Source organism: Oncorhynchus nerka, linkage group LG24 (assembly GCF_034236695.1).
Source record: "Oncorhynchus nerka isolate Pitt River linkage group LG24, Oner_Uvic_2.0, whole genome shotgun sequence".
NCBI classification, from domain to species: Eukaryota; Metazoa; Chordata; class Actinopteri; order Salmoniformes; family Salmonidae; genus Oncorhynchus; species Oncorhynchus nerka.
The window spans coordinates 55,279,511-55,340,458 of record NC_088419.1 but is presented as its reverse complement, the minus strand read 5'-3'; the positions used below and the strand labels follow the sequence as shown (position 1 = coordinate 55,340,458).

Sequence of the window (60,948 nt, the reverse complement as noted above, 5' to 3'; positions counted from 1 at the left end):
ATGTACTATTTTTTTGCCCATAAAAAGTATATCAGAGCTGCTGTGACTTTCTAATACAAACGTTAGATGAACGGGACTCAATTCTGTATCAACAACTTGTATTTTGTTCTTACCATAAACAATAACTGCTGAAGATGCCGCCATGCTTGCTGTCCTTTTTGTTGACAAATAACGTCAGAGAGGTGCAAGTGAGATGATCGAAGAGTTTCCAGCAATTACCAATTCACTGAACTCACTGTTGATTTTGTCAAGCGCCACCAAGCAGACCCAGGCCAGCCAAAACGCCAACCTGAACGACGCTGCTGCACCCCGAGGGAGGAGAGGGTGGAGATGGGGAGGAGGGCGAAGGCAGGACTAGGAGGGCGGATATTGGGTCAGACAGTGGACCCAAGGTCAGCCAGTACTACCATGCCCTCATGATGTTCACCAAGGTGGACAGGAGCCGGAGCCTTCAGGAGAAGTTCTGGGTGGCCATGTTATCCATGGCCAAATACGGTCTCTTCCTGGACGAAGAGGTGCTGGTCCTTCATTTTGTGAGCGACGAGGCCAGCCGAGAGCTGGGCGAGAGGATGCTCCCGGAGCTGCTCCTCGGCACAACGTTTCAGTATGAGGCAAGTCTGATTGGAGCCCTGATGCATTTCTTACCAGGGTGACCACTTATCAGTCAGTGTATTTGTGCTGGTGTTACATGGCATATTAGTCCTAAAGTGTGGAGACCCAAGTTTAATCCTTAAAAAAAGGCTTAATCCTGAACTTGGCAAGCACAGGCCACGCTTGGAGGAGCAGACTGGCTAGAGAGTGCAACGATGCACTGAGTGAACAGTTTTATTCTTTAACACAGGGGGGCAGTGTTGCCCTTTCAAAACATATTACGGTTTAGAAATACCCCTCTTCTGCTTTTTTCAGCCACTGGGAGGAATATGCTGTACCTAATATCGTCCATGCATGGTCTTGATGAATCTTTAGAATGTCTTCACTGACAGAAGCCCTGTACCTGAAGAGTATGTGACAGTCTGATCTCAATCCTGCGGTAGAGCAAAACATGGCAGACTCTCTGCCATAGAAATTTGACCTCCGATTCCTAACTAGGAATTCCTCTGTCTTCCCCTTGATCTGAGTACAGTTTCTTGCAGTAAGGGACTCCGCTCACCTCTTTTGTCTGCGTCACAGAGCACGCGATAACAAACTTGTTTACAAGTTGTTTATCCACTGCTAATGAAAATAAATCCTCCCTCACCAGCCAGGCACGTCCCCGGTAACATATCTTCATCTGATGGGGAATGTTGAGGCACTGCATTAGCTTAATCTGATCCTCTGCCTTGGATTGAGTGGCAGTTTGCTCAATTTAGCAGTTTGCTCAGTTTAGCATTTTAGGCAGCTCAGAGCCAGAGGGACAGATTACTCCCTCTTCAGCTAATGCCCCTCTCCCTTGCTCCCAACCGAACCCTGCTCCAGCCCCCTTTGCCAGGCACAACAGGGTAATGCTATATAATGAGAACTTGACAGGCCGTGACATCCAGTTTATTCCTCTGCGCTCCTGTCGGCCCCTGCTATGGGATGCAGCAGCAGCTCTCAGATGGGTAGTGCTTTACTGAACTACCCAGGGCCCACTGAACACACACAAACACATCCTGCACAGTCACTAATGGGACGGATCTTCATGGGGCTGGCTATGAACTGCAATGACCTGTGAGCATGTTGATGTGCTTTTCAGCAGATCCTCACCTAATTTCTTGAATGATTTATCTCTCAGGAGCGCCAACACAGGACAGTGGATATGTAACTCCTCCGTGACTTTTTAGTGACAAAACACTGTCCGAGTCCCAATGGTGTAAAAAGTACCCAAGTGTCATACTTGAGTAAAAGAAAAGATACCTTAATAGAAAATGACTCAAGTAAAAGTGAAAGTCACCCAGTAAAATACTACTTGAGTAAAAGTCAAAGTATTTGGTTTTAAATATACTTAAGGATCAAAAGTAAATGTAATTGCTTAAAAATACTTAAGCATCAAATGTAAAAGTACCAAATGTTCAAATTCCTTATATTAAGATAACCAGACAGGACCATTTTCTTGTTTTTAAAATGTACGCATAGATAGGGGCACACTCCAAGACATAATTTACAAACGAGGCATGTGTGTTTAGTGAGTCCACCAGATAATCAGTAGGGATGACCAGGGATGTTGATAAGTGTGACTTTGACCATTACACTGTCATGCTAAGCATTCAAATAATGATTGCTTCTGAGTGTCAGGGAAAAGGTATGGAGTAAAAAATATAGTATTTCCATGAGGAATGTAGTGGGGTAAAAGTTGTCAAATGTAAATAGAAAAGTACAGATACACCAAAAAACAACTTAAGTAAAAATAATTTAAAGTGCTACTTAAGTACTTTACCACACTGCTGAGACCCCTGTAAAACCAGAGCAAACAGCCTATACAATCCCACCGCCGGGGGCCATGCTCATTACAGCATCTCTGACCCACACTCACACGCGCATGTATAAGTTACTCGCACTCTAACAAGAGTGTGTTTATGCTTGTGTGTGGCCTTGTTGACAGAGTAGCCCATAAGAACTGAAGGAAAATCGTTGTTTCTGTTGTTATTGCCCAATCCCATGGGTGTTGCCCACATTGCTTATGATTTGTTAGGCAGTAGGTAGAAGCATGGGACAGGACAATGGGCTTTCCGCCATCCCCGTGGTTGCTCGTACTGCAGGCTCTCATGACGTAGAGGGGTGACAGTCGGTGACCCTAGTCTCCCTGTTCAGTGGACTGGAGTCAGCGAGCCAGCCAGGAAAAGCTGAAAGGAAGCTTTCCTCAATGTGGGCTTCCCTTCTCAAACCAGTGCAGCACCAAATACCTGCCCAATTAAATTCTTATTAACTTGCTTGTATCTAACCCTTTGATTCTTATGTTTTTGTATGTTTTATTTTTACTGTACTGTATCCTGTTAATGTGAGCTAGGCTACGTATTTAGGCCTATACTGAAATGGCTGTTTTCAATTGAAAACATTCTTCTCAACAAAGTGGAAGTTTGACTCAGATTTGGAAAGGAAACTGTTATTCTCTACCCAACAAGGTGACTGGAAATGTCACCTTTTTTGTTTTTCTCACTTGTGAGTCACTCACAATGGAAAATGTGCTTTGCTTAGACTGAGTATTTTATTCTTCTTACTAAATTCTTTCTTGTTTGCTAGCAGATAACCCAATTGTTATGAAGGACATTTAAACTGAAAATGACTTTTGTAGCCTAGTTATGGATGGAATTGTGACTTATCAATATAGTGTTGGCTTAGCAAAAATGTTCTCACACTCTGTAGCCTCACATGTAGCCTCACATGAGTCATGATCATGTAGTGAGTTACACTATAATGCTAGAACTTGTAGAGATAATGGGATAATTATGTGGTCATGCCATGGTCTCAGGCCTTAGTGGTTTTTCAGATAATCAGCCTGCTGCAGACAGACTGACAACCAGCTGCCCCTGTGCTTATGTCCCACAGGGTTTAATACAGAGGGGCCTTTTTTAATTTGATAAAGCTCCCCTCTCCTCAAGTAAGTAATTACCCCAGTGCTTTGTGCGTAAAGGAGGCTTAACCTCTCCTCTGTTGGCTGTCATGTACTTAGTCAACTATCCAACTCAGAACATGCTCTTCTTATTGGCTTTAGTAAGCAATTGGATTTAGTTGTACTCAGTGGCATAAGTAAGCAACTTGGTTCAGTCTGCACTGTTAGGTTTAGATTCAACGTTTTCTTGATTGAATTTATACTGAACAAAAATATAAACGCAACATTCAACAATTTCATTTATTTTACTGAGTTAGTTCATATGAGGAAACGAGTCAATTGAAATAAATCCATTAGGCACTAATCTATGGATTTCACATGACTGGGAATACAGATATGCATCTGTTGGTCACAAATACCTTAAAAAATAAAATGAGCCTTAGGATCCCGTCACAATATCTTTGTGCGTTCAAATTGCAATCAATAAAATGCAATTGTGTTTGTTGTCTGTAGCTTATGCCTGCTCATGCCATAACCCCACTACCACCATGGGGCACTCTGTTCACAACGTTGACATCCGCAAACCGATTGCCCACACAACGCCATACACATGGTCTGCAGTTGTGAGGCCGGTTGGACATACTGCCAAATTCTCTAAAACAACGTTGTAGTCGGCTTATGGTAGAGCCATTAATATTCAGCTCTGATGGATATTCTTGCAGTCAGCATGCCAATTGCACGCAAGCTCAACTTGAGACATCTGTGGCATTGTCTGGCAAATTTGCACTTTCTTTTGTCCCCAGCACAAGGTGCACCTGTGTAATGATCATGCTGTTTAATCAGCTTCTTGATATGCCACACCTCTCAGATGGATGGATTGTCTTGGCAAAGTAGAAATGCGCACTAACAGGGATGTAAACAAATTTGTGCACAAAAGTTGAGAGAAATAAGATTTTTGTGCGTATAAAACATTTCTGGGATCTTTTTATTTCAGCTCATGAAACATGGGACCAACATGTTGCTTTTTATATTTTTGTTCAGTGTATAATCACAATGACAATTGTAGACAGCCTATTTTACGTTAGGTGAGTCTATTCTCGACTGCTTCCCTTTGCCTACCCTTTCCTTTATGTTCTATAAAGTCGAAATAGAATGTAGGTTGTAGGTTGGTTCAGTACAGCTGAGGAATATAACGGTATAAGAGTATAACTTCTCCTGTATTAGGCTATTTAGTACATGTGGGTTGTTGGGAGTGGTTTGCCTTGTCTTGTTTACGATCTGAATTATTCACACATAGCTCTTAAAAAAAGAACGTCATCTATTAAATATACAAGCAAAATCTGGAAATAAACATCATATAAATGTTTAATTTGCTGCTCTCATTCCCGCTTTTTCTAAGTCGAGGCGCTCTCAGCTGCAAGTCATTTGGGAAAGGCAAAATCAGCACAACATTCAGATTTCACCCAGTTAGCTTTAGAAGATTTATTTGATTAAAACTACAATTAATGTGATGATGGTCTTTTAATTGCACTGTGGGTAGTGGGTACTCTATGGGCTAACGTAACAGTTAGCTGTTTCCAAAGCTAGGCTAACATGCTGTTCCACAATACAATCTCCAGGGCTGTTTTTATTGCCAGACGTAGGGGAGGCTTATCTTAATCAGCTATGGAACATTAAATCATGTCTGCATGTCCAAATCACACACCTGCTTTTAACTTTTAAATATGTCTAATCCCCACCTTTACCACACAGTCTCTCTCTCGCTCTCTCACACACACACACACACACACACACACACACACACACACACACACACACACACACACACACACACACACACACACACACACACACACACACACATCTTTAATGCAGTAGCATTTAACCGAGACACAATCTGGAACATATTTGTTTCTGCAGTAATAAATTACTGCAAAATCCTCTTTCATTAATCTGGAGGAAGATCCACATGATCTGACTGGGGAGTGGGGACCGCTGGAGTCAAATCCCTGCCCTGCACCGTGGGATTAGGCCCACTGGGGGCAGTAGGGTTTCATGGGAGCTGGGAGAGTGACCTGCAGAGAAGAGGAGGGAGGGAGGGGAAGTGGGACAGGGGGACCTTTGTTTGAAGGTGATGAACCCTTATGCCCACCCTGATTTTGCCCATGACATTATTATTCTAATCACATGTGCCTTGTGCAATTGACAATATCAAGTCGGAATAACTTGACTGTCTGAATGAGATGTTTCTCATATGACTGACTGCCCTCATTTGTGTGTGTTGTGGTGGTCCATGACATGGGGGTCCTGAGCCAGAAGCTCTTCCCCATCGTGGAAGCCATGCAGAAGCACTTCAGCGCCAAAGATAAATATGAATATGTAACTTTTTCATAGGCATTTACAGTATGTCCAACTCCACAGTCAATACCATCAGAAGATCTCTTGGCGGGTTTGTTTTTGACCATTACTGTTTAAAACTATGAAGTTCAGTCTTACACACTATACTAATTGGGTGGTTTTTTTTTGCTCCCACACTCTATCAGATGTTTACTGCTATTGATTTATTTTTTGGGGGTGACTCACAAAGTGCCCCAAAATACACCCCAAGGTGACCAGCTCAATCTGAAGTTATGTGCTTGGTGGATGACTAATCTAGCCAGTCTGTTTCGGCTCTCTTGTGGAATGCTCATGCAAAACAGTTTTGGCATGACAATGGAGGAGGCAAAAGCACAAACAGATCTGGGACCAGACTATGACTAATCAACGTTAATGTATTCTAACGGAGTCAGAGTCCCAGAAGGCTGTGTGGAGTAGACAGCTAACCTCGAAATAACACGTTCCTGTCTGTCTGTCTCTGCACACTATCTTGTTTCCTCAACCTGTCTCTCTAACACGCAGTGAGCCATGACTAGTGAGTGGGCACTGATAGGGCTCTCAATGAGAGACTGAGGAGTGTTTTGCTCTCTCTCTCTCTCTCTCTCTCTCTCTCTCTCTCTCTCTCTCTCTCTCTCTCTCTCTCGCTTTCCCTCATAAACAAACCGTACACTGTTCTTACACTTACATTCAGTCAAATGTATACACTTGTTTATTCTGTGTTGCCTCACAGGATGCTTGGGGAGAACTGAGGGGATGGGTGTTGAGGGTAGGGGTGGACACAGCTGGATAAAGGTGTATGCAAACTGCACCGAACATGTTAGTTCGATGTAAAATTGCCCGACTAAGACCTCCTCGTCAAAAACGTCAAAATGAATGACAGATTTCTTGAGTTGTCTTTTAAGGGAGTATGCGAGTACATTTGTTCGGTTTGCCTAGCCGAAGCATGCGGTAGACTGGCAGGGGCCTGAAGGACACATGGCATGGAACGCTCTCCCAGGGAGGGAGGGAAGTGTTCTGTTCGATTGTCACATGACGCTTCAGTGTCCCTCCGTGTGAACTGATGATGGCAGTCCCCTCTGGATGAGCACTTTTAACACCCCGCTGGAAGGACAGCATGGGGCGCCGCTCAGCCGGCAGAGCCAGTGGCCGGGCTTTTGGAGCCAAATTAGGGCTGGGCGATTTATGGCCAAAATATCATATCACAACAGTACCAGTCAAAAGTTTGGACACAAAATAGTAGTAACCAAAAAAGTGTTAAACAAATCAAAGTATATTTGAGATTCTTCAAAGTAGCCATCATTTGCCTTGATGACAGCTTTGCACACTCTTGGCAATTATGGAATGCTGGTTTGGAATAATAAAAGTTCAACATTTGCTTTATGAGTTGTGCATGACCTTAGAGTTGAAACATACATTGTAAGTGATTTCAATGGGACTTTCTCCATTGTGATTTGTTTTATACCGTTCAATCAAACTTCAACCAAAGTTGATCTCATTTGAGATCATTTCGACACTGCCTTGTAGGGCTGCACGATATGGGCAAAAATCCATTTGACTTCCGATTTAGACTTCCGATTTACACTTGCATGAAATGTTGGAATCATAGAAATACAATGATTTAATGTTTAATATATGGTATACCGCCTTATACCGAATCAATGCTCACTACACAACACCTTGACACACACACACACACACACACACACACACACACACACACACACACACACACACACACACACACACACACACACACACACACACACACACACACACACACACACACATCTTTAAGTGCAGTAGCATTTAACCGAGACACAATCTGGAACATATTTGTTTCTGCAGTAATAAATTACTGCAAAATCCTCTTTCATTAATCTGGAGGAAGATCCACATGATCTGACTGGGGAGTGGGGACCGCTGGAGTCAAATCCCTGCCCTGCACCGTGGGATTAGGCCCACTGGGGGCAGCAGGGTTTCATGGGGGCAGCAGGGTTTCACACACACACACACACACAGTGGCCCTGCTATGAATCCCTTTCATAAAAGAAGAGTGGGCATTGGAACATGAGTGTGTTGTGCTCCTTCCTTACAGCAATACGGAAGCATTAGGAGTAGAAGAGTTCAATGAATGCTTTTCCAACAAGATGTTACATCCAGAGGTTATAAGATCACGGTCAGTCAGTTGTCCATTTAAGTGGTATCGAAACAAGGTTTCAGTGTAAAAATGATGTAAGGTGCCCTTTAGAAATGAATGCACCAAGATATCCTGAATTCCTATTAGAAGCAACATCCAGGAGAAAATCTTAAGGTAGACGGATGTCACGGACTGGTGGATGAGCGCTTTTTTTCAATACTTAAGAACCAGAAGTGTGTCATTCACACTAGACTGGTTAGTAATGCCTGGGCCTGGAGCGATGTGAAGAGTCCTGAAGAAAAAGTTAATTGCACACATGAAAACACACTCAAAGGAACCATACGTAGTCAACAGTCTGAGAGGGGAAGGAGTAGGATTGAACACAGCGCTGTCTTCCGCCGTCTGAAGTGACCAGTTGTCACTCAGTTTTCAGTTCTGTGAGGCCAATTTACTGAAGAATCCGATCCAAATTCCAAATGCTGTTTTCCAAGCTGCTTGCCCCTTCAACTAGCAATTGAAGGCTAACCTGAGGTTGAACAGTTGTTTTTCTGCCCGTCTAAATTGCAGAGGCGTGTTCGTGTGGCTTCTTTGTTTACTGTGTTCTGAGCTGCTTTCTCCAAAGGTTGCTTCGGAGTCACCAAGTAGCTATTCCTCTGTCGGAAGAACTGTAATATCTGCAGGGGGCTGCTGGAATCTTCACTTGAAGATGTGCAGATTGTGTGAATATGATAGTGTGTGTGGACCACTGGACATGATATTTTCTGCACAGTTAAGTGCTAGCTAGAATTGACACAGATGTGAGGGGGAAGTGCATTTGTATTTTATGTATCGTTTTGATGTTGATCATTTGTACGGAAATGTTCCAGCTATTTCGGAAGGATGTAGGTCTCTGTGGGGGCAATAGATTAGTTTTGTTAGGCTTCCTCCGTCTCTTACCCTAACCATACAAACCGTTCATTCCGTTCACTCCAACCATACAGAATGCTATGCACCCACCTGAGTAGCATGAGGCAATACACATGGGGAAAATGGCAACCTGGTTATTCCAGGACACAACAGTTTCATCATACAATGCAGTCAGTTGTCAAACGTTCAACTCCAAAGGGATACAATGAGGGATTGAACAACAGCCTAAAAATAAGTATCCTACGCAGAACTCGCTCTTAAAAATAGACGAGGGGAAGTACACAATGGAAATATTTCTCACTATCGTAATTTAATGAAGCCCCTGAGTGATTCATCCTTTATAGATTGAGTTTGCCTGTAAACTCCCAGGGGTGGTCTCCAACATGTTCTGACCTGACTGTCCCCCTGGCCTCAACCACACCTGTCTCCCTTCCTTTTCCACCTGGCCTTTTTTAATAGAGCAAGAGAACGGAGTCTGTGTGAAGTACTTTTGTCACGTTCTGACCTTTATTTCCTGTGTTTTGTATTTAGTTAGTATGGTCAGGGCGTGAGTTGGGTGGGCAGTCTATGTTTGTTTTTCTAGGTTTTGGGTATTTCTATGTTTTCGGCCTAGTATGGTTCTCAATCAGAGGCAGGTGTCATTAGTTGTCTCTGATTGAGAATTATACTTAGGTAGCCTGGGTTTCACTGTGTGTTTGTGGGTGATTGTTCCTGTCTTTGTGTTTGCACCAGATGGGACTGTTTTAGGTTTTCTCACGGTTGTTGGTTTTTGTTAGTTATCTCATGTGTAGTTTCTTTATAAATTAAAGAACATGAATAACCACCATGCTGCATTTTGGTCCGCCTCTCCTTCACCACAGGAAAACCCTTACAACTTTGTTAGTGTGAAAGTGGTTGGGCAACAGCTGTTTGAGGTGGCAGTTGTGCCGTTTTTCATCTATAATCAATATGATAGAAGACAGATGGAGCCTGTTTAGTACCTAGACAGTTGTTAGGCCTGGTCAACTTTGACGGTATAGGGGGCCACAAAAAAGCTGAACTCACCGTGAGGGGCCGCAGTTGCTCAGGGATCTGCGTACCAACATCCATACCCCCCCCCCCCCCACACACACACACGCACACACACACACACTGCGAGCAACACATTTTAGAGGCTCCCCTCTTGACAGTGGAGATCATTTTTACGTTTTGCCGTGGGGATTTTGCAGTTTTATAACTAATTTCAGGCAATTCTACATATTTTTCCATAAGTTCAAGATAAAAATTTGCAGTTTTTAATATGCTATCCGAGTGAGACTGACTAACAAAATTATTGGGGGACCCCGGACAGTAAATTGACCATGATTACTAAGTTTAGATAGCTGGCCGCTAGACTAACTTACCAGTCTAAAATATGTTAGCTGACATGGGCTAATTGAGTGACTATCAGTGACTGACATAACAAAATAAAAACTGCTGATGCGCAACCAAATTTTGAATTCACATTGTGCATTTTACTATTCTAACTCACAACAGTAAGTTGAGACCCTTACTGAGACCCTTACTGAGACCCCACCCCATCAAAAAACATTTGCCCATAGCCCAGTGGCATGCTAAGTTGTTGTCCAAAAGCAAGAGGGATTGGAGGGCAAAATGTAAGAAATGAATCTTAAATCTCATTTTACACGGGCTGCTCTGAAACTACTTCAGGTTTTTCTAGGATGGGATGAATGAGCCGCCGCTGGAGAACTTCAAGGAATTGCAGCGCAGTCACGAGGCATTTCCACGGACACAGGATTCAATAGCTTGTTCCAGCTTTCAAATCCTACCCAACAGATCCGTCAATACAGGCTGAGAGGCCTGGGAAATGGGCTGGACTGGGCTGTGTTGAGAAGCTGTGTGAATGACACCATTGGTCATGAATAAAACCAGAGATTGTTTTCAATGTAGTATGAAATGTCTCTAGGCAGGCTCAAAACAGCCTGATCTGGAATGTTCACTGTGTCATGTGGCCACTATCTGATTCTGGGCCAGACTTATTTATTAAAAAATTCAGTACAACAAAGACAGACCATTATAACAGAATGTCACAAAGCAATTTTTCTGGGGCTTTATGGCAGTTCGTATGAAGCTGTTCTTTAAGTGGACTTTAGTCTGTGCCATTCCACAGAGAAACTGTTAGTCCATCAAAATGTTGTCTGCCCCAGTTACACTGAGTTTCAGATAGGTCCCAATGCACTGGTGACAAGAAAGTGTCATCATTGTAATCATGACTCAACAGTGATCAATAATAGCTTTTTATTTATTTTAAAATCTCGTACAGTGTACAGTGGGAGAGAGCAGTGTGTGTGTGTGTGAGACAGGTCTTTCAGCTTGGCTTGTTATCAACAGCCAATTTGACAGAATTGAAGAATTTAGAAAAGACGAATGGGCAATTGTTGCAAAATCCAGGTGTGGAAAGTTCTTAGAGATTCAGAGCTGTAATCGCTGCCAAAGGTGCTTCTACAAAGTATTGACTCAGGGATGTGAATACTCATGTCAATGAGATTTCAGTTTCAATACATTTGCAAAAATGTCTAAAAACACATTTTCACTTTGTCATTATGGGGTATTGTGTGTACATTTTTAAATTCAGCCTGTAACAAGAACATGGGGAATAAACAAGGTGATGAGAACTTGCAAAGTCCTTGTCCTCCTCACAACTTTTATCTGGACCCACATCTTTTAGTTTTTTTTGCAACAACAAAAAACAACCCCACACATCACTAATCAGCACTAGATTATGTTAGGGAAGTGAGTGCAGGTCGATGACTCAGTACAATTGTTGGAATATACTAAATGATTATTTTTCATTCTTTCTGTCTGTCTTAAGCAGTATGTCCCCTAAGTCAGTGGTTCCCAAACTGTGGGGCGCGGGGGAGATTTCTTACCCTTTAGACCCCAGTAGAATTCTAGAATGTTGCTGTGGATTACTTAGAATGTAAAATTAAGCTTGTTTCCTCACACATTTCAGACACAGCTCAAAAACAAAGAACAAATTACAAATACAAGTTAACTTAGTTTTAAAGAGCACAACCTATTTAATATGACATCACATTCATGTCAATAGAAATAACACTAATTTTGTCTTCAATTGTGTAAAGACACTCGCTGTCAAACACTAGATCTGAACATACATAAACTGACTCCTACCACTTTTAAAACAACTCCAAAACCCCTGCTACTGTCATTTTAGGCCCAGGGTATGTGGCACAAGGGTGAATGGTGGGAATTGGGGCAGATGCCCTCCATGGAAATGTAGGCTACCCTCTCAGTTGTGCTCTCCCTCCTCTCCCTCCTCTCCCTCTGCTGCCTCCTCTCCCTCCACATCTCTTCGATCATCTCATAACTGCTCATCCTCCATGCCTTCTGCTGCTGAACCCTGAGTCTCCATATCACTTCCCTTGCTTTCACTGACCTAGAGGAACAGACTAACGGGGAGAGAGAGAGAGAAAGGAGCGGACAACAAATAGGATACAATTTGTCAGGATCATCATCTCTTCCTTCCTGTCTTTTTCTCAACCATACACATATTCTCTTCCTAATCATCACCTCTTAGAGGTTTCCATAATCAATTGTATGATAGTTACACGCCTCCCATTACACACACACACACACACACACACACACACACACACACACACACACACACACACACACACACACACACACACACACACACACACACACACACACACACATTAAACAGTATCTTCGTGATGCTATACAGCACTTTCAATCAATCAATCAATCAAAATGATTTTATGAAGTCCATAGCGGCCAGATTGTTTCTCAGTTCACGGTGTGCATATGTATGACTAATGGCTAATCCGACGGGATAGATTACACAAGAATATGTTCATAGATGGGCCAGATTATAACCAAAAAGGCAATATAGGATACACATACTTCAAGACCCATGGTCAGATTTATACTATGACAGACAAAATTAGAAAAAAAATCCAGAAAATCACATTGTAGGATTTTTAATGAATTTATTTGCAAATTATGGTGGAAAATAAGTATTTGGTCACATACTATTGGTCAATAGTATGTGGCACAACGGTTTACAGATTCAACACATCAACTAGAGGTCGACCGATTATGATTTTTCAACGCCGATACCAATTATTGGAGGACCGAAAAAAGCCGATAACGATTAATTGGACGATTTTTATATATTTGTAATGAAGACAATTACAACAATACTGAATGAACACTTATTTTAACTTAATATAATACATCAATAAAATCAATTTAGTCTCAAATAAATAATGAAACACGTTCAATTTGGTTTAAATAATGTAAAAACACAGTATTGGAGAAGGAAGTAAAAGTGCAATATGTGCCATGTAAAAAAGTTAACGTTTAAGTTCCTTGCTCAGAACATGAGAACATATGAAAGCTGGTGGTTCCTTTTAACATGAGCCTTCAATATTCCCAGGTAAGAAGTTTTAGGTTGTACTTATTATATAACTTTTTCTCTCTATACTGTTTGTATTTCATATACTTTTGACTATTGGATGTTCTTATAGGTACTTCAGTATTGCCCGCCTAATCTCGGGAGTTGATAGGCTAGAAGTCATAAACTTCGCAATGCTTGAAGCACAGCGAAGAGCTGCTGGTAAACGCAGGAAAGTGCTGTTTGAATGAATGCTTACGAGTCTGCTGCTGCCTACCACCACTCAGACTGCTCTATCAAATATCAAATCATAGACTTAATTAGAATATAATAAACACACAGAAATACGAGCCTTAGGTCGTAATATGGTCAAATCCAGAAACCATTATTTCGAAAACGTTTATTCTTTCAGTGAAATACGGAACCGTTCCGTATTTTATCGAACGGGCGGCAACCCTAAGTCTAAATACTGCTTTTACATTGCACAACCTTCAATGTTATGTCATAATTATGTAAAATTCTAGCAAATTAATTACAGTCTTTGTTAGGAATAAATGGTCTTCACACAGTTCACAACGAGCCAGGTGGCCCAAACTGGTGCATATACCCTGACTCTGCTTGCACAGAACGCAAGAGAAGTGACACAATTTCCCTAGTTAAAAGAAATTCATGTTAGCAGGCAATATTAACTAAATATGCAGGTTCAAAAAATGGACTTGTGTATTGATTTTAAGAAAGGTGTTGATGTTTATGGTTCAGTACACATTGGTGCAACGACAGTGCTTTTTTCGCAAATGCGCTTGTTAAATCATCACCCGTTTGGCGAAGTTGACTGTGATTCGATGATAAATTAATAGGCACCGCATTGATTATATGCAAAGCAGGACAAGCTAGATAAACTACACATGGTTGATATTACTAGTTTAACCTGTGATTATGTTTGATTTGTTTTTTTATAAGATAAGTTTAATGCTAGCTATCAACTTACCTTGGCTCCTTGCTGCACTCGTGTAACAGGTGGTCAGCCTGCCATGCAGTCTCCTTGTGGAGTGCAATGTAATTGGCCATAATCGGTGTCCAAAAATGCAGATTACCGATTGTTATGAAAACTCGATTGTTATGAAAACCATTCTGATTAATCGGTCAACCTCTAACATCAACTATTGTTATTTATTTAGGATGTTGAAAGTAAAAGATTACAAAGATGACACAAATACCTATGAAAAAGTTACACATTCATATTTATCTTTGTAACTAAGGCAACCCTTATCTGTGGACATGATGTGGTGCATGGCCACGAACAGGAAGAAGATGGTGTCGCTGAAGTGCTTCTGCATGGCCTCCACGATGGGGAAGAGCTTCTGGCTCAGGACCCCCATGTCGTGACGCAATTTAGCCAAACAGATTTAGAAAAATGTCATCTATTCCGATGGGCATAGTTAGCTGGTTGTATTTTGTAGGGAGGGAGTGACTGGATCAAGTGTGACAGTGTTGCGAGCGAAGCACAATGTTGCTTCCAACTCTCATTTTCTTGCCTTACAGACCAACTACAGAGTTTGTCAATGTTAGCTGATTAATTCCGAAGGTACGAAGGTGGGACAGTTTCCAAATTAATTGCATCGGTAAACACAGGACCAAACAAGTATCTGGCTATGTAAATTAATATCACTGCAACGCAATAACATATTTTACTTTAAACATTTTATTTTATTTTACCTTTATTTAACTAGGCAAGCCAGTTAAGAACACATTCCCTGCCCTATGGGTCTCCCAATCACAGCCAGATGTGATGCAGCTTGGATTTGAACCAGGTACTGCAGTGATGCCTCTTGCACTGAAATGCAGTGTCTTAGACCACTGTGCCACTTGGGAGCCCAACATTTAGCTCCATTGCGCGTGCATCTATCCTAACACGAAAGCTAAGATGTCAAACAATAGGGAAACGAGGCAATGCATAGCCTATGAATATCTGTACCTAGCAACCATGATAACAGAAACACAAATTACTCATCTCCATTTCAGTGGCTAGTTAGCTGGTTGTCTGTATGGCTTGCTAGTGAAAGTGACAGCTGAGGTTGACGTTTCGCTAGCCCAGCCCAAATTTACCGCCACACAACTTTTCTTGCCTGACTGACTAGCTAACTAACTATAGAAATAAGCTTGGGCCACTTCCATATGAATTACATCAGTAGAAACAAGACAAAACAACTAGTTATCTGATTATTTACAGTTAAGCACTGCAACTATTTCCATGAGACAGAGAACAATCATTCAAGCTCCACCGTTGATGTGCTCACCTGTACCAACCAAGTGATCATGACAGGATTTGCTCATCTGAGAACAGTTTCACAGCATCAATCAAAAACACCAAACATATGGTATCCGCTGTTTGACTTATTTCACTCACCTCGACATCATCATCGCTTTCAAAGTGCAATGATGTGTCCGAAGCCATATCACCAACCAACAACCAAGCTACAGCTTCTTCCACAATGAAAATTCGTGGCCACTCCAGCATTTTCATTTTGAGTGATTTCTTTTTTTTTATCCCCTTTTTCATGGTATCCAATTGTTAGTAGCTACTATCTTGCCTCATCACTACAACTCCCGTAGGGGCTTGGGAGAGACGAAGGTTGAGAGTCATGCTTCCTTCAACACACAACACAACCAAGCCGCACTGCTTCTTAACACAGCGCGCGTCCAACCCGGAAGCCAGTCGCACCAATGTGTCGGAGGAAACAACGTGCACCTGGCAACCTTGGTTAGCGTGCACTGCGACCGGCCCGCCACAGGAGTTGCTGGTGCACAATGAGACAAGGATATCCCTACCGGCCAAGCCCTCCCTAACCCAGACGACGCTATGCCAATTGGAGGCCCCATTTTGAGTAATTTAAGTAAAAACAATTATTTTAAAAGTCAAATGACCGCAAACCCTGTTTCCGGGTTTCTGATTAAAGACAACAGCCACGCGAATACAACAGGTTGTTTGCAAGTTCATTTTGCGATATTGATACAGTTATTACTGTTAGAAAAACAAGGCTGTTCGCGGCCGCTATAGTAATTTAAAGAAAGACCGTTGACAGCTGCCATGGGTTCTAAAGGGTTCAGAACTCAGTCCATCTTTCAACTTACTCTTCAAAGTTGTAATAGTAAAATGCACAAGGAGAAATTTAGAAATTGGGTAGTGCATCGTCAGTATTCCTCTTGTCATGTCTGTCACTACATTAGAGAGCTAATTTATAAATGGTCAGAAATGTCCAGATCAACCAGTCCATGTCAGCTAATGTTTTTAGCTAGATTTTTTAGCCCATAGATTTTGTAGTAATGTTTAAGTTACTCAAATATCACATGAATACACATTAGACATAGACAAAAACCCACCCCTCCCCCCATTCAATGCCACATACTTGACCTCAGACACAACATTCCTTCAAGGCATGATTTAGACAAAGCAGTGTTGTGCAGCCAGCCCGCCTGCCCTATCATGGCCTGCTGAAACCTGGTCCGTGGAGACGGTCTTTGCTGGTCCGCAAGCTCGGCTGGTTGCCAGAGGTGGGCTGTGGCAGCGAACCCTGCCGTGATCCCTCCGGTTCGGGAATTGGTCTCTCCCTCCGGGTAAACTAGGCCTGGTGAAATTAATCTGAGTTGGCCAAACGCAAACATTCTGTTATCGTGCACTGTAACGTTACCCCCGAGGCACCGGCCAGAGAGCCTCCAGCTCCTCCGATATGGTCAAATGTCACCCTGCATTGCCCTATCGGTATTAATTGGGAATTTGACCTCTTGCAGTTCATGTCAATATCACATTTGTTTTAAAGGCCATTCTGCACTGCCTGTCAGCATTAAATGGTCTCATAATAGCTGTCATTGACCGTTAAAGAGAAGTGGCGATGGGAGAGTGTGCGTGAATGTGGCTCTGCCTGTGTGGGCCTTCATGATTTATGTGGTTATATTATAGCTTAGCACAATCATGTATCAGCCGAAGACTCTCTTCCTGCTTTCCCCTGTTCCAAAGCAGGCCGTTAAGCCCCCTCAGAACGAACAAAGTCAGCATTAGCCGGCAGGGCATGACTCGCCGCCAACCTCCCTCTGCTAACGCAACACGTGAAGGCATTTTGAAGGGGACTTCCTTGTTTAAAGAGCAGGGGAGAAAATGGTTGACACTCTGCAGACAGTTTAGTTTCCGCTGCTTGTTTGGACAGAGACCGACCCTAAAATATCTCTCCGGCCAAGGTCTCCGTGGAGGCCCTGCTCTAGCCCAGTCACCCAGCATTGTTCTTGTTTCAACAGACTTAGTTTAGGACACTTGTTTTCTTTTTTCCATATACAGGGCCATTGTCTGTGCAGTGCTGGCTTCTCCAGGCCAGGGCCCCAAGTTGGGTTGGCCTTTCCATTGTGACTTCAACCATCAGATTGGGACAGAGACACATTTGATTATAGTGCATGCCACTGTCTGACCTCAAGAAGCAAGAAGCTGGAAAACTGTTTCTTGTTCTGTTATTTGTTAGTATTGTTAACTGGAATCACGTCTTTCTTGCTTGACTTTGGCAGCGATTGCTTGTACTGTAGATAGGCCTAGATTATATTGGCTTGAAAAACAGTGAGCTGGGTTGGGTTCAATACCGACACATCACTGGTGTCTTACTTTGCGTTATAGATACTCAGTGTCATGGTTGTCAAACCCCTTACCCTAATTAACATTATTGATCCAATAAATTGATCTGAGAAGGTTTTTGGAAAAGAGTCCTTGAAGTCCTTGAATGGTCTAGAAATCAGAAAACGGGTCTCGCACCCAGGGGTGCGGCTTTCCCTCACTTTTTTCAATTTGAGAATACGAGGAGCTGGTAAATGTATTCTGATATTTAAATATAAATTATAAATAAGTTACCACTAAAATTCCATGAAAAATTATAGTATGACAAACCAGATAAATATTTATAGCAGCCTAGAGGTAGGTAAATGGTGGTTTCTTCCCAGTCTTCTCTCGGCAGTGGTGAGAATGATGAACTGTAGGCTACATGTGTGCACTGCAGAGGCCCGTCAGAGGCTTGGCTACTTGGCTACTTGGCTACATGTGTGCACTGCAGAGGCCCGTCAGAGGTTTGGCTACTTTTTGATCAATCAGAACGTAAAAAAATGAATCCTTAGATTTGTCATCATTTCATCACTTTGCAGCATGCAGAGGTACATTTTTGGACAGCTGGCCAGGTGTCATAGACATAAAGACGACAAAACAAGCATTGGTACATTTTTATTTTTTTGCAAAAGCTGCAGCAACTACCACAATCAATAGGCCTGACAACAACGCAAACAGCCAGCAAGTTGACATAGGTGAATATCCTAATCCAGCTCCCTCATCTGTCCTGGCCACTAGCTTGCAGCCAGCACCACAACCTTGACGGCTCCCTCCCTGCCCTGTCCCCAGGTCCAGGCCTGATCTCCGCAACACTGACAGTTCCCGATCACAGGTCCTCAGCTACCTCTGTTCCCTCAGATGACAGAACAGCTCCTCTCCCTGCAGCCGGCACCACCACCACGGCACCGATAGGCCTGCTACCCTGTGCTGACGTATGGACAAGCAGTATGTGGAGGAACAAACAAGAGGCATAATCATGAATAGTTTGTAAAGAAGTTATGTGCAGATGTCACACGTCTGTCATTTTACAAGTCAGATTCAGATCAACTTTATTATCCCGTCAGGGGAAAAATCCTTTGGTCATGTGCTTAAGAAGACAGTAAATAAAACATGAAACCACAGAAACGACACAAAATAATTCATTCAATGTGCTGTAGCTACACATTTATAGTGAAAGTGCAATATGCTGTATACTCGAGGGACCAACAGACGATCTATTATGCAGCCAAATGTCTCTTGGAGTCCCCATACCTCTCTGTTTGAATTTTCTTTTGAAGAAGTATTTTTTCCTCTTGTCCGGCTGCTGCTGTGGCTGAATTTTGAGGGAAGGGGATGAGTACTGTCCTGTAAAACGCTTTCAAGTTTTCGGAGGATGAGTTTTTGTGCAGGTTAGTGGCTGATTCTTGATCTATAGCAATTATCATTCTCGCCATCTTAATCAAGTGCTGAAGCTTGACTTGGTCTTGCACTCGCATATCAGACCAACCCAGGGCCGTAAGCTTTAAAAAAACATTTTTTTAGATGAGTCTACAAGCCTTAGCAGCAAGACTACGCTGATAGTTTATTTCAAATGTAAAACCAACAAGCCCCGTGACCCAGATTTAGTCTTGATTTTATCCAGCGTCCTTACCCAAAAGGCAGAGACTGTGAAACATTTGTTTGAACGCTTGTGTGGTCACGAATTCAACGACAATTGTCTGAAGAAACACTTGGTGTCCTTCACAAGTGATTGTGCCAGTGTCATGCTGGGGAAGAAATCAGGCGTTGCACGCAGGAGGCTCTCCCAGCACTATCCAAACCTTGTTGTGTGGCACTGTCTCAACCATAGACATGAATTGGCGGTAAGAGACAAAGTGTCAGAGGTTGGTGGTGTGAACCACTTCCATATCGTCATGAACAAATTGTACACTAAATACAGTCGATCTCCCCACAACCAAAACCAACTTGCTGACTGCAGCAACAAGTAGCAAAAATAAGGCTCGTACTGGGAACACGCTGGGTGGCTAGCTTTTTCTGCACAGTGTGTGCGCTATGGTCCATCTTTGAAGCACTCTGTGCTCACTTTCCAGATTCAGAGATTGAGTGTTTAAAAGTCACATGTACAGGGTTGCAGGTGTGTTTGCAGGGTACAGTGAAAATCTTTGGCTCCGAGCTAAAACATGCAGGACAAAGTTAAATAAAATAAAATAAAATAGAAATAGAAATAGCACTATATACTTCACAACTGTAGAAGGGATGAATAAATGTCCATTTGGAGTGGAGGCAGAGTAAAGACTATTTAGGGGATGTGGGGGAATGACCAAAGGGGGAGCAGCATAAACATATAGGGGGGCCAAAAGAAATAAAGACAATTATAATTAGTCAATAATATACATATTAACTGCAACAGTGATGCATGTCGTTGGGGAAGAGTACAAATCATTTGGTGGGGGGGAGAATGTCAATAGGGGGAGCAGCATGTGAGGTAAGTGACCATTGAAGGGGTGTGAGGGGAACATGTTGAGGGGGGGGGGGGTAAATGTCCATAGGGGGAGTAGCAGTTAGCTGACTAGTGGTGGCTATTCAGCTGCCTGATGGTCTGAAACTATTTTCCAGTTTTTGCCATGATGTTCCTGTACTACCCGCGTCAGTGATTTGAAGCAGGGAGAACAGGGCATGGTTGGGGTCCCTGATGATCTTCTTGGCCTTCCTGCGACACCTGGTTTTGTAGGTGTCCTGGATGGCAGGCAGTGTGCACCCAATGGTGCGTTCCTCCTGAAGTCCACAATCAGCTACTTTGTTTTGCTAACATTGTCAGAGTGCCTACTTCCACCCTGTAGGCTGTCTCGTCATTGTTGGTAGTCAGGCCCCACTACTGTTGTGTTGTCATTGAACTTGATAGAGTTGGAACTGTGTGAGGCCACGCAGTCGTGGGTATACGGGGGGGACTGATGAGGGGACTGAGGACGCACCCTTGTGGGACCCCAGTGTTGAAAATCAGTGTTGATGAGGTAATGTTGCCTAACTTCACCACCTGGGAGCAGCCCGCCAGGAAGTCCAGGACCCAGTTGCATAGGGAGGAGTTCAGATCCAGGGCCGTGAGCTTTGTAATGAGCTTATTGCGCACTATGGCATTGAAGGCCGAGCTGTAGTCGATGAACAGCATCATCACATATCCATTCCTTTTGTCCGGTTGGGTAAGGGCAGTGTGCAGTGCAATGGCGATTGCGTTGTCTTTGGATCTGTCAGGACAGTAGGCGATTTGGAAACTGTTGAGTGTGTAAGGGAGGGAGGAGGTGATATGGTCTTTGACTAGCCTCAAAGTACTTTATAATGACAGAAGTGAGTGCTACTGGTCGGTAGTCATTCAGTTCAGTTACTTTCCCTTTCTTGGACACAGGGATGATGGTGGACATCTTGAAGCAGGTGAGTATAGCGCCCTAAACTAGGGAGAATTGAAAAGGTCAGAACACAACTGCCAGCTGGTCTGCAAATGCTCTGAGTGCACGGCTAGGGATGCCAGCAGCCTTGCGAGGGTTAACACGTTTGAATGACTTACATACATCCTCAGTGGAGACTGAGTGTGTAGCCCACATTGTCATCGGAGACTTGCCTTGGCAGCTCAGCGTCATTGTGCTCAACTTGTGAGAAAAATGTGTTTAGCATATCCGGTAGGGTAGCGTTGGTGACGGCGATGTGGCTGGCATTCTTTTTGTAATCAGTGAACATTAGGAGCCCCTGCCACATACGCCTTGTGTCCGACTCGCCGAATTGCTCCTCCACTTTGTCCCTATACTTGTTTCACCATCTTGATCGATCTTCATAGGTCGTATTTATATTGGTTAACAACACCATTGTCCCCGGTCACCTTGTCCTATTTATAAGCAGCCTCCCTCTTTCAGTTTTCCTACAAGGCTGATATCAATCCATGGTTTTTGATTCGTGAACGTTTTGAAAGACACTCGGTATCACATCTATGCATTATTATTATTTTATCCGGTGACTGAGTCAGCGTATTCATTTATGTTATCTCCAGAGGCAAACCGGGAGTGTATAATTCACCTGATCAAAACATTCTATTTTTAGGCGGGGAGAAGCAAGATGGAGTTTTGGTCGGATTTGCCGAAAGGAGGACGGGAGAGGGCCTTATACCTGTGTCAACAAAGCGTGTAGCAGTCTGTCCCAGACCAAAAAAATATCTTGCTCGACTGAAAGTCGTCGGTTCTTTTGACCAATTGATTCGTTGAAATTTGAAAAGGTAGGTTTATCCTTAGTTAGAGGATAATTAGAGGTCGACCGATTATGATTTTTCAACGCCGATACCTTCAACGCCGAAAAGGTAACATTTCTGACACCTCCTGTTTAAAACCCAAAAAGTCAGAAGGATCGTGAGGCCCCGCTTTTACGGTCTGTATTCATACTGAAAATGAAGATCAAGCGAGCTTTTGCCCTTCTGCTCCAGGACCAAAAATGGACCAAAGAATGCCGATACCGCGTAATCTGACTTGTTTTTTTTATATATACATGTATATTTTTTTATGTATTATTTAAAAACATTTTTTTATTGTTTTCTTTAAATATAAATATACAGTGGGGAGAACAAGTATTTGATACACTGCCGATTTTTCAGGTTTTCCTACTTACAAAGCATGTAGAGGTCTGTAATTTGCTGCAGGGGTGCAGAGCTGTTGGCCGGGGTTGGGGTAGCCAGGTGGAAAGCATGGCCAGCCATAGAAAAATGCTTATTGAAATGATCGATTATCGTAGATTTGTCGGTGGTGACAGTGTTTCCTAGCCTCAGTGCAGTGGGCAGCTGAGATGAGGTGCTCTTATTCTCCATGGACTTGCGTCCCAAAACTGTAATTAGTGCTACAGGATGCAAATTTCTATTTTAAAAAGCTAGCCTTAGCTTTCCTAACTGAAAGGGTATATTGGTTCCTGACTTCCCTGAAAAGTTGCATATCGCGGGGGCTAATGATGCTAATGCAGAATGCCACCAGATGTTTATGTGCTGGTCAAGGGCAGTCAAGTCTGGAGTGAACCAAGGGCTATATCTGTTCTTAGTTCTACATTTTTTGAATGGGGAATGCTTATTTAAGATGGTGAGGAAAGCACTTTTAAAGAGCAGGCATCCTCTACTGACGGGATGAGGTCAATATCCTTACAGGATACCCGGGCCAGGTCGATTAGAAAGGCCTGCTCGCTGAAGTGTTTTAGGGAGCGTTTGACAGTAATGAGGGGTGGTCGTTTGACCGCAGACCCATTACGGAAGCGGTCAATGAGGCTGAGATCCTGGTTGAAGACGCAGAGGTGTGTTTAGAGGGCAAGTTGGTCAGGATGATATCTCAGAGGGTGCCCATGGTTACGGATTTAGGGTTGTACCTGGTAGGTTCCTTGATAATTTGTGTGAGATTGACATCTAGCTTAGATTGTAGGACGGCCGAGGTGTTAAGCATATCCCAGTTTAGGTCACTTAACAGTACGAGCTCTGAAGCTAGATGGGGGGCAATCAATTCAAATATGGTGTCCAGGGCACAGCTGGGGGCTGTGGGGGGTCTACAACAAGCGGCAACGGTGAGACTGGTTTCTGAAAAGATGGATTTTTAAAAGTAGTAGTTCAATTTGTTTGGGCACAGACCTGGATAGTATGACAGAAGTCTGCATGCTATCTCTGCAGTAGATTGCAACTCTGCCCCCTTTGGCAGTTCGATCTTGTCGGAAAATGTTGCTGGCTTTCGCAGATTTCTGCCGTTACTCTCCTGAAGTTGCCGGTAATAGGCTACACGAGGAGTCCGCAACCTTTCTGATGTGGAATGCCAATTTATCTTACCATTTCTACCAATCTTGCGTGCCAGTAATGGTTTTAGATGCACATTTTCACAGTAGGGTTTCATTTCATTTATAATGATGTCTTGGTATCTCAATCATTGTCATGTAGTTAATCAAAATTCTATCCAAATCTAAATTAAAAAGATAAACTTCCTTGCTGAGAGGCTTTTCAGGTTATATTGATATAGGACTCGTTTTACTGTGGATATAGATACTTTTGTACCTGTTTCCTCCTGCCTCTTCACCAGGTCCTTTGCTGCTGTTCTGGGATTTATTTGAACTTTTCGCACCAAAGTACATTCTAGGAGACAGAACGCGTCTCCTTCCTAAGCTGTATGACGGCTGGTCCCATGGTGTATATACTTGCGTACTATTGTTTGTACAGATGAATGTGGTACCTTCAGGAGTTTGGAAATTGTTCCCAAGGATGAACCAGACTTGTGGAGGTCTGCAATTTTTTTTCTGAGGTCTTGGCTGATTTATTTAGATTTTTTCATGATGTCAAGCAAAGAGTCAATGACTTTGAAGGTAGACCTTAAAATACATTCACAGGTACACCTCCAATGGACTCAAATGATGTCAATTAGCCTATCAGAAGTTTCTAAAGCCATGACATAATTTTCTGGACTTTTCCAAGCTGGCACAGTCAACTTAGTGTATGTAAACTTCTCACCCACTGGAATTGTGATGCAGTGAATTATAAGTGAAATAATCTGTCTGTAAACAATTGTTGGAAAATTACTTGTGTCACGCACAAAGTAGATGTCCTAACCGATTTTCCAAAACTGTGGTTGGTTAACAAGACATTTGTGGACTGCTTGAAAAATGTGTTTTAATGACTCCAACCTAAGTGTATGTTAACTTCTAACTTCAACTGTGTATATATACAGGTGTGTGCCTTTCCAAAGCATGTCCAATCAATTGAATTTACCACAGGTGGACTCCAATCAAGTTGTAAAGACATCTCAAGGATGATCAAATGAAACAGGATGCACCTGAGCTCAATTTCGGGTCTCATAGCAAAGGGTCTGAATATTTATGTAGATAAGGTGGGAAAAGTCAAGGGGTCTGAATACTTTCCCATATACACATTTCAGTCCAATATACCAGATGTTGCAATTGGAGGATGTCTTTTATGCATATTCTATAATGATGGCCTATTCAATTGGCTACATTTGTCGGTATTTATTTTTTGCACTCCCTCACCTAAACAAATTGTACTACACCACTGCTCGCACCAATAGATCATGTGGTTTTCCCATCAAATCACCCATCTAGATTTGGAACTTACTTCTTCTTGTACCTGCATTTCCTTCTTGGAGGTTGGTTAGCAATTCGGTTCTTGGAACCACATAACTTTCTTGAACCATCAGGGGTCATACCGAGATTGCTTTCTTAGACTACGGGCTTTTTGGACCATCTGCGTACGTGGTCTAGATCTGTTTTGTTTCTTTTACTTCCAGAGGACTTTTTTGAAGGCCCATCGAGTATCTAGATACTTTCTTTTTGCACTTTAAGGTTACTATTTTACTACAACACTCGTTAACTGTATGTTACAGTATACACAATTGTGAGGGGCACCTTTAGAGTCGCTGTTAGATTTTAGCAGTTCGAGATGCCAATATCCAATGCATGGTTTTCAGATTGACACCCCTCTGTAAATCCAGATTGGCACAGTATTTTGTCCATTGCACAGCAATCCAGCACCCTAAGAATGTCCTTACTTTTCACTGCCATGCCAACCAGCAAAACACAGGAAGGTGAAACAATGAACAGAGGAGTCTGTATTTCCTGGTAACTGGGGTGACTGTGTCCACAGAGTGCTGCTTCCTGGCTATTAGTGATGGGGGAAAAATCGATACTGTCAGGATATTGTTTTGACTATCACAATATTATTTTTGGGCTAGTTGGCTCTACCTGCACCAAAACTCCAGTATGTTTCCTTCATAGCTTGTTCTACACATGCTTTTAAAAACAAGGAGACCAATTGTTTTCAGGACTTTTATTTCCATGACTGTTCAAAACTCGTCTTCTCATGGCTCTCTCTTGTCCCTCTGCAGCAGACATATGATGAGAAATATGTTTGGAACATCAAATAGCAATAAAATCACAATACATATAGAATCGTGAGAATCGCAATACACATTGTATCGGCACCTAAGTATGGTGGTAATATCGTATCATGAGGTCCCTGGCGGTGGGAGCTACCCAGGAACAGGGCCTACATCAGAGCTATGATTAGAGATGCATGATATATCAGCCTTTATATCGGTATCAGATGATGGCTAAAAACACATTGGTATCAGACAATAATCAGAATAATTTCATAGCTGATCATTTTGGCTGATATGATGTATAGCCAAAGTAATCTGCTACTCAAGGGGTGCTAGCAATACGTTTGAATTTCTGAGTAAAAATGTATTGAACTCTTTGTTTCAGATCTGCAGTGCATTGTACTGCTGGATGTAGATCTGAAGTACAGGAGCAACATCAGGGAGCTGTTTCTGGAGTTTGATCGCTTCCCTTCTGGAGTTGTGATCGGCATCGCCCGAGAAATGCAGCCGGTATACAGGTATTCAACACACAATGAACACACACACGCATACCTTTTTGTTTTACTATCCTTTTTGGAACCAAAGAATTGATTCCCATTCAAAATCCCCAAGTGTAACCCTAACCCATAAACCTAACCCCTAATCCTAAAATACCCTTTTTTCTTTTGGGGACCGGTTAAAATATGTACCCACACAACACAAAGACATTATGTATAGTGTGGTCTGGAATTATTGACACCCTTGAGAAACAATGACTGTATAAAGTAAATAATTGAAATAGTGAGCTATATTGTATGCTTCAGAAAATTGGGAAATTATATTTTATCCTAATACAATTGGTCAGATAAAGAGATTTTGTTTAACAAGTAATACTTTTTTTCTCAAAGGTAGGGGGCAAAATTATTAACACCCCTAAAGATTCTAATAGATAAAGTAGTACAATTGTCCTTGTTTTTACTATCCTTGTGAGGACTTGTCACCACATGTAACGGCTTGTGTGATGAAGGAGAGTCGGACCAAACTGCAGCGTGTCGATTGCGATCCATGTTTATTTAAACAAACGTAAACACGACTAAACACGAACACTACAAAACAATAAACGAAACGAAAACCGAAAACAGCCTATACTTGTGTCAACTAACATCAAACAAGGACATCAAGACACTCAGGACAATCACCCACGACAAACTCAAAGAATATGGCTGCCTAAATATGGTTCCCAATCAGAGACAACGATAAGCACCTGCCTCTGATTGAGAACCACTCCAGACAGCCATAGACTTTGCTAGATAACCCCACTAGCTACAATCCCAAATACATACACACCAAAACCCCAAGACAAAACACACCACAATACAAAAACTCCATGCCACACCCTGGCCTGACCCAATACATGAAGAAAAACACAAAATACTTAGACCAGGGCGTGACACCACAAGGATAGTGAAACCAAGCACACATGTGCACACATGATGTGTGGACTCTTGGCGTTGGGAAACATCAGTGTGTTACTGAAGAAATTAAATCACTGCCACAAACTATTGTACAAACCATTTCACATCACAAAAATCTATATCTTATACTGGGAGAAACAACATCACAGTACTTAGATGAGAGAGCAGACCAGAACTTTCTATTGAAACGTATGGCTTTGGGTGGCAGAGAGGCAAGACTGGTCAATATGGTCTTGTGGCCAGTCGTGGCCAGCCTGTTTAAAGTGGGGCACTCTAAAAGCTGAAAGGAGATGGCACTTTTTGCGTTCCGAGTGCTCCCTTGCCACACATTCCCACTGAAGTGACAGTGACAGGAGCTGGCAGAGAGGAGATTCGCTCAGAGCCCTGCTGTCAAGGGCTGTCCAAATGGAAAGGGGGAGGAAGTTACAAGAGGGGAGTTGAGAGAGACCGAGATGTGTTGAGTCTGATCAGAGAAGGGGACGGACGCGTGCACCAAAAGGAAAATTGTGAGTGTGGAAGTGTGTATATGTGATGACATTCTGAAGGCTACTGTGTTTTTAGCCTGCAACAAAAGGAAGCACTGTGCTGCTGTGCTCATCAGTGCTGCCTCTCTCTCTCTCCACTGAAGGACAGTTGCCGTTCTTCCTCTCCTTTACTCTGATGCCCTCTCCTTTCAGGTGTCAAATAAAACTAATTGCGGAGACATAAGAGCCAAGTTTATGGTTCTAGGAAGCATCCAGTTGCCCTGTGTGTGTCCACTGTCCACAGTCCTCTGCTTAATTACTTTCCTCTCTAAGGAATTTTTCTGCTCACATTAATCCTACTGTAATTAGCTCTGCCACAAAGCTGTGTGTTTGAAGGGAAACCCTGCACTAGATAAACATACTCTGTAATATTCAGGGGACAAACAGAAAATGTTTTAACAGGTACTTAGCGAACAGAAAATAGTTTTATTTGTCTTTCCATTACATCAATGTCATCGTCATCCGTCAAGGAGCTCTGGGGTAGATTCTCTGAATACGTTTCAACTACTTAGTTCAGTAGATAAGCTCCCAAAAAATACCATATTGTTCGATTTGGTATAGAAGTGTGAAAATTGGCAGACTTGTATAATATTTAGCGCTGAACAAAACCTGAAATAGTGCTATTTCAGTGAACACTGAGGGTCAGACATTTTATTGTGTTCGCAACACCAAATCAAACATTTTAAGCCATCATTGGGCATTACATAGCAATTATGAATTGAAATACTGCCATGTTAACCTGTCCTATTTGACCCCATGGAGCTGGTTGGTGGCCATTTTGGAAAACTGCTGCCCTAGAGTGTAATAGGTTAAATCTGCAATGGCATTATAGCTGGACATCTTTGAGACATCCAAGCTTTTTGTAAATTTTCTGTGGTCTCACCAAGGGATTTTGCTTAAATGTGTTACCTCTGTCCCTGCTGGACATAATCCATTCGGCTGTGACTTTCCTTTCATTAATCTGATGACTTATTTATTGAATCCACTAACTGTTTGTTTAATTGTTACCCAATTACATTATAATCATGTAACAATTAACTCATTGGGATTTGGGGCACCACTGAAGAAGTTGTTTAAAGAGTTACCATTTCCCAAATTAAACTCTAAGGTATATCTATTTGATCAATAATATCATCATTCTGAACAGTCATAACCTTCTTGGATCTACAAAAACGCCAGCCTTGTTCATTATTCAGTACTACACAAATTGGTTTAATCATTTATTTACTAGCTATCTAAATAATACACACACACTTACTACATGAGACAAAGGTCCCTAGCGGACTTACACAATATGGCATTTTACCCAACAACATAAATAGAGAGAAAGACCCATATCGTCGATACATTCTATAACTATTCTCCCATTAACCATGTACTTTGCACACAAACTGCCACATGTTTGAAATAAGTCATCATGAATGTATTTACATATGGCTGTCCTTGTCCGTCATGTAGTCCTGAACAGAACTACAGAGTTCACTCCTCCATTTGCTCCTAAAGCTGCTAATTTGACGATCAGCCGGCCGTGCCGATGGTTCCAGTGGGGTGATGAGAGTAGCGTACGGTGATATGAGAATCGTAGTAGGATGGGACGGTTTGAAAAGTTTGAGATATTTTACCCAGGACAGCTAATCAGCTGTATGGGTTATTGTCTGAGAGGGGAGTTTGTTGCCTCTTTCTCCTCATGTTGATTATTCAGAGTTTAGGAGTCAGACCACTATGGACATGAGCTGCTGCACTTTGTCTCTCTGGTCTAAAAGAAGATGAGTTTATTTCTTCAACTCATGTTGAGGTTCAAAGTTTCAACCATTACAAACATGTAGCTAACGCCTCATGTTTTCTGGTTTAACAGTTGGTTTCTCTTCCAAGCCTTTTATGCACTCTTGGTCAAAAGGGCGTTCCATCATGCTGACAAGCTCTCTGACCTCACTCGGGGTTGGGCTAGTTACTGTGCAAAGTATTATCAAAAAAATATATAATTAGAAAGCTAAAATCACATTCCTATCTTAACAAAAAATACTTTCATGTTCATAATATATGCACAACATATTGGATGATAGCTTGACAGATAAAGGGATATACTTTTCAAGTTACAGTATTTTCATTATACAGATTTTAATGACAACACAAAATGAAAACCCATATTACATTCGTTTTTCATAGTTCCCCCACTGACCATTCCCCACATAGTTACGTTAGAAATACTGTTTCCGGTATTCACTTTTTGGATGTTAGTTTTGGCGATAACAAGTCTGTGAAACAAAGGCACATTACTTTCACCAATACTGGAGGGTAGAGAGGGAGAGAGTCCTCGCCTGCTTAATTTACGACTGGATGTGGAGGTGTCAACCTCCACACCAGTTCCCTCCTCCCCTCTGCGGGTGAGAGAAAGTCTGGTTATTACTGGCCATTGCCAAGCTGATCTGACTCATTGTGATTCTCACAGGACAGTCATGACAGTTCCTATGGGATTTTGCATAGAGTGACGTGTACAGGGCAGGTTTCCTATCACAGTTCTTAAAAGTGACACAGGATATAATATCATATTCTATATCATTGTAATCAGTAGACTTCAGAGAACATACTGTAGTCTACTGAAGTCTACTGATTATGAAAATGCACAATGTAATCATGTATGTTAAAAGCACTGTATATGTTTGAGAGTATCCATAAACTTGCCAACAGACAGAGCTATGAATGGATCAGTGATTCACCAATCAGGACCTTGATTGGCTTAGCAACAGTAACAATGCGTGATATGTAATAACATTTTACATTTTTTGGGGAGTAAGTTTCTTTGGGACCATCAAAAGACATCCTGACAACTGATACACAGAAATATTACTGCAACGTTCCCATTATGTATTTATCAATCAATCAAATGGATTTATAAATATGTTTTTACATCAGCTAATGTCACAAAGTGCTGTACAGAAACCCAGCCTAAAACCCCAAAAAGCAAGCAATGCAGATGTAGAAGCACAGTGGCTAGTAAAAACTCCCTAGAAAAGCAGGAACCTAGGAAGAAACCTAGAGAGGAACCAGGCTCTGAGGGGTGGCCAGTCCTCTTCCGGCTGTGCCAGGTGAAGATTATAATAGTATATAGCCAAGATGTTCAAACGTTCAAATAATAATAATCACAGTGGTTGTAGAGGGTACAACAGGTCAGCACCTCAGAAGTAAATGTCAGTTGGCTTTTCATAGCCAATCATTCAGAGTTAGACAGCAGGTGCGGTAGGGAGAGAGTCAAAAACAGCAGGTCCGGGACAAGGTAGCATGTCCGGTGAATAGGTCAGGGTTCAATAGCCGCAGGCAGAACAGTTGAAACTGGAGCTGCAGCATGACCAGTTGGACTGGGGACAGCAAGGAGTCATCAGGCCAGGTAGTCCTGAGGCATGGTGCTAGGGCTCAGGTCCTCAGAGAGAATATATTAGAGGGACCATACTTAAATTCACACAGGACACCAGATAAGACAGGGAAAATACTCCAGATATAACAGACTAACCCTATCTCCCCGACACAAACTATTGCAGCATAATTACTGGAGGCTGAGATAGCTCGGGTCGGGAGACACTGTAGCCCCGTCCGACTATACCCCCGGACAGGGCAAACCAGGCAGGATATACACCCACCCACTTTGCCATTAAACATGTTTAAAACATTATCTTATATTCTGAGAACATGGCAACTATGTTTAGTGTAACATTTATGAAATATTCTCCTAACCTACAGAACTGGACACATGAATGTTCTTGCAACGTTCCCATGAAACGTGTCTAGAACTTGAGAAATTCGTTGGAGTATAGTGTCAACATTTTTGCTTGCAGGTGTGAGACAAACTGACATAAGCATGGATGGATGTTGCCTAAGGACAAGCAGACTCCCAGATCACAATGCTGTGAAGTTCATCCAATGAGATGATCTAATATGGGATCCCATTCCCCACCACACACATTCCCCCTTCTCTCCCACCATCTGTGGCTTGGGCTGGAGGAAGGCATACAATTTATTATTTATTTAACTAGGCAACTCGGTTAAGAACAAATTCTTATTTTACAATGACGGCCTACCCCAGCCAAACCCTCCCCTAACCCGGACGACGATGGGCCAATTGTGCGCCACCCTATGATAACATAATACAGATTAGGGAGAGGCTCAACCGTACCTAATGCTGTGTATAGTATATACAGTGCCTTCAGAAAGTATTCATACCCCTTGACTTACTCCACATTTTGTTACAGTTTAAATTTAAAAAATGATTTTTTTTCTGTCACCCATCTATACGCAATGCCCCATAATGACAAAGTGAAAAGGGGTTTTTAGAATTTTTTTGCGAAATGTATTGACAATTAAATGAAGAAATACCCCTGAGTCAATACTTTGTAGAAGCACATTTTGGTGTTGTTTACTGCTTTGAGTCGTCTTGGGTATGTTTGTATCAACTTTGCACATCTGGATTTGGTGATTTTTCACCCATCCTTTTTTCACCCATTTTCTTAAGCTCTGTTACGTTAGATGGGGAGCAGCTGTGATTGGCAATCATCCTGTCTTTCCACAGATTTTATATGTGATTTTGAAGTCTGGACTTTGGCTGGGGCCACTTTCACATTCTTGTCCTGAAGCCATTCCAGCGTCGCTTTGGCTGTATGATTGGGATAATTGTCCAGTTGGAACATAAATCTTTGCCCCCAGTCTGTCATTTGCACTCTGAAGCAGGTTCTCATCAAGGATTTGCATCATTCATTGTTCCCTCAATCGTTACCAGTCCCCAGGGTACTGCCGCTAAAAAGCATCCCCATATCATGATGCTGCCACCACCATGCTTCACGGTAGGGATGGTGTTCGATGGGTGATGAGCTGTGCCTGGTTTTCTTCAGACATGGCACTTTGCATTCAGGCCAACAAGTTCAATTGTTGTCTCATCAGAATCTCTTGCTTTACAATCTCTTGCTTTCACATGCCTTTTGGTAGTGCTTTTTCTGAGGAGTGGCTTCCATCTCCCATGAAGCCCAGATTGGTGAAGTGCTGTAGAGACTGCTGTCCTTCTGGCAGGTTCTCCCATCTCAGCCAAGGGACTCTGTAGTTCTGTCAGAGTGGTCATTGGGTTCTTGGTTACCTCCCTGGCCAAGGTCTTTCTTGCCCGGTTGCTCAGTTTGGTCGGACGGCCAGCTCTGGGTCTGGGTAGTTGCATATTTTTTCCATTTAAAAAAACTATGTCCTCTTGAAAACAATTTCTAGAGTATTTCAAGTTTTCTACCCTTCCGCTGAGATATGCCTCATCACAATTCTATCCTTGAGCTCTACGGACAGATCCTTAGACTTCATGTTATAGTTTCTGCTCTGACATGCACTGTCAACTGTGGGATCTTTTTATATAGACAAGTCTGTTTCTTTCTAAATCATGTCCAAATAATTGAATTGGCCAATCAAGTTGTTGTGACTGGCTTCCAGTTGAAGCTCGCATCCGCTACAAGACCATGGTGCTTGCCTACGGAGCTGTGAGGGGAACGGCACCTCAGTACCTCCAGGCTCTGATCAGGCCCTACACCCAAACAAGGGCACTGCGTTCATCCACCTCTGGCCTGCTCGCCTCCCTACCACTGAGGAAGTACAGTTCCCGCTCAGCCCAGTCAAAACTGTTCGCTGCTCTGGCCCCCCAATGGTGGAACAAACTCCCTCACGACGCCAGGACAGCGGAGTCAATCACCACCTTCCGGAGACACCTGAAACCCCACCTCTTTAAGGAATACCTAGGATAGGATAAAGTAATCCTTCTCACCCCCCTTAAAAGACCTAGATGCACTATTGTAAAGTGGCTGTTCCACTGGATGTCATAAGGTGAAAGCACCAATTTGTAAGTCGCTCTGGATAAGAGCGTCTGCTAAATGACTTAAATGTTAAATGTTAAATGTTAAATGTTGTGACATCAAGGATGATCAAGGGAAACTGGATGCACCTGAGCTCAATTTGGAGTGTCATAGCAAAGGGGTGAGAATACTTTTGTAAGTTAGATTTCTGTTTTCAATACATTTTGAACACATTTCTAAAAACATGTTTTCACTTGGTCATGATGGGGTATTGTGTGTAGATGGGTGAGAGGAAAAACATGGTGTAACGCTCGTCGTTGGAATGAGGTGAGGACCAAAGTGCAGCGTGGTAAGTGTTCATCATTATATTTATTCAACAGAGAACACTAAACAAAATAACAAAGGAGAACGAAACGAAACAGTTCCATAAGGTGACAGACACATAACAGAAAACAATCACCCACGAAACACAGGTGGGAAAAGGCTACCTAAGTATGATTCTCAATCAGAGACAACTAACGACACCTGCCTCTGATTGAGAACCATACCAGGCCAAACTCAAAACACAACATAGAAAAACGAACATAGACAACCCACCCAACTCACTCCCTGACCATACTAAAACAAAGACATAACAAAAGAACTAAGGTCAGAACTTGACACATGGATTTAATCCGTTTTGAATTCAGGCTGTAACACAACAAAATGTGGAAGAAGTCTTGGGTATATGAATACTTTCTGAAGACACTGTATACTGTACTATAGGGGGAGACTAAACGGAGTGAACGTTTTAGTATAGGAAGAAGAAGAATCGCTCTCCATTCTTGAAGAAAAGAGCCATGCGTACACGTGAGCTGTGCTCCCTTAAGAGACGTGACGCAATATGTTTGTATCAAGAGACTTATCATAGATGTTCATGCTATTTTCAGAAAAATATTTGTTCTACTTTACTGCCCAGCTGATCAGTGGTCAGATGGGTAAAGGGTGTAAGAAAAGCATGTTATTGGACCTGCTCCAGAGCTGTGTGGGAGTGAGCCTGGGCTCCAGGCTCAGTCATTCCCAGCCTTTGTTCTTGACCTGATTGTGACATCCCATTAACAGCCACTAACAGAAACACCACTGGTCCGTTTAGACAGCAGCTCTGTTTTCCACCCGGGTCCTGCATCAAAACAGGACGTCACGGCCGGAGGGAGGTTGTGTGTGTGTGTGTGTGTGTGTGTGTGTGTGTGTGTGTGTGTGTGTGTGTGTGTGTGTGTGTGTGTGTGTGTGTGTGTGTGTGTGTGTGTGTGTGTGTGTGTGTGTGTGTGTGTGTGGGCCATGCTCACAGGAAGGGGTTGTGGAGCAGCTGCTTACTGCTGTAAACAAACAAGTCTAGGATTTTAGAGGTAGTGTGAATGTGTGTGAGCAAGTGTATGTGAAATGAAGATGGAGTGAGTTTGAGTGTTTGCATCTCTAGCATTGTAGACTTAGGCCTGTTTTGCTGTTTAACCCCTCTCACTTTTGATCCCACCTTTTTTGAGTACAAATGCTATGGAGATGGATGGGGCAGTGGGTGCTGTACCTATTACATACAGCACTTTTCATAGAACATTCTATGCAGTTTATGAGTAGTAGAAGTACACAGGATCTCTCTGCTCATATTCACCCAAGTGTCAGAGGGGAGTCTGTCTAGAGCAGGAAATGTTGCTACTTTTCACCACATCCGGTGCAAATTCATCTCAGCAAGACTTTGAAAAGAGGAAGACTGAGAAAGGATCCAATTTAACTGGACTTGCATATCATCAATCTTGCGCACGCTTTAAAGAGAAGCTTTTTTCCTCAATATTCACTCTCCTGAAGGTTGTGTAGACTAGATTAATGTTTTTTGTTTACTGCTCATTGTTTTAGCAGTAACCCATTACCCATACATTTGCATGAATGTAAATTGGCTGGATTAAGTACCATTTTACACTACAGAGCACTTTTCACTCCTGTGTCACTAAACCACATTCCTCAGCAAAAACAAAATGGATTCTGCAAGTCTCCAGTGAAATAAACACAACTTGTATAGGCTTTGTATGGCAGTTCATGCCACACTGTATCTTGTCACTGTGTACTCATGCAGTCTGTTGTTGAAGACATCTGGAAAGACATCGGTTCTGGTGGATGTTTTGTATATAGTGTATAAAGTGTTTTTTTGTGTCACTCATGTCCGCTCGTCTCTCATGTATGTCGTCCCTTGTCTGTACCCCATGGAAGTGAAGACACCAGCCCTGTCTCTCCTGTGCTCGCCTCTCTGGTCCTCTTTCCGGGTTACACTAGTGTTCACATAGAGAGGTTATAGTGAGGAAAATAAGTATTTGATCCCGTGATTTTGTACGTTTTCCCACTGACAAAGAAATGATCAGTCTATAATTTTAATGGTAGGTTTATTTGAACAGTGAGAGACAGAATAACAACAACAAAAATCCAGAAAAACGCATGTCAAAAATGTTATGAATTGATTTGCATTTTAATGAGGGAAATAAACCTACCATTAAAATTATAGACTGATCATTTCTTTGTCAGTGGGCAAACGTACAAAATCAGCACGGGATCAAATACTTTCCCCCCCTCACTGTATCATTCCAACGCTGTGTCTCTATGCAGTGTTTTTCCAGTAGAGATGCTGTCTGCCTGGGCCAGAGCAGAGGGAGGGTTTATATTTCAGGGGAACCCCAGCATTCTTGGCATGTCGCAGAGGGCTCCAGTTTCTCCAAACAGAACCCGGCCTCTGCTCCCACTGTAGACCTGTCACTGTTGCCACTCACCCCCCCCCCCCCCCCCCCACCTCCCTGGATGTACACAAACAGAAAAGTGTCCACATAACTTACTGCACACAGTCATACTAGCCTCTCTAAGGGTTTACCGTATCCCACGAGGACCTACGTCAAGACCCAGTATTTTTCCAATCCTGACCTGTTTGTGTTCCCAGGCAGCGATGATGTGTTTGTCCAAGTCGTAGTGGCAGCATAACTCAACAGGCTGAAGTAGAATCAGTAAAACAAGTCAGCTAAAGTTGTGGGAAGAAAAGGGGACAAGAAAATGGGTGACGGCTTTTTGGGGGGGAAATCAAACGTTTTTACAGCACAGTGTATTTAGTTTGTCAGACAAAAGGCCCAAGGTTTTTGGCCCAAAAAACTGTCTTGAATTTAATTGTAATAAATCTGCTTAATCCCAAAAGCAATTTGTCTTGTTGAATATCAACTATTTTGTAGGATTTAACTGCTGCCAGCCCTTAAATGCTAAGTAACGACAGCAGGCAGCAAACGTTAATGATGTGATTATGGAATGTTTTCCAGTATTACAGATACGCTAGGAATATTAGCATCATACTCATACAGTTCGCTTTCTGCTGTTGTACGCCTTTGTATGTTCATGCAAAAATATAAATAGTTTGTGTGCATGCAAAGGGGTTTGTGAATGAATACTGGTTTGTTTGTGTAACTACCTCGGGTGATCTCCGTGCTGAGTGAGAGGGCCGAGAAGGCTCTCTGCTCCTCATCTTGTTTGTTGCTAACAGAAAAGGCATTATGCAGGAGTGCACAGCCATCCTCGTCCTCATTCACAACACGTCCCTCCAATGAAAATGTAATTACTGGAAAACATGTTCTTCCTGTCTCATCCTTAATGTTTTAAAGCCCAGTAGCCCTGCTTACGTAACACCTGGATGTAGAGCCAGACCACTGTGTACCAGAGACAATAACTATAAACCAGTGCACCTGTCTGGTTTACTTACTGGTTGCAGCAAGATCTGGTTTACTTCCACTGCCATAGTCAACTTAAGCTGTGTTTACACAGACAGCCCTATTCTGACATTTGTTCCACGAATTGGTCTTTTGACCAATCACATCGGATCTCTTCACATCAGATTTTTTCAGAGCTGATCTGATAGGTCAAAAGACCAATTCGTGAAAAAAAGATCAGAATTGGGCTGCTTTGTAAAAACAACCTTAGTTTGACAGGGGAAATCTGGAGTAAGAAGACATCCTGGTAAAAACCTATTAGAAAGTAATACTGATTGAGCTCAATTATGGGCCATTTATCAAATTTTATTGGTCACATACACATGGTTAGCAGATATTAATGCGAGTGTAGCGAAATGCTTGTGCTTCTAATTCTGTCAGTTGAGTAATATCTAACAAGTAATCTAACAATTCCACAACAACTACCTAATACACACCAATCTAAAGGGATGGAATAAGAATATGTGCATATTAATATATGGATGAGCGATGGCTGTTTAACAGTCTGATGGCCTTGAGATAGAAGCTGTTTTTCAGTCTCTCGGTCCCAGCTTTGATGCACCTCTACTGACCTCGTCTTCTGGATGGTAGTGGGATGAACAGGCAGTGGCTCGGGTGGTTGTTGTCCTTGATCTTTATGGCCTTCCTGTGACATCGGGTGGTGTAGGTGTCCTGGAGGGCAGGTAGTTTGTCGCCGGTGATGCGTTGTGCAGACCGCACCACCTTCTGGAGAGCCTTGCTTTTGAGGGCTGTGCAGTTGCCGTACCAGGCGGTAATACAGCCGACAGGATGCTCTCAATTGTGCATCTGTAAAAGTTTGTCAAGGTTTTAGGTGACAAGTTGATGTTAAAGAGGCACTGTTGTGCCTTCTTCACCACACTGTCTGTGTCTGTGGGTGGACCAGTTCAGTTTGTCTGTGATGTGTATGCAGAGCAACATAACTTTCCACCTTCTCCACTACTGTCTCGTCAATGTGGATAGGGGGTGCTCCCTTTGCTGTTTCATGAAGTCCACAGTCATCTCTTTTGTTTTGTTGACGTTGAGTGAGAGGTTGTTTTCCTGACAGCACATTCCGAGTGCTCTCACCTCCCCCCTGTAGGCTGTCTCATTGTTTGTAATCAAGCCCACTACTGTTGTGTCGTCTGCAAACCTGATTGAGTTGGAGGTGTGCATGACCACGCAGTCATGGGTGAACAGGGAGTACAAGAGGGGGCTGAGCACGTACCCTTGTGGGGCCCCAGTGTTGAGGATCGGTGAAGTGGAGGTGTTGTTTCCTACCTTCACCACCTGGGGGAGTCCCGTCAATGTCCAGGACCCAATTGCACAGGGCGGCATTGAGACCCAGGGCCTCAAGCTTAATGATGAGCTTGGAGGTGTTGAATGCTGAATGAGCTGTAGTCAATGAACAGCATTCTTATCTCGTGTCATTTCCTGAAAATGTTCTTGACAAACAATGACTACACAGCATCCACTTAACTACCAAGGTCATTGTGAGTGCTATAATCATTAGCTTCTGACTGTTCTTAATACTGTTTTCCTACCTGTAATTCTCGTTGTTTCAGAGAATACACATACTGTAGGCCTATGTGATTTGATGACATAGACTCATGCTTTGTTTGTGGTCGAGGGGTTATTTTTGTACCATGGTGTAATTTCCTTATGAGGGGGTTGGTACATAATTTAATGTGAATGCGTATGAGGTGTAGGCTGATGTTTCCACCGGCCAAGTAGTTTCTTATTACATACCCCTTTGGCCTTTTTCTGGATAAATCAAAATGTTTATTTTTATTTTTAGGGGGGTTCTGTTTTCATGCTTCACGTTGTCAAAGGATAACTGGTTGGGAATATAGCGTGAATGTTTTATTAAAGGTGTGGAAGTTTTCACATGCCAAGTTCCAACTCTTTTTATATTCTTACTATATCCCCATTTCTTTCTCCTTATTGAAACACTCTATGCTATACCTGCACAATCTGCCGAACAGCAATGCAATGCAGAGAACAAGCGTTTTTATTTATTTTTTAAAATCTCTGTAAAAATAGTATACCCCATCTCTGACTCAACATGTTTAATCTGCTCTGTGAGATCTGGTTGTTCCCGTGCTCTGAAAAATGTGGAGGCAAGATTTGAATGAGGAGCGTTACAGATCATCCCTGACGTTCTGTCATGCTACTGTTGTTGAGAGGCTTCACGTCACAGCCTGGTGTCTTCCTGTGAGCTCACAAAGAAACAGCAGACGAGAGCGCCGACAGCGGACTGTTCAGAATCTTGACCTACTTCATGTACCAAGTAGAGTACTATGGTCTCAAAGGCAAAGAATGACAATTCAGCCATTAAGTCCAACACCCAGACCCTTTTGGCCTCATGCGAATTGGTTACATATTCGTTGCCTATACCCCCTCATCTACATGCATCGAGTTCATTTTGATCAAATGTTGAATCCTGGTTTATCTGTTGCTTTCAGATTTTGGGCTGAAAAACAGCAGAGAACTATTTGACATGGAGAAGTGAGTGGTGAAATGTTCTGGTACACTTGTAAGTGTAAACGCGTGTTTTGGCACATTAACCATGCTGTTCCCTTTTGAGTTCCTTCTGGGCTCTTCTGTAAAGCTTTTATTGGAAATAGTTTCATGCATGTTTCGCTCGATTGATGTAGATGGATGGGCCTGAGCAGAGTTTTTTTTTTGGTGTTCAATTCCTGTAAGGGAACATGTTAACTCGACTTTTGTCTACAGTACCAGTCAAAAGTTTGGACACGCCTATTCATTCAAGGGTTTTTCTTTATTTTGATGATTTTCTACGCTGTAGAATAATAGTGAGGACATCACAACTAGGAAATAACACAAATGGAACCAAAAAAGTGTTAAATAAATCGTAATATACTGTAGTTTCTATTTGAGATTATTCAAAGTAGCCATCCTTTGCCTTCATGACAGTGTTGTACATTCTTGGCATTCTCTCAACTAGCTTCACCTGGAATGCTTTTCCAACAGTCTTGAAGGAGTTTCCACATATACTGAGCTTTTGTTGGCTGCTTTTCCTTCACTCTGCAGTCCATCTCATCCCAAACCATCTCAATTGGGTTAAGGGCAGGTGATTTCGGAGGCCAGGTCATCTGATGCAACACTCCATCACTCTCCTTCTTGCTCAAATAGCCCTTACACAGCCTGGAGGTGTGTTGGGTCATTGTCCTGTTGAAAAACAAATGATATTCCCACTAAGTGCAAACCAGATGGGATGGTGTATCGCTGCAGAATGCTGTGGTATCCATGCTGGTTGTGGGCCTTGAATTCTAAATAAATCACTGACAGTGTCACCAGCAAAGCACCCCCACATCACACCACCTCCTCCATGCTTCAAGGTGGGAACCACACATGCAGATATCATCCGTTCACCTACTCTGCATCTCACAAAGACACAGCGGTTGGAACCAAAAATCTCAAATTTGGTCTCTGGGTCTTTCTTTCCTGTGGCGGTCCTCATGAGAGAAAGTTCAATCATAGCGCTTGATGGTTTTTGCTACTTTTACAGTTCTTGACATTTTCCAGATTGACTGAACTTACTTTAAGAAATAAATGATTGCCTGTCGTTTCTCTTTACTTATTTGAGCTGTTCTTGCTATAAAATGGACTTTTACCAAATAGGGCTATCTTCTGTATACCTCTCCTACCTTGTCACAACACAACTGATAGGCTCAAACGCATTAAAAAGCAAAGAAATTCCACAAATTTACTTTTAACAAGGCACACTTGTTAATTGAAATGCATTCCAGGTGACTACCTAATGAAGCTGGTTGGGAGAATGCCACGAGTGTGCAAAGCTTTCAAGGCAAGGGTGGCTACTTTGAGGAATCTCAAATATAAAATGTATTTTGTTTAACACTTTCTTTGCTTACTACATGATTCCATATGTGTTATTTCATAGTTTTTATGTCTTCACTATTATTCTACAATGTAGAAAATAGTACAAATAAAGGAACACTTTTTGTGTAGGTGTGTCCAAACTTTTGACTGGTACTGTATGTCCTTGGACATGAGAACTTTAAAATGAGTCATTTTCACATTGCAATTTCCCTCTTTTATCATCAGAGGATTGGAATTACTTAAGTGGACAGAAGTGCATGTACTGCATACTTGTGGGTGTGTGTTTATGCATGTTACTCTGAGGACATTTTGAGTCAGCCACCAAGATAGAATTTTATCCAACCCTAACCCCACGCTGTACACTCCCCTACGTATGTATTTGGACACTGACGCAAAACATTTTTTACTTGGCTCTATACTCCAGCATTTTGGATTTGAGATCAAATTTCTCCTTGTTTTGTGACCTTTTGTTAGATGTTGATTTACTGTTTAGAAATATAGATCTAGTCCCCCTATTTGAAGATGTCAAGTATTTGGACAAATACCACTTATAGTGTACAAAAGTAGTCAAGTTTAGTATTTGTTCCCATATTCCTAGCACGCAATGACTACATCAAGCTTGTGACTCTGCAAACTGTTTTGCCCAATAGGAAGTGAATGATGACTGGAGTCATTTTCTTTCTGAGTAGATAAGACGTTTTTGAACACTTAAAGTCAACCCTGAGAATTCCATGATTGAGCAAAATCATGAATAATGATGAGTGAGGCTTCCACAAAGCATGCTACCTCTCAACATGACAAAGAGTGGAGGAGATTAGCATTTTTGGGGGTGTGATCTTTGTCCCTCAAACTTCCTTCGCTCATCATCATTCACGATTCATATATTATTATCCATAATCATGGTAGCGTCCACATTCTTGTCCGTGTTTAAACATGTTCTATTCTTACTTACAATAAAAGTGACTCCAAGATGACACAGTACATTACACACCATTTACTTCCTGTTGGACAAAACATTATCCGAAACACAACCAAAACAAGCTGCAAATGCATCCAACACGTTTGTGGAGTCACAAGCTTGATGTAGTCATTGTGTGCAAGGATTGAGACCAAATACAACATTTTAGACTACTTTAATACACAAAGTGAAATTTGTCCAAATACTTATAACATCTTCAAATGGGGGGGACTAGATATACAGTACAAAGTGCTTTCATTCCTAAAGTTTACATTCTGTACTGTCGCCTCATTAAACATTTGATCTCAAATTCAAAATGCTGGAGTAGAGGGCCAAATTTAAAATGTTAGCATCACTGCCCGAATACATATGTAGGAGAGTGTACTTCCCCATCATAGCTCACTCCTCACCTTGACCCTAGCTCAGCAGTCGGTATAGGCCAGTGTTTTCCTCCACTGCAGTCTTAGTGCCGCTTATCCTCCGTCTGTAAGATGGCTTCCTATTCAACGTAAAGCCTGGCCTCAAAACAGCCAATGGGAAAGGCTGTGTCAGTGTTGCCCTAGCCGATTGCAGAGGGTACAAATATGTGGCTGAGTGCACGTAGCACTCTGCCTTACTAAACTTAGGAGAGATGGATGGTTTCCAAGATCTGGATTGAGGCACAACAAGGGCCTTCTCATTAATAAGACGTGAAAACCATCAGGCCAGAACATTTTCACCAAAACACCTACGCTTTCCCTTGTTTTGTTGACACGATGCCCAAAGATAAATGACTCCAAGAAGCATTTTAAAAAGGGACAAACACTGCGTTGGTAGGTTGACATTTGACGCCAGTAGAAAACTCTGAGCTGAAAGATTTTGTTCATGTAATTCGGCTATTAATTGTGATGGTTCACCTTTCGTATTCCGGCTTTTAGATTGTCATCTCATAGTGGAGGACGCTTTGTGCAGCAAAGATTGTTGACAAGGTTATTATGTATTTCAACTTTCTCCAGGCAAAGGTGGTGGCCCTGCAAATTCATCGTCCTCTTTCTTTCAAGCATCACAACTTTGATCCTTTGATTTAAAAGGTTTCAGTCATTGTGTTACTGTGATTACTATTTCTTGCTAGAGCTCACAAGTTAACCTGTTGCACGTTTAAGACAACCCATGGAATGGAGATGCAGTACTGTAACTCGGAAACTCTCAGTTCACAAAATCAGGTAGTGGAGACAAAGCAAAAGGTTAGGCTTTCAGTTCTCCTTGTTTCTTTTAAGTTTTCTTGTTCTTGTGGCTTTTCAAGCTAAAGTCCTGAGTGGAGGTTACACAGATAAAAAGCAGGAGGCGTAACATTGCAGGTGCCTCCCGGGGCTTCAAAGAGCAGGAGTTAATTCCAGGAGGACTTTGAGATGTGGTTGCGATCTCCTGGTTGTTTACCTGGACAGCTTTCAGCTCCAAAGGCCCTCAAGTAGAGGAGGGAGTTTCTCTGAATTGGAGGCACGTGGATAAAAGTCTTCCTTGACACTGCCTGAACATCTCCACAGCAGTCAAGGAGAGTCGGGCAGAGCTTCTCTACTGGGAGACCATTGTTTTCTGACTGTAGACACTGAGTTAACTGCACTATCCTTGAGAATAGGCTCCAATGAATTTCAGTCCACAAAGTCCTCTTTGAGATGGAGAGACAAAGAGAGGGAAGGATGAGTTTTTCACCTTGCCTGTGTTTTGACAGGGCTTTTGCAAACCATCTTCTGAATGGTTGTAGAGCCTTCTGTGGATTTCCTGTGTAACGGATGTGAAACGGCTAGCTAGTTAGCGGTGGTGCACGCAAAATAGTGTTTCAATCGGTGACGTCACTTGCTCTGAGACCTTGAAGTAGTGGTTCCCCTTGCTCTGCAAGGGCCGCGGCTTTTGTGGAGCGATGGGTAACGATGCTTCGTGGTTGACTGTTGTTGATGTGTGCAGAGGGTTCCTGGTTCACGCCCGGGTATGGGCGAGGGGAAGGTCTAAAGTTATACTGTTACACCTGCATGAGCTGCTGCTTGTGAGAGACAGGCCTCCTCGGCAGGTATGTGTTATTCACTCTCGCACGCTGCAAAGGGCTAAGCCTGCAGTGTGTGGAGGGCTAAATGACTCAGTCCTGAGTCCACCCTGAGCTCCCCTAAATCCATCCATACTGCATCTGCCCCTCGGTCACCATAAAGGAGTGCTGTGGTGTCGAAATGGTGGAGAGTCGGAGTCTGGCCCTGAGGGTAACCACAGCTGAGCAAACACACCGTTAGACTACTAGACTTCTGGCCTCACATTCCTCTGTTTGGTTTGGAGTGCAGAGCACCGCACGTTGGAAGCAGGCTACTCCTTTCCTAGAAAATACCCTTCAGATCAGAGCTCTCTGGGGTTAGCCAATTTGTTCTTGTCAATTTGGTCATAGCCTAAATTCATTGAGTGGGTAAAATAATGATTTAACTTATAAGTGGTCTGTCTGTGAAATTAGGACATCCTGTTGTGCTCTATCAAGGTTCTCGTCACTGGGGATATGGAATAACAAACTATCACGTTTCTTAATGCTTTTAAAACAGTTACCTGCACTCCAGATCGCAAAATCAGCCAGTAGATGGTATACTTATCTGGAACATATCCATCTGTCCATATCGCCATGACAAAGTATTTATTTAGTTAAAATGTCCTTAAAGTCCCAATGCAGCTATTTTTGTGTCTCAATATTAAATCATGTCTGGGTTACAATTGAACTAACTTACTGTAATAGTTTTCTATTAAAATGGACCAAATTGTTTTTTTAGCAAAAAACTATTTCTCAAGCAAGAATTTTGATAGGACTGTCTGGGTGGGAAGGGGAAAACTTAAAACTAGCTGTTTTTATCCCCAATTTCATGATATCCAAGTGATAGTTAGTCTTGTCCCATGGCTGCAACTCTCGTACAGACTCGGGAGAGACGAAGGTCGAGAGCCATGCGTCCTCCGAAACACGACCCTGCCAAGCCGCACTGCTTCTTGACACACTGCTCGCTTAAATGAGAAGCCAGCCGCACCAATGTGTCGGAGGAAACACCTTTCAACTGGCGACCGTGTCAGCATGCATGCTCCCAGCCCACCACAGGAGTCGCTAGAGCGTGATGGAACAAGGTCATCCCGGGCCGGCCAAACCTTCTCCTAACTCAGACGATGCTGGGCCAATTGTGCACCTTTCAAACCCAGATCTGTAGTCAGTGCAAAAATATAAATAAAATGGAAGGGTCAATGCAGGGGTAGAAGGGGTAGAAGCTGTTGAGGAGCCTGTTGGTGTCAGACTTGTTGCGCCAGTAGCGCTTGCCGTGAGGAAGCAGAAAGAACTGTCTGTCTGTCTTGGGTGGCTGGATTCTTTAACAATTTACGGCTATCCTTTCACACCGCCTGTGTAGAGGTCCTGGATGGCAGTGAGTTCGGCGCAAGTGATGTACTGTGTTGTCCGCACCACCCTCTATAGTGGTGCGTTGTGGACGGGGGTGTGCTCGCCCCCTCTGTGTGTGCTCGCCCCCTCCTCCACGATCAGCTCCCTTGTTTTACTGATGTTGAGGGAGAGGTTTGTGTCCTGGCACCACACTGCCAGGTCACTGATCACCTTCTTGTTGGCTGTCTTATCGTCGCCGGTGATCAGGCCTTCCACCGTTGTGTCATCAGCAAACTTGATGATGGTGTTGGAGTCATGCATGGCCACACAGTCGTGGGTGAAGAGAGTGTAAAGAAGGGGACCAAGGACACACCCCTGTGACTTCTTGTACATGTTCGTAGCCATAGCCTCGGGGTTGGCTGCGATGCAGCAAACCTTCACTTTGGACCAATGTCACCGATGCATTTCCTAATGAAGTCAGTGAAAGAGGTGGTTAGCTCATCGACGCTATCAGCGGAGTAGCAGAACATATTCCAGTGAGCGCTAGCAAAGCAGTCCTGTAGCATAGCTATAGAGACATGATTTGATTTGCTGAAGCCTTCTATGCATGCTTGTGGGTATAGTAACAATGGTCTAGGACTTTATCGCCCCTAGTGTCAAAGGAGACGTGTTGACGGTGTCTTGACGTGGAATTAAAATCACAGGCAACAAGGAAAGCATCCTCCGGGTGCATGGTTTCCTGCTTGTTCATAGCCTCGTACAGTTTGTTAAGTGCCAGCTTGTTGTTTTTCTTGTCCTTAGGTGGAAAATATACAGCAGTCACAATAACAGCTGAAAACTCTCTCGATAGGTATTTGGGTCTGCATTTGACTATCAGGTATTCCAAAACGGGTGAACAATAGGTTGAGACTTCCACTGCGCTACAGTGCAGATGCACCATTTGCTGTTGATAAAGAGGCCTACCCCCCCCCCTCTCGATTATCCTGAATCCAATTTCCTGTCTGCAAGGTGAATGGAGAAGCCATCGAGTTGGATAGCCATGGGGGGTATCTTGTCCAAAAGCCATGTTTCGGAAAAACAGAGAATGGTGAAGTTATGAGGTTCCCGTTGAGGACATATCCACAATAGGAGGTCATCCATCTTTATTATCAAGCCAATAGAATGGAGGGAAGAGGTGGCAAGTTTTCCCTTTGCCTTACTCTCGCCAAGACTTCCCCTCTCCTGACTCAGTTTCATCAGCTGTTGTACAATATGATACGAAACACAGGAACAACAGAATGTTGACTGCACTGGGCCTTTAAGGGGGGGGGGGTGTAACTATATGTAACATATTGATTTGCAGTAGTATACGCATCAAAAGTAGGCTTGGCAGGTATACCGTATACCGGGTATTTGGAAATAGCCAGGGGAAGATTTTTTAAATAAATTGTTATATTTGTAGCTACTTTTTAAGTAGATGCCTGCAGTCATCTTGCGCAATACGTTATAATATAAACCAGATCGCATTCTAAATTTCACTGGTCACATTATTTTACATTGAAGCTTAGCGTAGTTCCTCAGAACAGCTGAGCCAGTCACATCTTTGTTTGTAAGTAGCACAATGCGAGAAGGCGGGAGCAGGTGAGTCCAGCTGGGTGGCATTGCCATGCTGAAACAGGAAAGGGCCTTCCCCAAACTGTTGCCACAAAGTTGGAAGCACAGAATCGTATAGACTGTCATTGTATGCTGTAGCGTTAAGATTTCCCTTCACTGGAACTAAGTGGCCTGAACCATGAAAAACAGCCCCAGACCATTATTTGTCATCCACCTAATTTTACAGTTGGCACTAAGCATTGGGGCAGGTAGCGTTCTCCTGGTATCCGCCAAACCCAGATTCGGCCATTGGATGGTCAGATGGTGAAGCATGATTCATCCCTCCAGAGAACTTTTTTTAATTTTTTTTGTATTTAACCTTTATTTAACTAGGCAATTCAGTTAAGGACAAATTCTTACTTACAATGACAGCCTACCACAAAGGGCAAAAGGCCTCCTGCGGGGATGGGGGCTGGGATTAAAAATTAAAAATAGAGGACAAAACACAATTCACAAAAAGAGAGACAACGCTACATAAAGAGTGACCTAAGGCAGCAACACATGACAACAGAGGAGGTAGCAGCACAAAACATGGCACAAACATTATTGGGCACAGACAGCAGCACAAAGGGCAAGAAGATAGAGACAATACATCACGCGAAGCAGCCACAACTGTCAGTAAGAGTGTCCATGATTGAGTCTTTGAATGAAGAGACTGAGATAAAACTGTCCAGTTTGAATGATTTGTTTCAGCTCGTTCCAGTCGCTAGCTGCAGTGAACTGAAAAGAAGAGTGACACAGGGATGTGTGTGCTTTGGGGACCTTTAACAGAATGTGACTGGCAGAACAGGTGTTGTATGTGAGGATGAGGTCTGTCGAGTCCAATGGCTCCAGAGTCCAATGGCGGTGAGCTTTACACCCCTCCAGCCAACATTAGGCATAGTGATTTTAGTCCAATTTGCGGCTGCTCGGCCATGGAAACCCATTTCTTTAAGTTCTCAACGAACAGTTATTGTGCTGACATTGCTTCCAGAGGAAGTTTGGAACTCTGTAGTGATTTTTACAACCGAGGACACGCTATTTTTACGCGCTACGTGCGTAAGATGTTTCCACTTCACAATAACATAACTTAGTTGACCAGGGCAGCTCTAGCAGGGCAGATATTTGACAAACTGACTTGTTGGAAAGGTGGCATCCAATGAAAGTCACTGAGCTCTTCAATAAGGCCATTCTACTGCCAATGTTTGTTCATGGAGATTGCATGGCTTTGTGCTCATTCTCATTCACCTGTCAGCCACAGGTTTGGCTCAAATAGCCGAATCCATTAATTTGAAGGGGTGTCCACATATTATTGTGTATATAGTGCACATTTATTTTATTAAAACTTTGATTTAATGCCATCTAACCAGTTATCAAAGAATGTTCTCTAGATATCCTAACCCGGAAAGCTATCCAGCCAGCTAACATGAGTTATTTTAGCATGCTAGCTAGCCTAGGCCCTAGCCAACCACCACGGTCGGCATAAGCACCAAGCCAGAGCCCGTCAACTCGAGACTAGCCAGCACCGGCAGGAACCCACAGAACAAAACTTAAACAAAACCCTTGCCAGCAGATCAAAAGCAAAGAGAGAGCGGAGACTTACAGATTGATGGCTGAGCCCCATCCGAGAGAGTGGAGAGGACCTTGTAGTTTTGATAGCCAGCGAACAAGGAGGAACTTCAATGGGCAGGGGGAGAATCAGTGAGGGTAATCAAAGAGCGAGAGAGGTAATTCCAGGGGTAATAATCCAGAACCTGCACAGGGGACTAAGGGAACAGTCAACAAGACTTTACTCCCTCAAAACCATATATCTTTGTGGAGACGGAGGTCCATAAGTTTTAATATTTTAATTGACTTAAAGTGCAGGTGCAATTGTGCCAAACTTTTTGCTCCCAATTTGCCATCAGTTCCATCTCCTGGTCTCCCACACAACAAAGAAAGTACATATTCTCTACACTACCTCTCAATCTACCTCTACATTGCTTTATCTACCTTGTTCTAAACATCCTGCTTTACTGAACAACCAATGGTTATTTCTCTAAACCTTCCTTTGTGTCCCCTTCAGACACACCTTCTGGCAGTATCGTAAAGAGAACCCTCAGTCCCGTGTGGGTGAGCCTCCTGCGGAAGGCTTGCCGGGCTTCAACAGTGGCGTGATGCTGCTGGACCTGGTGTCATATGGACCTCGGCCCGCTACAACTAGCTCCTGGAGCCCAGAAACGTGTCCCTGCTGGCTGACCAGTACCACTTCAGGGGTCACCTGGGCGACCAGGACTTCTTCACCATGATCAGCATGGAACACCCAGGGTTGTTCCATTCACTGGCTTGCGGCTGGAACCGCCAACTGTGCACCTGGTGGAGGGAGCACGGATACGGGGACGTGTTCCAGCTCTACTACCACTGTGACGGGCCGGTGTATATCTACCATGGAAACTGTAATACGCCCATACCCGATGACTGAGTTGGGACCTCATAAGGTGTTTTCCAAAATGGTGGGCCTGGACCAACTGGTGGGTTGTGGTGAACTCATTGTAAGTCTTGGCTCAAGACTTGGTTCTGGAGAGAAATAATATATTTTCTACACAACTTCTGGGTCACAACAAAACTCCAAAAAGGCTTTAGTTTGGCATCAAACGTTTTGGAACCAGAACCACTTTGGTACTGTGCCACTGCTACTGTAAACGCCATTCCCACTCCAGCCCCGTGCTGGGCTGGTTTGCAATACAGATAGTACAGGGGCGTCTCACTCACTCCACTAATGTCAAGTGGTTAGCTAATAATGAATGTGGACCATTAATCCTTTAAGCGTCAATCTAAGTAACATAATAAAATCAGAGAAATGTTTTTTTTGCATGTGCTGCGTCTCTATCCACCGCATCTGTCTATGTTGGCCTTCCTTATCTGCGGTGGAAGGTGGCCGAGCTACAGCGGTGTTTGTCAGACCATAAGACATCCTGAAAATCGGTTTTCTCACGAAAAAGTCTGTAGTGCCTAGAAACTAATATGTTTTACTCTACGACCCCCACAAGTGTCACAGGACTTATCTGAAGGTAACTCATACAAATGAATGGAAGTATGGAGGTAGTTTTGTGCCAATAAAAGTACGGGCTTAAATGTGTCCAAAATAAACAAATATTTCCTGAGTTTTATATCTTATATCTCCTAGATATAGGACAGACACTTCTAAACCTTATTTTTTTACTGTATTCTTTTGCCATTTATGAATGTTATTCGATGCGTTTCTTTTTTAAATTCTTTTTTTATATTTTATTTTTGCATTTTCCAATTAAGAACATTCAAAACAAAAGTGAAAAGATATTAGACAACGATAGGACAAAGTGACAGTAACAGACGAGTGTAACAAACAAAAAAATATATATTATAATTATATATACAAACATACAATAAGAAAAAAATAATAACGAGACATTGGATCACCACCTGTAGGCTACATATTATACATTACGTGTGAAACATTATGTGAGGATTATATATAGATTCAATCAATGAGATGTGGGGGGAGATTCTCCATATAGTCAATAAAAGGTTGCCAAATTCTGTAAAATGTCTTAACTTATTCCTCAAGCAGTAAGTGATTTTCTCCAAAGGGATACAACTATTAACTTCCGATAGCCACATTGCAACTGGCAGGGAGGAATCCAATTTCGATTTCTTGGCAATGCATTTCTTGGCAATCGCTAGCAATATTTCTGTTAGCTTTATAGTATGGCTTTGCCTAAGATTGGTGTTAGTAAAGTTACCCAGTAGACAGACCTCCGGGTCTAAAGGGAATGCAACCCCGTGAATTGAGGATATGGTATCGCATACCCCCTGCCAGAAACCGTGTAGTTTTGAACATTGCCAAGTGGAATGGAGGAATGTTCCTTCATCTGAGCCACATCTAAAACATAGGGAGGAGATATCTGGGTTGAACTTGTGCAGTCTAGATGGGGTGATATAGAGCTGATGGAGGAAATTAAACTGGATCGGTCTGTATCTGGAGTTCAATGTGGATGTAACACCATCCCTGCATAGGTCACTCCATAGATCCTCATCAAGATCAACACCCAGATCTTTTTCCCATCTAAGTCAGGGTTTATCTAGCCCAGGCAGTGTTAGTCCTGACATAAGAGCATCGTATACACGGGAAATGGTCTTGAACAGTGGTTGGTCTGCGTGGCAGAGTTGTTCAATAGGTGCCATCTTAGGTAGGTTCCATTGTCCCTTGAGAGTCACCCTACTAAAGTTTCGTAGTTGTAGGTAGCTAAAGAAGTCCCTGTTAGGCAAGTGGTATTTCTGTTTAAGCTGATCAAAAGACATAAGAACTCCCTCCTCGTAACAATGTTCCAGAAGAGTGATCCCCTTATCAGACCATGGTCTAAAGTTACTATTCTGGAAAAACATAGGGATCAATCTATTGTTCCATAAAGGGGTTTTAGGGGAAAGGAATCCCCCTCGTCCGAACAGCGCATGCAGTTTGCACCATGCCAGGACAGAATGTATGATTAAAGGGTTGTCTGTGATGGTTTTTATAGATTTTCTGTCCCATTTGTAAAACAATTCTGCCCCAGTGTCATCATTTACCTCAAGCTTTTCAATGTTCAACCATGAGGGAGAGGGACCATTGTCAAACCTCTGAGCCAGAAACCTAGACTGTGCAGCCCAGTAGTACATTCTAAAATTGGGGAGGTTTAAGCCCCCTTGACTGTAATCAAGGGTCAGTTTATCCAGGCCAACCCTAGGGGTTTTGCCGTGCCAGATAAACCGTCTGGTCAGCTTGTCGAGAGAGGAAAAAAATGCTGCGGGAACAGGGATAGGGAGAGATTGAAACAGATATAGAAATCTGGGCAGGACATTCATTTTAATTACATTGATTCTACCCAGTAGAGTGAGAGGTAAGTCCATCCATTTACAAAGGTCAACCTCCACCTTTTGCAACAAACTGGCTAGATTGAGTTTATAGAGGTTGTTCAGATTACCATCCACCATTATGCCCAAATATGTGAAGCCCATAGGCGACCATCTAAAAGGAAACTTGTGCTTGATGATATGATGGTCAAAGACAGACGGTAAGATTTCGCTTTTATCAAAATTGACCTTATATCCAGAGAAAGAACTATAACACTGTAGTAGGATCTGCAAGTGAGAGAGGGAGTGTTCTGGGTTTGTTAGAAATAAAATAAGGTTGTCCGCAAAGAGTGATAATTTATGGGTATGGGGGCCCACCTCAAAGCCATGTATATCAGGGCACGTTCTAATAGCCTCAGCCAACGGTTCGATGGCGAGGGCAAAGAGGTGGGGGTTAATTGGGCAACCTTGTCTGTTCCCCCTATAAAGAGGGAAAGAGGAGGAAGTAATCCCATTGGTAGCAATCCTAGCTTTAGGAGAATTGTAGAGTGATTTTATCAAATTTACAAACACGGTACCAAAACCAAACTTTTCCAAGACGCGAAAGAGGTATGGCCATTCAACCCTATCAAAGGCCTTTTCAGCATCGAGGGAGACTGCGACACTAGGTATTTTGTTTTTGTTAGCAAGGTGAATTATATCAAAGAACCTTCTGAGATTATTGGAGGACAATCTATTAATTATGAAGCCAGTCTGATCTGGGTTGACCAACAGGGGAAGACATGACACCAGTCTCTTAGATAGCATCTTGGTGACCAGTTTACAATCTGTGTTAAGGAGAGAGATTGGTCTATAGGAGGCGCACTTTAGCGGGACTGCCTGAGAGAAGGACTCTGGAAAGCAGTTGTCTTCTCTGGCTTTTTTAAGTACCTCCATAAGATAGGGGACCAACAGCTCCCTAAATTCTTTATAGAACTCTGGAGGGAAGCCATCCTCCCCAGGAGATTTATTAGAAGGTAAGGATTTAATGACCTCCAACAATTCAGGAACTGAGAAGTGTTCACTCAGGCGCTCGCTGTCCTCCCCTGACAGGCATGGGAGGTTGAGAGAGGAGAGAAAGGAGTCGATCTCTGATAGATCATCGCTTGATTGGGAAGTGTAGAGGTCTTCATAGTATTTCTTAAAAGTATTATTAATTTCAGTAGGGTCCAAAGATATCTCATTAGTAAGAGTTTCTATGGCATTAATTGTCCTCTTACTTTCCTCTGCTTTCAGTTGCCATGCCAATACTTTGTGAGCTTTCTCTCCAAGCTCATAATAACGCTGTTTTGATTTAGTGATGGCCCTCTCAGCTTGATATGTGTTCAGAATATTATATTTAATTTTTTTATTTACCAAAAGCCTGTATAGATCTTTAGTCGGGCCTCTTTGATAGGTTTTCTCTAGCTCTGAGATTTCAGATTCAAGGGCACTCAGTTCCGCACTGTGTTTTCTCTTCAGCCCTTTAGTATAGGAAATAATCTGTCCCCTCAGATAGGCCTTCAATGTGTCCCAAAGAATGAAGCTGTCAGGAGCAGAGGGTTTGTTTGTCAAAGTAAAAATATTTGAGGTTGCTTTAGGAGTGTAGAATTTAGTCTCCATCTATATGCTCCATTTACCTTCGTAGGAATGGAGATTGATAATACCAGAGGAGAATGGTCACTAAGCAATCTGGGGAGATACTCGACATCTAACACTCTATGAAACAGTTGTGTCGAAAGTAAAAAGTTATCTATGCGTGTGTGTGTCTTGTGTGGGTGTGAATAAAAAGAGTAGTCCCTATCCTGTGGGTGCAACTGTCTCCAGATGTCTAGTAAATTGAGATCTTTCATGAATGACATGGTGAGCTTGCCGGCTTTGGTAAGAAGTGAAGGTTTATCAGAAGACCTATCAAGAACTGTATCTAAGCAAAAATTAAAATCTCCTCCAACCAGTAGCCATCCTGGTGGTGCTTGAGCGACCTGAAGGAAGACATTCTGAATAAACATATGGTCATCGAAGTTAGGAGCATAAATATTCAATAGGGTCCAAGACTCTGAAAATATATGCCCCTGCACCAAAACAAACCTGCCAGAGGGATCAGAGATGGTGTTGTTGACGCAGAAGGGGATGTGTCTACTTATCAAAATTGCAGTTCTTCTTGCTTTGGAGTTAAAAGAGGATGCAAAAACTTGTCCTACCCATTCCCTCTTCAATTTCTTGTGTTCACTGGCTGTAAGATGTGTTTCTTGTAAAAACACAATGTCAGCCTTTAATTTCTTAAGGTATGTATAGACTCTTTTCCTTTTAATCGGGCTGTTAAGACCTTTTACGTTGAATGTGACATATTTTAGTGGATTAAGCATAGGTTGGGTTTCAAATATGAAACAATAAACATAGAAAAAAGGAAGAAAAATTAAATAAAAATCCCACCCACCCCGATTGTCAGACTAAAACAACAATCCCAACAATCAAACATGAATACACTTGTAGAGATAAGTTGCTGCTCGCTTTCCATCTTGCTCTTACTAGCTAAACCTTGGCGTAAACTAAAACCTGCGAGCTCTCTAAGTTGAAAACAAACGTTGTGAATAGATATTTATGGCTGAATATTTACTGCCCACGGTAAGGGCTGCTTGAGTCTCTTTTCGAAAGATTAACATAAATGAGGGGGGAAAGCAGTGGGCCTAAACCCACTTATTGCTTCGCCCAGTAGATATGGACTAAACCAAAATATACTCTCCTGTAAATGTAATAGAACTCACTCCGGAAAGATACGGTTAGTTGAAAATGTACAAATCAATTATAGTGACCGGGAGATACCAGCAGTTCAGTCCGAGAGAAAGAGAAAACAAACTAACTGCATTTTATCCCCCAGAGAGACCGTCCTGGCTCAGACATTTGCTCAGTTCTTTGAGAAAAGTGTGCACTTCTCCCGGTGTGTTGAAGAGATGGCTTCGGCCTTTGTACTGAACTTTCATCCACGCAGGGTGGATGAGGTAGCCGGTGATGTTCTTCTCCTTCAGTGCTTTGCGGCAGGTCTGAACTGCTTGCGACGTCTGGCGAGATCCGCGCTCATATCTGGGAAAGGCTGACCCTCTTTCCATCGATGGTGATGTCCCCTTTGGCTCTTGCGAGTTGCAGTATTCTCTCTGTCTTGGAAACGGAGGAACCTGATCAGGACGGCTCGTGGGGGCTCATCTGGCCGGGGTTTCGGCGCTGATGTTCTGTGGGCGCGTTCGATTTCCAGTGGCTTGGTTAATAGTCAGTGCCCATTCACTTCACGTCCTGGTGACATTCTGAGGGGGCTTTTGTTTGCCAATTCTGGACTCTTCTCTGGCAGGCTGAGTGGGCAGGAGGCAAGACACACTGGCACCCACTAGGACATCCCACTGAGTGCCTAATGGAGAGAAAAGAGGGAGAGGGTAGAGGTGAGGGATGATGAGAGTGCTGATTGGGTCAAGTACCTGTAGGTGTAGCCTCTCACACACAAGGTTTTTTTCAAGTGAGACGCAGACACCATAGTGACTGTACACACTGACCCACTTTTGTTTCCTATTTCATAAAAAAAGAGGAAGCTTTTAATGTATAGTCCAGTTGAATGTGTAATTAATCTATAGGGGGTAGTATTTCCTTCCACTCTACCCTATGCCTACCTCCGGTATAGTGATAAAGATGTTCATTAGATAGCAGCTGATTTGATTCATATTTCCAATGAATTTACAAAATAAATCTAAAGGCAAGCTAATGAGGTCAGTCTTTTTTGGGATTTGGTCCTCAAATGCTCCTGTATTGAATGTAAGTGTTATGTTTTCTACAAGGGCATATTCAGCAAACAAGCGCAGTCAACACAGTGAAACACATGCATTATGTATTATATTTGTAAAACATCTCAAGACCTTGTGTGTCTTTGCAGTCTGTAGCATTTTCTATGGCTTTTTTGTAACAGCTGTCTCCTCGAAGATGTCACTTTAACATTGACTGAAAAGGAGTATCTGTCATTTGTATTCAGTATTATGCTCTATGTTAAATGGGAAACCACTCACTGATGGCACTTCTCATACTTTTCTGTAACGTTTACCCTTAGCATCGTGAAAGTATCCCTAATCAGTCATTCACGTACCCTGGTTTTGATCATATTTGTTAAATAAATCATAAAACATTTTGGATATTTTTGTTTCAGACTAGCTTGTGGGACCTCTCATAATGCTAGATGGAAGTAACATGAATAGAGTAGATCATCTGTTTCCTGTGAAATTCTGACAATGGCTGTGTGGTGTGTTTTCAAGAGCGATTTTGTAGTCAACATCCAATGCACAGTATCTTTCGCCAGGCAGATAAAACTCCCAATTTGGCGGAATATGATTAGATTAAATGATATTTTTACAGAAAAGTAGGTTGATTTTGTTAAATATTTTTGGTAGTTTGTACTATGAATGTACTAAACATTAGAAACACCTTCCTAATATTGAGTTGCACACCTTTTTGCTCTCAAAATAGCCTCAACTCGTCTGGGCGTGGACTCTACAAGGTGTCGAAAGCGTTCCACAAGGATGCTGGCCCATTTTGACTCCAATGCCTCCCACAGTTGTGTCAAGTTGACTGGATGTCCTGGGTGGTGGACCATTCTTGATACACACAGGAAACTGTTGAGCGTGAAAAATCGTTGCCGTTCTTGACACAAAGTGGTATGGCACCTACTGCCATACCACTTTTAAAGGCAGTTACATGTTTTTGTCTTGCACATTCACCCTCTGAATGGCACACATACACAATCCATATCTCAATTGTCTCCAAGCTTAAAAATCCTTCTTTACCCTGTCTTCTTCCCTTCATCTGACACTGATTTTGAAGTGGATTTAAAAAGAGACATCAAAAAGGATCATAGCTTTCGCCTGGTCAGTCTGCCATGGAAAGAGCAGGTGTTCCTTATTTTTTTCAGTTTTCTGATTTAGCCTCATCTTATCCTGCACATTCAAAGTTTGTTTGGGAACTGCCAGAATGAAGAGTAAGAGCAAGAAGAAGTTAATGGCGGACGGAAGTACCCGCTTTGGGTAAAAAAAACTAGTATAGCTAGCTAACAAGCGATCTCATCCAAATGTGCTTATCAGCTGTTTAGATGAACTAAAATAACTAGTTGTGAATTTAAGAATATGTAAATTATGAACGCCCGGACACACTGAAATCCTGAATTGGTGAACTTGCCGATGAGCTCCAATGCGTTTTATCTATAATTACTCTTCATTATTTCTCTTCATATGACAAGGATTAAATAGGATTTGCCAGTAGATTGTCAACTTGATTCATGATGACGACTGCTGATGATGAAGATTTTGAAAGTATGAAGTTCACATGATCAACACAATCAATATTGAATTTTATCAATTCAATTTTAATGCACAGAGATTAGATGAGTTTCTGAGGCTCATTTTCCTGCCATTCATCTGCTGCCATCAACTCATGTTCCACGGCCTCATGTTGCAAGGATCTGTACACAATTCCTGGAAGCTGAAAATGTCCCATACTCACCAGACATGTCACTCATTGAGCATGTTTGGGATGCTCTGTATCAACGTTTATGACAGCGTGTTCCAGTTCCTGCCAATATCCAGCAACTTCACACAGCGATTGAAGAGGAGTGGGACAACATTCCACAGGCCACAATCAACAGCCTGATCAACTCAAAGGAGTTGCGAAGGAGATGTGGTGAATGGTGGTCACACCAGATACTGACTGGTTTTCTGATCCACGCCCCTACCTTTAAGGTATCTGTGACCAACTGATGCATATCTGTATCATGTGAAATCCATAGATTAGGGCCTAATTTATTTATTTTAATTGACTAATTTCTTTGTATGAACTGTAACTCAGTAAAATCTTTGAAATTTCTGCATGTTGCGTTTTATATTTTTGTTCAGTGTATATGAGTTTTGTCAACCAGCCAGTACATCGCACCACTCTTAGAAAATACATTGGCTCTTGTAGGGACGCCCTATGCTAGTTCTAAATCACTAGTGTCACTTTTCATACCTCTCTGTTGCCTCATGTCAGGCGCTACACAGATTATCTGAAGATGGCAGAGTGTGTTTTTGTTTAAGAGAGAGACACTACCTAGTTCTGTCACTTTCCTCCCACACATGCCATTCTTTCATCCCAAGGTGCTAGTCGCTTGGTAGCATCACTGTACGGCCATTCCACACAGCGCAACGAACAGTAACCTTGCCTCCCAACGTGTAGAGTAAGGTGAATTTCACAAGCCGTTTCCTACATTAAGATAGAAGTATCCATGTAGTAATTAATGCTGACGTTTGGACAAAAAGTTGTATGTAATTTTCCTCTTACTTGTAATTGCTAGCCATAGCAATTTCAAACTGAAACAGCACTCTGCAAGGACATTCATTAGAGATACTTCACCTGTGTGTCTTCGTGGGACCTGTCATTGTCTCGCGACTCTTGCCACTTATTCTGCACTAGGTAGTAGTCATGACTTGAGTCACGCGCTGTAAAACGTCAATTTAAATGCTGTCTCAAATAGCTGCCTGTCCCTTTTAATAGGAAGGCATCGGCACACATTTCAGCCAATAAACACCTGTTTGAAATAAACGCGGGGTCTAAATGAATTGTTTCTGGGTAGGCTACCGTAAAGATTGCGCAAAAGAAGATGGAGAGCAACGTCATTGCTTTGATGAGACATCGGTGTGGTTTGACATGGTTGGCTCAACTATGGTGGATATAAGGGGGGCAATGGGTGAGATTGCTGCTGAAGCGCGAAATTGGGGGGTGTATGATAGGCCGCCTAGTCTACGATACGATCTATCTACGATAGATTTGTTATGTTTTTACTGGTTATAATAAACAGTAGTAGGTGGTAGTGGTAGTCTTTTCAACATTTTATTGAGCAAAAGTTGTGTGCATTAAGGAAATAGACGCCAGGCTCAAATAGAAGCGCCAGTTGTGTTCAGTGATTGAAGCAAATAAATGCCCGGGCTATTAAAAGTTTTACGGTACATTATTCCTATATGACAAGCTTGCATTTTTCACAGAATTCAGCCAGATAGACAATGGAATGACCTCTTATTCTTACCATTTAGGCTGCACACAGAGAGATTGTCTATCATTAACGTTGTGCATACATAGGTTTGTGGAATAAATGAGAAGTTCATTCATTTGAAGAGTCAAATTTTTATACCTTATCAACATTGTCTGCATATTCATGTTGCGGAATTTACTCCTGCAATTGGATGCCACTGTTTGATAGTCCCCCTTCACTTGAAAGAGCTGTGGTAATGCACACCTCTCCAATTACACGTTCTGTTTCCACTCGGCCTGCCAGCCCCGCTTCTGTTCTTCTGAAAGGCAGAGGAAGAAAGAGGGCAAGAGAAAGAGTGAAAGAGCAACAGAAAGTAAGTGCTTGACTTTCCTCTTCGTCAGAATGTGGGTCAAACTAGAGGTGGACATGGCTGCTCTAGTAAATCAAATCAAATTGTGTTTGTCACATGCGCTGAATACAACCGGTGTAGACCTTACCGTGAAATGCTTACTTTTTTATTTTATTTTTTAAAATTTGACCCCTATTCTTCCCAATTTCGTGGTATCCAATTGTTTTAGTAGCTACTATCTTGTCTCAACGCTACAACTCCCGTACCGGCTCGGGAGAGACGACGGTTGAAAGTCATGCGTCCTCCGATACACAACCCAACCAAGCCGCACTGCTTCTTAACACAGCGCGCATCCAACCCGGAAGCCAGCTGCACCAATGTGTCGGAGGAAACACTGTGCACCTGGCAACCTTGGTTAGCGTGCACTGCGCCCGGCCCACCACAGGAGTCGCTGGTGCGCAATGAGACAAGGATATCCCTACTGGCCAAGCCCTCCCTAACCCGGACGACGCTAGCCCAATTGGGTGTCGCCCCACGGACCTCCCGGTCGCGGCCAGTTGCGACAGAGCCTGGGCGCCCTTAACCACTGCGCCACCCGGGAGGCCCCCGTGAAATGCTTACTTACAATCCCTTAACTCTATTTCTTGAACTGCGTTGTTGGTTTAGAAAATATTTACTAAAAGTAAAAAAATATAAAATATTTACTAAAAGTAAAAAAATCGAATCAAGAAGTAACACAATAAATGTACATAACAATAACAGGGCTATATCCAGGGGCTACCGGTACTGAGGCAATGTGCGGGGATACAGGTTAGTCAAGGCGGAAGGAAGTTACCCACACCGTGACTGATAGACCACTTCAATCACACAACAGTCACTTCAATCACACAAACGACACCGTCTCCCATTGCCTTTCTCCACGTCAGACTCATTAGGCTGTTGAGGACCAGACATGGTCTCTCTCTCTCTCTCTCTCTCTCTCTCTCACACACACACACACACACACACACACACACACACACAGGCCCCTTTGTCCTGTCTCTGTTACACATCTGGCCTTTTATACAGTGGGATTGGTTTGGCTTGTAGTGACGGAGGTGAACAGGTGACAGATATGCCCTGCAACATACTGACCCATATCCCTAAGATTGTACTCCAATGATTGTAAATCTCTATTCTCTTCTCTACCTTAACATTTAAAGGACAAAGACGTCACCCCTGTGCTTCCCAGTAATGATTGCAAATTGTTTTGCTGACATTTGCCGGTATAAATGTGTAGCTTGAGGAAAATAAATAGGTATATGTCAGAGAATGATGAGCCTCAACAACAAAATAAGTTGGACAGCATGTTTTTCCATTAGTGGTTTCCTATTCCTGGTGTCCTTAAATTGGGAGACTAAACTCACCAATCAATAGCTCGAACAGTGATGACACGTGACACTGCTCTTTGAAAGCGAGTTCTGCTGGCTGCAGCAAGTTTCCATTTGCCAAGCGGCAGCAGTTATCTTAGTC

General features: G+C 42.7%; 1 protein-coding gene across 1 annotated transcript; it reads left to right on the top strand.

The window, feature by feature from the left end:
- Positions 1-296: 296 nt before the first annotated feature.
- LOC115108726 (xyloside xylosyltransferase 1) lies at positions 297-49,652 on the top strand (the record flags this gene model as incomplete). The annotated part of the gene is given in 8 exon segments (XM_065008504.1): positions 297-611; positions 5,792-5,866; positions 7,700-7,719; positions 17,610-17,627; positions 25,954-25,988; positions 26,231-26,363; positions 49,257-49,357; positions 49,360-49,652. Coding segments are annotated over 8 exon segments (990 nt in total), but the record flags the coding sequence as incomplete, so codon positions are not given.
- Positions 49,653-60,948: the final 11,296 nt, after the last annotated feature.